The following is a 72,089-nucleotide window of genomic DNA, read 5'->3' as shown; positions in this document are numbered from 1 at the left end:
ATAAAATGTATTATGCTCACTTTGTTAAAGAGGCCATTGCCCAGGTGATATTAATGTGTGTTGGGGTGGGCTAAAGGCAGGGAGAATCCTTGTAGCCTGGGGCTTGGTTTTGGGATTAAGCCTTTCCTACCCTTTTTGATGTAGGGCGGTACAATCCAATCATGCCTCAGAGAAGTGACTTTGTATTAGAGACTTCCCTGTTTTGTATATTGGATTAAGAGTTTGGATTGCTACACTATAAAATGGGGACGAAGTGGGAGCTTGGGCTCTTGGTTCCTGAGATTAGAAGAGAGAGCAGAGGAGAGCAGAGAAAGGCCACGTGGAGGAGGCCAGGAGAAGCAGCCAAGATGGCGGAGTGCTGAGTGAGATGCCAGTTTGTGTAGAGTTTGTATCTGGGATAAGGAAGAAGATGGGGAACAGAGGTGAATAAGTCTGGTGAGCTAGAAACCTTTGATTCTAGGAAACTCGGATAAGTCAGTAGCTTTGTGAGCACTGAATGTGACTGGATTTTGGAGCCCAGTGTGTATTTTTACTTGCCCGCCGGGTGCAAAGCTAGAATTAAAGACTATGGCCCACCAGTTTTTGGCTCCGCTGTTTCTTTGCCGACTGTCCGAATCCAATGCGAACCTGCATGGGCCAGGCTGCTGTGATAGTGGCCCTGGCCGTGCCTTCTGGCTTTACAGGAGCCCAGTGTGTATTTTTACTTGCCCGCCAGGTGCAAGCTAGATTAAAGACTATGGCCCACCAGTTTTTGGCTCCATGGTTTCTTTACCGACTGTCCGAATCCAATGCGAACCTGCATGGGCTGGGCTGCTCTGATGCTGGCCCTGGCCGTGCCTCCTGGCTTTACAATGGGTCTCATGTTTCCTTTGTCATTAATTACATAATTTCAGGATGGGAGGGGGCTTACAGGATACCAGAGGATAATCATTTGTAAATCACCCATTAAGTAGAAAGAAAGAGGAGAGGAAAGGGCTACTCAAATCTCCCTTCCACCTCCTACATTCCTGGCTGTTTTACCTTCTTTCACCCAGGTGTGGAGAAGGGAGGGGTCCAAGCCTCCTTCCTCCTTCTATTCAAATCCTTCTAAGTATGAAAACCTCTTTATTTACATTATAACAGCTCTTCCTAAACAGGAATATGATCGGCCATCTTGAGATTTTATAAATTACACCAAAAAAATCATATTTACAAACTCTCTCTGAATGCTGGGTGTTGGGCGGATAAAATGTATTATGCTCACTTCGTTAAAGATGCAGTCGCCCAGGTGATATTAATGTGTGTTGAGAATCCTTGTAGCCTGGGGCTTGGTTTTGGAATTAAGCCTTTCCTACCCTTTTTGATGTGAGGCAGTACAATCCAATCATGCCTCAGAGAAGTGTCTTTGTAGTAGAGCGTTCCCTATTTTGTATATTGGATTAAAGGTTTTGAATCTACACTATAAAATGGGGATAGAACAGGAGCTTGGGCTCTTGGTTCCTGAGGTTAGCATGAGAGAGCAGAGAGAGTAGAGCCAGCAGTGGAAGGAGGCCACGTGGAGGAGGCCAGGAAAAGCAGCCAAGATGGCAGAGTGCTGAGTGAGATGCCAGTTTGTACAGAGTTTGTATCTGGGATAAGGAAGGAGATGGGGAACTGAGGAGAATAAGGCTGGTGAGCTAGAAACCTTTGATTCTAGGAAACTCGGATAAGTCAGTAGCTTTGTGAACACTGAATGTGAGTAGGTTTTGGAGCCCAGTGTGTGTTTTTACTTGCCTGCCGGGTGCAAGCTAGGATTAAAGACTATGGCCTACCAGTTTTTGGCTCCATCGTTTCTTTACCCACTGTCCGAATCCAATGCGAACCTGCATGGGCCAGGCTGCTGTAGTGGTGGCCCTGGCCCTGGCTTCTGGCTTTACACTTGGCCTAAATTATAAAATATTCTTGAAGCCTCTTATTTCAAGGGGGATCTCCTTCCTCACCCCCATCCACATTTTCACTGGGTTTAAGGTTCTCCCAGTGTAGATGACAATTCTTGGCCTCCCTTGCTCCTGGGCTCTGTGATTGAGTTCTGACTAATGACAAGTGAGCCAGAAGTGATGTGTACAACTTTCAGGTTTTAACCCTTAACTAGGAGGGATGTGCCCCCCACTTTGTCTTTGCCATGTCTTACTGTTGGGCAGATAAAATGTATTATGCTCATTTTGTTAAAGATGGCGCTGCCCACATGGAGGCCGTTGCCCAGGTGATATTAATGTTTGTCTCTGTAGGCTGTGGGCAGGCAGAATTCTTGTAGCCTGGGGCTTGGTTTTGGGATTAAGCCTTTCCCACCCTTTTTAATGTGGGGTGGTACAATCCCATCATGCCCCAGATAAGTGACTTTGTATTAGAGACTTCCCTATTTTGTATATTGGATTAAAGGTTTGTATTTCTACACTATAAAATAGGGGCAGAACGGGAGCTTGCTCTCTTGGTTCCTGAGATTATCATTAGAGGAGAGAGCAGAGAGCAGAGAAAGGCCATGTGGAGGAGGCCAGGAGAAGCAGCCAAGATGGTGGAGTGCTGAGTGAGAGGCCAGTTTGTGCGGGGAGAAGGAAGGAGATGGGGAACAGAGGTGAATAAGTCTGGTGAGCTAGAAGCCTTTGATTCTAGAAAACTCGTATAAGTCAGTAGCTTTGTGAGCACTGAATGTGAGTGGGTTTTGGAGCCCAGTGTGTGTTTTTACTTGCCCGCCAGGTGCAAGCTAGGATTAAAGGTAATGGCCCACCAGTTTTTGGCTCCATTGTTTCTTTACCAACTGTCCGAATCCAGTGCGAACCTGCATGGGCTGGGCGGCTGTAGTGGTGGCCCTGGCCCTGGCTACTGGCTTTACACTCACTTTCCTGGGAGAGTTGCTCTAGCCAACCTGTGTTGGACACAAAGATGGAAGCTGTGTGTTAACTATAACAAAGTTAAAATACCAGTCCTGCTTCCTTACCTCTAGACATACGTGAAAAGGGAGCTCTCACTGCATTGTGAGTGTCTTCGTTTTAATGGCTTCCAGTGAGTGCTGCCATGGAAGAAAATGAGGAATCTTGGCAGGATGCTTCAGCCTCGGATTCCTTTCAGTATGACTAAGCTTACACATGAAATTACCATTTACAAAAATAAAAAGTTTTCACTATAAACTAACACATCTCAAGTTTTATACTTCATTAAAAAAAAACCCTGCTGATTACTAAGGCCAATAATATTTTACTTTAACATGTCCTGTAAGGTAATGATGAAATGAATCCTTATTCTTAACATATGGTAGTCAGGTATACTTTTCAAATTTTCAACTTCAGTAAGCAGTCTCACACTACAGAAGCAAAGTATAATCTATAATGATACACTAGTGTCATCATTAATGAAGTCGTCACTATTGGGTTAAGTTGTAATAGCCACCAAGTTGTCTTTAGAAAAGTATATCTTCCAAATAAAAAACCCTTGTGACTCCTGAAATCTGAGGAACCCAAGGACTAGAAGTAACTGATATTTCTGCTAATATACTAGCAGAATTATTTACAAAATTTGCATTTTATTGATCATTTACTGCCACATCTCTCCTCCAACACTGAGCTAATTCATAAATCACTTTGTGAGTATGTAAAACCAAGCCTGATATTTAACTAGCATCTAGCTGGAGAATAAAGAACAAGCCACAATTTGGTCACAATAATTATTCCAGATACTGCAAACTGGTTCATTCAACAATTCCAATCTCCTTCTGGCATGCCTTCTTGTAGAATGAAGGTTGGAAAATTAAAACCCACATTCCACAGAGGGTTCTGCATGGGGCCCCGGTTCTTCTAAGCCCACTCACATTCTGTAAAGTATGTGATAACTTATACATTGGTACCTTGAGATACAAGTTTAATTTGTTCTGTAACTGAGCTCGTAAGTCAGTCAACTCATATATTGATATAAAACAAATTTCTCCCATTTAAAATAACTGAAATAGATTTAATCTGTTTAATAGATTTAATCTGTTTCAGCCCTGTGAACATCCCCAAACCATCCTAAATTATGAAAAAAGACATTTTTTAATTAAGAAACACACTTGTATACTTTACCAATGCATAACAAAATATATGAAATAAAAGAAAAAAGTGTTATTTAGTACTGTATTCTTACCTTGGAGACAGACGAGTGTGGCTAACAGAGGTGAATGGTGGAGGAGGGAGTGAGGAAGGGATGCAGGCACTGTAGACACGTAAACTAAAACTGCACTTTCTTAACACTAAATGTAAACTAAAACTGCATTTTCTTTACTTTAAACAAAATTAAAACTGCACTTTCTTTACTTAAAATGAAACCACAAAAACTTAATTGTAAAAAAATGCACTTTCTTAACTTTAAACTTAACCTAAGTTTAACATTATGTATTTTTCATTTAATCATCATCTGTTTTTGCCTTTTTGGCTGCACTTTCGGCACTCTCACTTGCAGGACTTTTGAATAAAATCCACTCATAGAGGTTTGCTTTTGCCTGTTTTTTAAAATGTTACGTAAATGTGACAAACAAGTGTCATTAAAAAGTGCTGAAGCACGACCAGTTGAAACTATTTCTGGGTGTTTGTTTTCAATGAAACTTGAAAGCTTCTCCCACATGGCCAGAGTGTCTTTAATTTCACTGTAGAAATCACTTCCTCTGACTCTCCCTCCTCCTCACTACTAATTTCTTGCAGAAGCTCCGCATGTTGCATCATCTGTATGTAGCTCCTTCAACTCCTCAATTGAGAGTTCCTCCTCATGTTCCTCGACGAGCTCGTTTACATCACCCTCATCTACCTCCAGACCCATCGACTTTCCGAGGGACACAATCTCCTCTAACACTTCTACCTCGGTCTCAGTCTCTGGTTCGAATCCTTCAAAGTCCCTGTCTGCAACAACATCAGGCCATAACTTTTTCCACGTTGAATTCAAGGTTCTTCTTGTAACCTTTTGCCATGCCAAGTCAATAATGCGTAAACATATCACGGATGTTGTAGTGATTTTTCTAAAACTCTCGAAGGGTTAGATTTGTATTCTCAGTCACCTCAAATCAGCGGCGGAACAAGTGCTTTGTGTAAAGCTTTTTAAAGTTGGAAATGACCTGCTGATCCATAGGTTGCAAGATTGAAGTCATGTTGGGTGGGAGATAGAGGACTTTCATGAATTTGAACTCATCTTCAAGGCCAGATGGGTGGCTGGAGCATTTTCAAGGATTAGTAATGCTTTCATCAGAAGTTTATTTTCTTGAAGATATTTCTTCACTGCAGGACCAAAGACAAGATTTACACATTCAATAAAAAACTGCCACGTAACCCATGCCCTAGCATTGGCACACCACATACCCTGCAGTTTTTCTTTAAGAATCTTGTGAGTCTTAAAGTCTCAAGGATTTTCAGAATGATACACTAGCAGTGGCTTTACTCTACAGTCACCGCTAGCATTTGCACACAATGCAAGGGTCAGACGGTCCTTCATGGGTTTATGGCCTGGCGGCTTCTTCTCCTCTGCAGTGATGAAAGTCCACTGGGGCATTTTTTCCCAAAACAATCCTGTTTCGTCACAGTTGAACACTTGTTGGGGAATGTAGCCTTCCTTTGCGATAAGCGCAGCAAAACATGTGATGTACTCCTCAGCTGCCTTAACGTCAGCACTCGCAGCTTCACCGTGCCTCACCACCAAGTGGATGCCAGATTTCTTCAAAATTTCTTCTTGAAATTTTCAAACCAGCCATGACTTGCCTTAAACATATCTTCTGCTGCCTCTTTTGAGGTTGATGGTTCTTTCTTCTTCAAGTCGCCGTAAATAATACGTGCCTTTTCGCATATTACAGTCTCTGTCACTGCATCTCCTGTCAGCTCTTTCTCTTTCACCCACACCAGCAGAAGCTTCTCCATTTCTTCATGGATATTTGTCCTTAATTGAGACAGAACTGTAGTTCCTTTTGCTGGATTTGCACTTTTAATGGCATCCTTTCATTTAAGGATGGTACAAATTGTATTGATAGATGTATTGCAGTCGTACAGCCTTGCCAGTTCAATCACTTGTACACCATGCTTATGTTTTTCTATTATTTCTTGCTTTATTTCTATCAACATCATTCTCATCATTCTCTTCTTCTTCTCACCACTGTCCTTTACACTCACTTTCTTCGGCCCCATGATAGCACACAAAAAAAGTTAGTAAAAAATGCAAAATGATGCAAGAACGAGTATAGTGCACGAGATTCAACTTGATTCTACGGGTAACACGTGAAAAAGAACGAGATGCTGGTGTTGTGCTGCCAATACTGGACCCGTGCACCAAGGCGCCAACTAGCAGCAGCTTCCCAAATCATGACTGGTATCTCGAAATTTCACTCGGATCTCAAAAAAAATATGGACTGAGTCGCAGTTTGTATCTTTAAAAAAAATTATATGTTGGTCTGCTCGTATCTCAAGGTACCACTGTATTAAGTCTTTTTGTTTACACTAGCTACAGTAACTTCAATCGATTTTTGCAACTCATAATTCTGACTGTTAAAGTGACATTTAATTCTCTAACTCTTTTTTTTTTTTTTTTTGTATTTTTCTGAAGCTGGAAACGGGGAGAGACAGTCAGACAGACTCCCGCATGCGCCCGACCGGGATCCACCCGGCACGCCCACCAGGGGTGATGCTCTGCCCACCAGGGGGCAATGCTCTGCCCCTCCAGGGGGTCGCTCTGCCGCGACCAGAGCCACTCTAACGCCTGGGGCAGAGGCCAAGGAGCCATCCCCAGTACCCGGGCCATCTTTGCTCCAATGGAGCCTTGGCTGCAGGAGGGGAAGAGAGAGACAGAGAGGAAGGAAGGGGCGGGGGTGGAGAAGCAAATGGGCGCTTCTCCTATGTGTCCTGGCCGGGAATCAAACCTGGGTCCCCCCGCACGCCAGGCCGACGCTCTACCGCTGAGCCAACCGGCCAGGGCTAATTCTCTAACTCTTTAAAGACTAAAGACATGAGGAGGTTCATAAAAAAATTGTTATGGCTATCTTCTTACCATTGACACTTTTCACATTAATTATTTTGTTAAGGGAAAGATAAGGAAGCACCAGTCAGGAAGCAAGGTCTCGGGAGATGTGAGTGCTAATCAGACTGACTCAGAAGCCATCTGTGGAGACATGTAATCATTTTCACACTGGTCTCAGTGTGAAAGCCAGCACTGAAAGACAACAGAGAGCAACTGAGCTTTGGATGTGTATTTTGAATGTATATTATATATTTCTAGAGGTTACAGGATTAAGCCAAAGGAGCGATAGTCATTGGAAACTGTTGACAGAGGAGTTGTTAAACCTGCTTCATATAGGTTGATAGTTCTCAAAGTGTGGTCCCCAACCAGCAGTGTCAGCATCACTTGGAAACTTCTTGGAAATAGGAAATTTTGCACACGTACTCCCATGTCAGACCTATTGAATTAGAAATTCAGGGTTCAATCCCACCATCTGTTTTAGCAAAGCCTTCAAATGATTCTGATGCACATTCAAATTTGAGGACCACTGGTGTAGGTGGTCCAACCCTAGTTGAGGTTAAATGGAGATTAACAAAAATAGTGTTAGGCTGAAAAAAGACAACTGAACAAATAGATCTTTTATATATTAAGCCCTGGCTATGTAGCTCAATTGGTTAAAGCATTGTTCTAATATGCCAGGGTTGCGGGTTCAATCAGGGCACCTTTAAGAATCAACCAATAAATGCATAAATAAGTGGAACAACAAATCAATGTTCTTTCTCTCTTTCTCTTCTTTCCTCACTCTCTAAAATTGATAAATAAAAAATAAATAAACTGCTCACAAAAATTAAGGGATATTTTATCACTTCATATTTATTTTGAAATATCCCCTAATTTTTGTGAGCAGTATAATAAAAGAAGTACATGTTAGAAGTAGAATATAAATGTAAATCTTTTCCCACATAAAATGAAAAAAATGTTAGTAAAAAAAGCATTTTCCTGGGAATCAAAATCATTGGATTTGAATTTTTAACTAATAATTAAGTAACTTTGAACTAAGCACTTAACTTTTCTGGTATTCCATTTTCTTGTTTGTAAAATGAAGAAATGGGATAAGATGTTCTTCAAAAGTCACAATTCTATTTTCTATTAGTTCTGGGCAAAATTAACACTATCATTATTTGTTACCATCATATTATTTCTTAAGTATCATTCCCTTTCTGTAGAAACCTGATAGAAATTTCCCAACATTCTACTTCTCTACTTAGGAGCAGTAACTGGAAGAAAAATACTGGAAGATGCATGTTGTTCTCTACCTTAAGTCAATAGTCCAGGAGTATATGTCAGCTTAATTCAGGACATGTAAAATCCCCTTGGGATCTGAAAGGCCAATGTGACATTTAAAATACATTGGGGTCTTACCAATATACTGGAAATATGTACAAATTACTTATATGTGTCTTTATAGTATTGATGATTTTTATCACACATGACACTTGAATGTTAAAAACTAGATTTTCACACTTCTAGACACTGTGTGTGTTAATTAAATGCTTCATTTTATTTCCAAAGGTATTTTTAATGTTCATTTTATTGATTTTAGAGAGAGGAAGGGAGAGAGTAGGAGAGAGGCAGGAGCATCTGTCCCTGCATGTGCCTGACTGGGGGTCAAACTGGCAACCTCTGTTCTCCGGGACGATGCTCTAACCAACCAAACTATCCTGCCAGGGCTATTTCCAAAATATAAGATTTGAGACTCACCGGCTTTCAGACTCAGGCAGGTAGTAATTACATTTGGGAAAACTACAAAAACTACAACCCTCAACAATGTAGAAATATTGCAATATTGAGAAAAGATTGTGTCCATTTTGTGAACTTGGAAACTAGAGAGGAAAAAAGACACCTGGGTAATTAAAGTTTGTATGCATGAAAGAAGGAGGGTGCGGCCTACCTATGCAGCAATGGGACCAAGAGCTAATCAGTCAATAAATTTGTTGAACGTGGCAATGCAAACACATTGCACAGCTATGAAATCATAAATTAATATCAAATTCTAGAGGAAGGATTAGCAAAAATATGTCCTTTAAAACTGAGATTATATCTTCCTTTTTATCATCTATCTTGACAGATAGTAGGTACTTAGTAAATATTTGAGATTGAATGAATGAATAAAGATTGTGAATGAGAATATTTTAATTTTTATATAATCACAAAAAAATCAATAAGTTTTAGCTGTTTCAAGTAGAAACAACTTGCTTTATTTTTAATGACCCTAAAATATATTATCTTCTTTCAAATTCTTGAAGTGCCAAGGTTTTGGGAATGAAAGTTTTGTGCAACTATTATGTTGAACCTTACAAAATTACAGAGATTCACTGGATTGGGCTTATAAAAATGTCAAATTCAAATAGTCCAATCTAATTTTTTTTTTTTTTTTGGTCCAGGAGGCATCATCTACATTTTAAAACACTGACTAGGAATGTCTTTGTAAACACTGAATCAGAGAAAGTTAATCCTGGCATCCAAAGGGCTAGAGCCAGTATATGTTATGAAAACTTGTGACTGCCAATTATATGCAGGTATTCTATAGACTATAAATCTTCTTTAAAAAAAAATGTTATTCCAGAGGTATTAGAATTAAACACTTTATTTTTTTTACACAGACAGAGTCAGAGAGAGGGATAGATAGGAACAGATAGAAACGGAGAGAGATTAGAAGCATCAATCATCAGTTTTTCGTTGCGACACCTTAGTTGTTCATTGATTGCTTTCTCATATGTGCCTTGACTGTGGGCCTTCAGAGACCAGGTAACCCCTTGCTCAAGCCAGTGACCTTGGGTCCAAGCTAGTGAGCTTTGCTCAAACCAGATGAGCCTGTGCTCAAGCTGGTGACCTTGGGTTCTCAAACCTGGGTCCTCCGCATCCCAATCCGATGCTCTATCCACTGCACCACTGCCTTGTCAGGCAAATTAAACACTTTAAAAAGAGTCTTAAATAGGTTTTAATATTGGATAGTAGTGATGGTTGTATAACCCAGTAAATGTGCTAAAAACCACTAAATTGTACACTTCGAAAGATGAATTTTATGGTATAATTTATTATATGGCAATAAATGCATTTTTTTAAAAACTAGAAGAGACTGGAGTAACAGGGAATTGAAATACAAATGCACTATGTGGACCATCCTCCAGCTCCGAGTAGGAAGAGGAGGAGGAGGAGCAAGAGGAGAAGGAGGAGCAAGAGTGCCTCGCTGTCCAACCCCAGACGTCTAGCCAACCTTCACAGTATCATCTTTGGGAAGACTGCATGTTGCAGCTCACATGCATGTTTCTTGCCAAGCCATGAAAGTAAATATACATATAGTATTAATAACCCCTGGTATTTTCAGCATAATTCTTAAATTCTGGAAGAGGATCCCCTGAACATTCCTAAATTAAAGCATGGGAGAACTACCATCTTTGCAAAATGCCAGTTGAGTCTTTGTAGGAAAGCTTTTTCCCAAATCTGCTTGTTCCAGTCAAGCTCATATGGCTGGTTCCAGGACACAGAATAAACGTAGATAGTTACCTTAAGCGACAATTCTTAACCTAGGGAGAGAAGAGGTCAGGAGTCCCAGATGAAAGGCCAAACACTCAAGGAAATGTGTGTATGCACAGTCTCAGTTCTACAGAAAAACATCAAGGGCCTAAGGGGTTTGCATCTCTACCATGGACTATATTAGGAATCTTTGGTCTATGTTCTGTATAGGATATCTGTGTTACATTTTATTAGAGTATTTTAGTAAAGCTTAACATTGAAAACTAAATACTAGAGTCTTAGAAAGGCTCTAAAGAGACCATCCTTTTTCTTTTCTATAACAAATAATTTCTTGACTAGAAGTCACAGTGGCTGCTACTGGGATGTAAACAGTGCTGGACAATGGGAGGAAGAGCCCAGTAGACTGAAATCATAATTACTGTAGGTTTTAATGTTCTCTGGCATCTCGCTACCCCTTTTTTTTTTGTCCACTTGACATCACATATATTATTGAATTCAGTGTTTCTTTGACATTGCATTTTACCCCAATACCTACACAGGCATATATAGTTTATGATTTCTATAGAAGACCTATTTTTAATAATAGTCATTTCCATCAATTATCACTAACAATTACAATCTGTAGCAGCAGACTTCTGAAAAGAACAGGAACTCAGTCATTTCCCACAACTTATATTACTTGGCTTTGACCATGCTGAGTAAGAATCTCAAGACAAAGTTTTGAATATATCTTAAAAGCATCTCTCTCTTACCCTAGAGATGGAATCAAAAGTGGCAAGAAATTATTAAGCACCTATTGTATTCTCAGCCCTCCATTTAAACGGCAAGAAGAACACAAAGAAAAAATAGCTTCTTCCTTCAAAGAGCTCACTATTCGTTGAAAAGACAAGACGGACAAATATAAGGCAATGAGAAAAAGACTGCATTTGAACATCAAGAACACAACATCCACGACTACAAAAGAAACACACTTTCACTCAGACAATGACTAAATTAAAATTGTTAAAGATTTTGTTTACCTTGGTTCATTTATCAACTCAAAAGGGACTGTAGCCTGGAAATCAAGAGGAGGCTAAAACTCAGAAGGGCAGCAATGGAAAAATTAGAAAAGATCACCAAGGGCAAAGATGTGTCATTAGAGACCAAGGCTAAAGTCACTCACATCCTTGTATTCTCAGTTACTATGAATGGATACAAAGGTTGTACAAAGAAAATGATTGATAGAAAAAGAAAATTGATTCATGTGAAATACTGTGTTGGAGGAGAAAGAAGAGTTGTGTGGATAACCTGGACACTGGAGAGATAAACAAGTGGGGTGTAGAGCAAATAAAGCTTGAACCAGGGAGGCAAAAATGATAAAACTGAAGCTGTCCTACCTTGGGGACATCACAAGAAGGCAGGATTCTCCAGAAAAGATAATAATGCTGGGGAAAAATGGATAAAGAAGGCAGCAAGAAAAGAGGAAGACCAAATATGAGACTCCATAAAAGAAGCCATAGGCATGAGTCTATAGTAGCTGAGCAGGGCTGTTGAAGACAGGACATCGTGGACGTCACTCATTTATAGAGTCACCAGGAGTAAGAGCTGATAACATACACATTCACATTTATAAATCTTTTATGAAATGTTTTGTAAAATGATTAATGAAAATGTTTCAAATAGAGAGGTGTTCTATGTTCCAGCATCCGAGTTGCCTATACTAAAAACTAAGGACTTTATGAATGCTGCATTTAAATAGCAAAATTCAGCAGTGTTGGGGGGCAAGGGGGAATGACATGTCAACAACCACCAATTAGCATTTACTTCCTGGCAAGCTACACAACTCCATGCTATATAATATATACCTTAAAAATTAAGATGTCGTGGCTTTTCTACATAAGTCACTTATAATCCATGTTTATGTTTTCCAACTGATAAGAGAGAAAAGGTTGCTTTTATTTTTCTACTTGAAGTTCCAACAGGAAGTGTCAAAGGAGAAATCTGTTTTTGCAAGATTCAGCAGACATAGAAACATTTCCATCAAAAATATAGCAAGTAGGACGGCTCTCCTGAGATTTCTAACCTAATTAGTGAAATGAAAACATCTTTCAGATATTCCTTTGAACGTGTGTTTGGAGATGATAAAAAAAAAATCATTGAATGTATTTCTCCTTTGCTATCTATGGAACACAGGCTGTGTCACTTGAGGTAAAAGGAGACTGACAAAAAATAAATTTGTGGGTCATTTAGAAAGAGTGCAAGGCTGGAATGTAAATGAAGGAGACTAGACAAATTCTCAGACTCCAAAGCTATTCTCGTGTTAGATATATTAACATCTAATGGTTTTTATCCCTAAATCAAACTGCAATAAGACTAAGTGGGCAGTTATAAGAATGAATGAAGTTAGTTGAATCCAACAGGATTTTACTGAAAAGGGATTTTGTGTGATAACAACCCAGTCTAGAACACAGTCAATCAGTGATGTCACATGAAGGAGTGGCACCTTGAATCCAGTGCACACTTTGCTCGTAGCTGCCAGCTCTAAACTGTCCTCCAGACAGCCAGGCCCACGTTTGCATATCAGGCATTATGAGGTCACACACCATGGACAATGGTATTGGAATATGTGTCTCTGTTTTACTGTGCAGCATATAAACATGCATATAGGAAAATACATAAAATACACATGTACTCTTTGACAATTATTTAGAACAAGTAGTCCAATCCAGGTCAAGAAGTAGAATATCATCAGCCCTCTTCTGTCTACCTCTTTCCCCAGAAATAACCACTGTCTTCACCTATCTATGTTCATCATTTTCCTGCTTTTCTTTATAGTGTTCCTTTGTAATATATATTATTAAACAACAGCGTTTAGTTTTGTCTGCTTTTTAATTTTACAGGAATGGAATCATAATGTAGGGGGGTTTTATGCCATAATTCCTTTATTAACTTTACGATCATGACAATTGCCATGATGTTGTCTGTAACTGCCATTTGTGCATTCACATTACTGTTTATATTCCAATTTTCCATTATCCTGGGGCTCATAAGCAAGCATATCTTCAGGAGCGTATTCTTGAAATCACTGGGCCATATGGCATATATATCTTTAGTTTTCCTCAATAGTGCCAAGCTTTCTTTCAATGGGATATTTTTTTAATTTTTAACTTATTGATTTTAGAGAGAGAGGAAGGGAGAGAGAGGGAGAGAAAAAAGACATCAATCTGTTGTTCCATTCATGCATTCATCGGTCGAGTCTTGTGTGTGTCCTGACTAGGGGTCGAGTCCGAAACCTTGGCATACAAGGACAATGCTCCAATCAATGGAGCTAACCAGGCCAGGACTCTTTCTATGTGATTTTATATCCTAATTTTAGCCAATCTGGTCAATCTGTTATTGTCATTTTCATTTTTTATTTTTCTAATTGCTGATGAAGTTAAGTATCTTTTCCTATGTCTACTGACCTTCATCATCTCTTAATTTTATAATCAACATTTCCCCAGCTGGGAATTTTTTTGTATGCCACATTCTTATACAACAAGAAGCCTGATCTTTTCTTTTTAGTCAATTTAGAATATTTCCATTGTTAAGATTATAAAACTATATATCGACCTGTGCTTCAGTTCTCATCAGTCATTGAAGCAGCAAAGGGTGGAATGCTTTTCTGTTATATCTACCACTTGATGTTATAAAGAAAGTTTTTTAAAACCCATCCTATATCTAGTCCTTAGGCTAATCATGGTGAAGTTGTACAAGGATAAAAGACAAAACTTGAACTCTTTTTGCCACAGAAAGAAGCCTGTTTTGTACAAAAACTGAGGCCTTAAGATCCATCAAGGCCGAGCGTTATGATAGTAGCTGATTGAATTGGTTTCTGTGTTCTGAGTGGTGTTTTGGAGTTTGATATTTAGGGTAACACTAGGATTCTCTCTTCTTCTAACTGAAAGAGCCCTGTAATTTCAGAGCAGGGAAGATGTAATATGCTATTGTGTATCTTATAGACGCATTCATTAGCTAGTTACCTCACGTGCCCCAGTGGTCAAGGGCAGGCTGCACTGTCACTGATAAAGAGCGCTTTCTGAAAGAGTCTCTGTTCCACACAAATGGAGCCTGTATGCTCCCATAACCTCGGGTATGCAGAACAGAGAGCTGCCCTGTGCCTGCTGTTAATCTTTTAATCCTCTTAAATCATTTGGTTTATTGTCTTCATCAACCTGTTTCCATTGTCTCGGTATTATAAAGCAAAAAATAAAATCTTTTAAGCAAGATCTGGAAAATATGTTAATGAAGAAAAATGTAAAGTGCTAATTTTGGTGACCATAAACTTAAATGAAACTGTGTTTCCATTTCTTTCTCAAATTGTATGAATATGCATCCATTTTCTAGTTTTTTATGTTTTGTGAAAAAGAATTTCTAAGACCTATGCACAAAGTAAATATGCTTTCAAAGTAGACAATTACAGAAGAGGCAGAGGCAATACACGTAAACCTATTCAAAAATGAACCATTCCCCAGAAGGCAAAGGAACTCTTCAGACATCCATCTTCTTTAGCTTTTTGTTTATTTGGCTTTTTTTCGGTTCTTTTCAGAGTGAAGACAAGACTTCCCAGGGTGTACTAAATTCAACATATGAAGGAAGAATAATTTGTGTGAAATGTGATGTAAAAACAGCTAACCAATTGTCACTTAGATGAATATAAAACTAATTGTTTACCCGAATATAATAAATTCAGTGAGAACAATCGCTTCATCCGGCTATTGGCCTAATATCTTCAAAAAGGATATTCAAGGAGTAGAAAAATAGAATGGCTTTAGGTATGCTAACATATTGCTTGTCTGAGGAGATTGCACATGGTAATTTTCCTAAACGGGTAACTACTCCAAGATTTCTGGCCAGCATTTCTGACAAGAAAAGTTTTACTCAATTTTGTATCATAATATATCAGAATATTCTTTTTATTGAAATGCATTTTACAATTATGTGAGACATTATATTTCATGTAATATCTCTAATATCTAGCAGAGTGGTAAGGACTTGCTAAACAATCAAATGTTTGTTGAATAAATCAATGAAACCTTTTAATGGCCTAAAATTTACTTTGTTTTGAGGGTTTAATTTGAAAAGTACGGTATACTCATTGTTTTTAAACAAGAGCATATAATATTTCCAGTTTAGTCAGGTTAAATTTTTGCACCCAAAATGAAACTAAAAACAGAACAAGACAACCTCTCAACTTTCTCTTCAAAAGCAAGCATGATCAGTACATTTTAATGTATGAAAATGATCAGCTGATCAACAAGCCAATCAGTACATTTTAATGTATGAAAATGACCAAAACATTGTCTCTCTTATTTATTTAAGGGCAAAAAAAGTATTAATAATAACATTAAAGGAAAATTTAGCCTTCTTTTCTAGATCCAAGATGGTATAATGGAAAGAACATGGACTCCACTCATATTCATTCAACAAATATCTATTGAGGACCTAGGTCAAGTACTATTGAGAACCCAGGTCAAAAATGGACCAAAAAGAAAACAAACAAACAACAGCCAAACAGCCCTCACTAATCTCACATTTGTTTGTGGGTATTCCATTCAACCCTTTGTTCAAATTTCACTTTTACCATTTACATGACTTTGTACCAATTATTTAAAGTACCAAAGCCTCAACTTTCTCACCTATAAAAAATGAAAGACTCTTTAACTTGGTTCTCAGTCGGTTAGTAGAAGTGTGAAATGTGGCAGTGTACACACAGTAACTACTCCACAGTAGATGCCAATGTAGACTAACTCCTCTCTTCTGCTCCCCTCTCCTGAAAATAGGCAGCCATCTTGAGAAAGGTTGAAATATGTACATATTTATGATATAATTTATTCTTTGGAGAACCCTCTACATTGGCAAGCAAGTATTATAATTCACACTTTTTAATAGAGAAACTGAAGTTATAGTATCAGATCTATTTCCTGCGTGTTCAGATTTCTCCTTCTATGTTTTGTTTGCTAAACTACCCATAATGACTTCTTTACTGCTAAGTGTCACCTTAGAAGTGACATAAAAATGCCCACGGAGTCCTCTGGATGGACAAGCAAAAGGAAAAGGTTAAGGAAGGAGGGCTGACACAGAAAGGGGAAGAAGAGACAAAAAAAATCCTACATCAGACCAACCTTGGGTTACATATTTGACAGTACAAAACAATCAAGTTAATCTAAAAATCAATGGAATCAATACAAAATTCAAGGTTTTGTGACTTATTTTTTTTAATTGACCTGACTCATTTGGTGCTACTTTTATTGTTTTCATTATTTATTTTACACAAATGTCAGTGAGAGCAAGTTCATCTCTGTAGCTTGACATAATCAAAGAAAAGAAAAATACAGACATTTAGGGAATGATAAGTGTACTGACAAAGGATACAATGATAAATTGGGAAAAAAATATTTACCAAACATAGAAAATATTAACATTCATGATATATGAAACATTAAAGGAGTAAAAGGGGAGCAATCCAAAAGAAAACTAAAGGATAAAACACTCTAACAGGCAATTCACAGCAAAACTATATATGACCAAAACTATTAAATCTCAATAATAATAACTTAAAACATTAAGATAGTATTTATCCCTATCAAGTTAATAATATTCACTTTCACTACAGGTATTTAAAAATCTAAATTCTCTCAGGGTATATTTGAAATGTAAATTCATGTAAAATTTATGGAGTGCAAGTTGACAAAGCCTATAAATATTTAAAATGTGTATAATACTCTGGCCAACCAATTCCACTTCTGAGAATTTATCTTATGGATATACATATGCAAATATATAGACTAAAAATAACTTTCATGTAGTATTTTTTATAATAGTGAAAAGTTGTAAACAATTTAAATGTTCTTAGATAGGGAAATAGTTATGAAGTTATGATTAATCTATAAAATGGAATACAATATGATGTGAGAATTTCTTAAAATAATGTGGATACATGTGTATAACATGGAAACACCACAAAATATATCATGAGTAAAAAGTAAATTATAGAACAAAATGTACATTTTATTCCACTTTGTGCAAAAAAAAAAAAAAAGAATTATATGTGTGTGTTTATATCTTTGCCATGTGTCCTGAAAGAAAGCTTGGAAGACATTAAACAAACTATTAAGAGTAATTTATTGTAAGGAAAAATTGATTATGGGCCTGGGGATTGAAGAAAAAAGAGCATGTTTTAGGTTATACTGTTTGAATTGTTATAATATGCATGCATTATTTTATAGACAGAGAGAGAGAGAAAGAGAAAATTTTTCTACTCTCTGTGTCACAATTTTCATTCAAAGAAAAATAACAGGCAAAAATATTAATTGAATGGTATAAAAATTATTTTTTTTTTAGTTTGCTTTGATCTACATCCGTGATGGCGAACCATTTTATAAAAACTGCCCACTTTTGCAGTGCTGGTCAACCTGGTCCCTCCCGCCTACTAGTGGGCATTCCAGCTTTTGTGGTGGGCGGTATAGGAGCAACCAAAGCTGTGATTGGCCCACCATGAAAGCTGGAACGCCCACTAGTGGGCAGGAAGGACCAGGTTGATCAGCACTACAAAAGTAGGCGGTTTTTATAAAAAGGTTCACCATCACGGATCTACATGAACAATAAGTATGATCTGTGGCCTTTTATCCTTCCCTTGATGGCCAAATTTGCTTCTCCCAGAAAAGATGTTAATGAATTCAAGTTGACATGATGTGGAAAAAATTATCTTCAATAGACCCTGGCTGGTTGACTCAGTGGTAGAGCATCAGCCTGGCATGTGGAAATCCCAGGTTCAATTCCCAGTCAGGGAACACAGAAGAAGTGCCCATCTGCTTCTCCACCCCTTCCTCTCCCTTTCTCTCTCTCTCTCTCTCTCTCTCTTTCTCTCTCTCTCCCTCCCTCAGCCATGGCTTGAATGAGCAAGTTGGCCCTGGGGACTGAGGATGACTCCATGGCCTAGTCTCGGGGACTAGAATAGTTTGGTTGCCAAGCAACAGAGCAGCAGCCCCAGACAGGGGTTGCCCAGTGGATCCTGGTCCCGCACATGTGGAAGTCTGTCTCTATGCCTCCTTGCCTCTCACTTAATAAAAAAAAAATTATTTAAAAAAATTTATCTTCCATAATTTTTTCTACTCTTCCAATAGAATCTGTCATTCCCTGCCACTGTCCCTTAGCTGGAATAACCATTCGATAAAATATTTGTTCTATCAAACCATTGTATGTATGTATATTTTGCCTTCTCATCTGTATATTTCATCTACCCAGCATCAGGTTCTGGGCCTTCTGTTTTCTTGCAGTGCATAGAACTAGGCAAAGGAATTAAACTGGTGAAACCTCAACACACAGACATTATGGACGTCTAAACAATAGCAAGATGTATCCCAGTATCTACATGATCCTTATTCCAAAGCAATGAGATCACTTATTAAGTCTTGTCAAAAATCTCTGACTTTGTCCCCAAAGAGCCTGGACTGAGATTTCTTAACCTAGATCTAGAATTTGATTCACAGGTCAAGAAAAAAATCTTAACCATGAGTATACAATTATATGTGTTTAATAAATCTTCAGTAAGCACAGCATTCTCTCTCTAAAAATATAGAAAACTGATAATTCGGTCTTCTCAATGTCACGAGTAGTAGTGGCCTCTGAGAAATTAACCATAGTTCTGTCTCACACCTTTGACAGAGCAGTCTGAGCTGGAACCCTGCTGAGGAATGGGCACACTCTCACAGCTACCCAGTCCATGGAGGGCCTAAAGAGAACAAAAGGAGGAAAATGGAGGAGGAATTTGCCTCTTTTCTTTTTTTAATTGAATTAGTTGGGGTGACACTGGTTAACAAAATTATAGAGGTTCCAGGTTCACTATTCCACAGTACATCATCTGTACCCTGAATTGTGTGTTTATCACCCAAGTCACATCTCCATTCATCACCATTTATGTCCCTTTTCTTTCTTGCCTCACTGACTAAGCCTGGCCATGTCCTCTAATCATCTGCCCTTGGATATCAACCCCTCTGGTTCTCAGGCCTTCAGTATTTCTGGGTCTCCAGCTGACAGAGGGTAGATGATGGAGCTTTAGAACCTTCATAATCATGTGAGCCAATCTTTCATGATAAACCTCTATATAATATATCTCTATTTCTCTTTCTCTAGAAGACCTTAATTAATGCAGGTCCTTTTCTGAACTAAAGTAAAAATGTTGCAGATCAGAATGACTCTGCTTGGCCAACCCAGGAAGTTTGCTGACTTTCTGTCTCCCCACTTGCCTTGCTGCATAGAAGCTATCAAAAATCTCCTCTTTATTTTATTTCACTCCTATTTTATTTTATTTTAAAGTGAGAGTAGGGGAGATAGAGAGACAGACTCCCACATGCACCCTAACCAGGATCCACCCAGCAAGCCCCATCTGGAGCCAATGTACTGCCCACCTGAGGCCATGCTCACAACCAAGCTGTTTTTAGTGCCTGAGGTAGAAGCTCCACAAAGCCATCCTCAGCACCTGGGGTCCATGTGCTCAAATCAATTGAGCCATGGCTGCAGAGAGAAAGAGAGAGAGAGAGAGAAAGAGAGAGAAAGGAGATGGAGAGAGGGGAAAGCAGATGGTTTTTTCTCCTGTGTGCCCTGACCGGGAATCAAACCTGGGACTTCTGCATGCCAGGTCAATGCTCTACTGCTGAGCCAACCCACCGGGACCCCATTTTATTTTTTTAATCCTTAATTTCTGCTTTAAAAGGAGCATGTTTACAATTCTTCTTCATACAAATATATTTAAGGGAAACCTTATCCTTTTCATAAGATAAGGAAACATCCTTTTTAAATTTTAATGGATCCAATAGTTACCTACAGTTGACTACTGAAAGAACATCTCTAGTAAGAATAGCCATTTCTAATCACTGGTCTACTGTGTGTTTGCTCTTTGGGTATATTTTTTCTTTTTTCAACTTCCAGTATAATTACTTTTTTCTAGAATCTGGATATAATTACCTGTAGCAAGACAGTTCTCACACTGTCTAAACCTCATTTTAGGTTCTTTAAACTACCTCAGTATTTGTAAACATTAATTTACATTCCAGTAAACTGGAAAACTAAAATTTGGTATACGAAAAAATTTACTCAATATTGATGTAATTACAAAATTTTATACGTAACACATGGACTTTAATATAACAGAATCTGGCTTTTATAAACTAGCTTACACATAAACAAAGTTTTTCTTTGCTGATCTGTCCTAACCTATTCAGTATTGCACCAACAGACCTCCCCAAAGCTTTTTACTATGTAAACATACGATTCCTCTCCTTAAGATAAAGTAAAAAAAAGGTTTCTCAAAAAAAAAACCCGTTAACAGAATTATCCAATTCTAAAATATCCGCAGATATAACACCAGAAATAGATTATGGGCAACTTGTAAGTCTTTCACTTAAGTAGTATAGAAAGTTACAGTGTTGACTAAAAGAACACACAGGTTTCTCATTAAACTTTGTTTTAATGTGTCTCTAAATTCTGTGACAAATTTTAGCTCATTGTTTCCATTAAAAAGTCCTGATTTTTAAAACTAATAACTTAAAAACTGCCACACACACACAAAGAACCAAATGGTCCACAAAACAAACATTCTCCTTTCCTTCTGGAGGTTTTACGATGCACTGTAATCATTAACCAGTCTTTCACTATTAAACTTAAATGGCCAATTGAGACAAATAGTTCTGAGACCATTCCTCCACCACTGAGTAAGACTGGGGTGGCAGGCAGTGGGGAGGAGATTCATTTAGCCTTCCGAGCTCGCTGGGCAAACTTGGTGACTTTGCCAGCTCCAGCGGCCTTCTTGTCCACTGCTTTGCTGACACCCACAGCAACTGTCTCATGTCCTGAACAGCAAAGTGGCCCAGAGGAGATTAGTCAGAGAATCTCTCAACACACATAGGCTTGCCAGGAACCATATCGACGATCACCAGATTTCAAAAGCTTTGGGCCATCTTCCAGCTGTTTCCCAGAACGTTGATCAATCGTCTCTGTCAGCTCAGCAAACTTGCCAGCACTGTGAGCTGTGGGACAACCCTGCACAGGTGCACTGATCCCCTGGGTGGTCCGGGGTCACCACCTGAGCTGTGAAGCCAGCTGCCTCCATTGGTGGGTCATTTTTGCTGTCACCAGCCACATTGCCATGACAAACATATTGGACAGATGCCTCCTTGACATTGAAGCCCACATTGTCCCGAGGAAGAGCTTCACTTAAAGCTTCATGGTGAGTGACAAGATTTTAGCAAAGCTTGGAAACCGAATACTTGAGAATTAAAAAGAATATTTTTTATTCTTTCTCAACCAAAAAAAAAAAAAATCTTCATGCTGCATTTCAACAGATGTACTTCAGTTGTAACATCAACTGGAGCAAGGGTGACCACCATGCCAAGTCTGAGACCACCAGTCTCTACCCAGCCCACAGGGTCAGTACCAATTCTGTAGACATTCTGGAGGCACAGACGCAGGGCTTTGTCAGCTGGACGAGATGGTGGCAGGATACCCTCCATAGCTTCAAGCAGCGTAGTTCCACTGGTATTGCCATCTTTTCAGGTGATTTTCCAACCCTTGAACCAAGACATGTTAGCACTTGGCTCCAGCATGTTGTCACCATCCCAACCAAAAACTGGCACAAATGCTACTGTCTCAGGGTCGTAGCCAATTTTCTTAATGTAAGCGCTGATTTCTTTAACAATGTCCTTGTATCTCTTCTCGCTGTAGGACAGCTCAGTGGCATCCATTTTGTTAACACCGACAATCAGTTGTTTCACACCCAGTGTGTAAGCCAGAGGGCATGCCCGTGGGTCTGCCCATATTCTTAGCGATACCTACTTCAAATTCACCACCAGCAGCAGCAGTGACCAGGACGGCATCATCAGCCTGACATGTGCCTATAATCATGTTTTTGATAAAGTCTCTGTGTCCAGAGGCATCAGTGATGTTCACATAATCCTTGCTGGTCTCCCATTTCCACAGAGAGATATTAATGGTGATACCACACTCACGTTCAGCTCTCAGTTTATCCAAGACTCAGGCGTACTTGAAAAAAGCCCTTCCCCATCTCAGCAGTCCCCTTCTCAACTATTTTGATGGCTCTTTTTTCGATCCCACCACGTTCATAGATCAGACAGGCCGTAGTGGTAGACTTGCCAGAATCTGTGTCTAACAACAATGATGTTGATATGTCCTTCCCTTTCCCATTCTGGCTTGAAATTAGTGGTGGTTTTTCATGCCACCTGTGTTCTGGCAGCAAACCCATGGTGAGAAACCCCTGGTCAACTGTTTAAAAAGAAATTCAAAATATCTCAAATCAATGACCTGTAATGAGGCTTAATAGAACTAGAATTTCTGACAGCTTCCAAGGAATAAAAAGGTTTCTTTTCTTGATAATTACCCCATGTCTGTACAATGGTGAAATGGGAAGGGTTTCAATGACTCAGTTTTTTAAAACGCCAAAAGGAAAAAAAAAACACACACACACATGAACACAAGGAAACTAAGAAAGACCTACAAACTTCCTTATTTTAAAGAAGCAGAAGCACAGAGAAAAGGAAACTAAGGTCCACACTCTGCAGACAGGGCTTTCAACAGTCTGACCTTTCAAGACTCTTAGCTTTTTGACATTGATGAAATCATTTATTAATTTCCAGTATAGCAAACAAACTCTCAGTCATATGTCCTGAAATGGAAAGATGTAGGTGACACAGACAAACCAAACGGGGAAGAATCAGTAGGCTATTTTTAAAAGTATATGTTGGGCTTTGTCAGGAACTTCCAGCTTTCATGTATGTAGTAGAATTATATTTCCTTTCTTCATCAAGTTTGGATTAGTTGAAATCAAAATTAGCTTCTGCTTCTTGAGCCACTGAAAGCAGGAGTGTGGAGGTGGGAGGAAGGTTTAGAACATTCTTCGGGCTGAAGTGGTTGCAGCTAAACCCAGGGCAAGCCACAAAGCAAAGCTCACACTCAGATGATCTGGAGTTCAATTTAACACATACTCGCCATAGAAAAAATCCACCATTCGTGACTAAGGAAACCCAACTCAGAAGCAATGGCAGCACCTTCCTTCAATCCCACTAAGTGAAAATAAACTAGAGAATGGCTAAACTCCAAAACAGTGAGCTGATAATCATCATGGTTTTCATTCCTCCTGTAGAGGAAATGAGAAGTCATCCAATGCCTGCAGGTGCCTTTTCAGGAAATTGCTCATCTGTCTAATTAAGCTCCTTTTTCTTCACAGGACTGTGGATACATTCAGCTTTTGGACATGCATTCACTGGCTTCCAGAAAACCTTCTTGCCCTTTTTCTGTTGGCCATTGGAAATTTCTGATGTCATGGAATCTCCTTAAAATGGAGATTTTCGGAAATTAAAATCTCTACTTTAGGGAAGTTTCATCATCTTGCATCAATCAGTGGCTACACTTCATTGACACCTTATTAGAGAATGTCATTTCCTACTGGGAAGCACTTTCAAAAGAGCATAAATTAAAAGGCCTAAGAGACTTGACAAAGGCTCTATGCCTTGTTACTAGCATAGAGCATCTAACTGCTCGCAGACTCCAAGTTTATATGTTCTCAGGAAACTGTGTCCCAGCTTCTTTATTTGTTTTTCCAGTGGATGGTCATGTACTTTGGCCTCTGCCCCTTTCGTAACACACCACAGAGAACCTGCCCTGTCCTACTTTCCACTGATTAACCTTGCTTTATTTCCTGTCCTTGCAGAGTTAGTACAACCCACTTAACTTCCACCCCCAAATTGATCATTTCCTTCCTTCTAAACTAAGTTTCTTTTCTGCCTCAGTTGAAGAACAATGTAACAGGCATGTATGAAGCCCTATGCCAGAACCTGGGGACATGAAACAACACAAGACAAGGGTTTTTTTCCTCAAGGAGCTTGCAATCCAGCAGAAAAAAAATACAGAATTAACCAAAAATTCTGCATCCAACTACAACAGGAGAAAAAAAAAAAGGTAATAGAAACATGTTAAAGAAGCAAAAAGGAAAAAGAAAACCACCATTTTTTTTATCTATGGGGGAAAAATGTATTACTTTGAAATGTTTTTATCCTTTGCAAATAATAGTATTGAAATATGTAATTAGAGAAGGATGGTCAGCAAGCATGTTCATGCTCTGCCACCGACATATCTAAAACACTTAATGAAACGAAAACTGATATTTTTTAAGTTATGTACATACAGAATATAATGGCAAATGAGATTAAAAGAAATAATGTCATAGTATTAAAGTCTGTTGAAGTTAATGACTCCCTATCGCCAAAGCATAAAACAGCAATAACAAAACAAGCCTGAAACCTAAGTCTTATTCAGTTTTATCATCCTTTTGGTCCACCTGAAATCAAAGCTATGCATACTTGTATCTTTTGAAAGGCATCACAATAGATGTAATTATGAGCCTTCAAGCACATCTCTGGATTTGAGATTTAACATTCCACTAGTTCTGGAATGCTTTCAGCTACATTCATGCACACCAAAGTGGTTGGAAGGCAATTTTAGTTCATCTATGTGCAACCCAAGCCTGTAGGCTCTTAACATCTGCTACATTTATGGGTTGAGAGCAGATCCAGGCAAGGTCATTTCCATTCCATTCAACAATTATTTAATCCCAAGGAATCCTTATTATTTGAACATGCATTATGCCCATTCCATAATTACATAGTTGCTTAGGGAAGCAAAAAGGCACCATAACACAAAAATATTCACAAAGGGGTTGACTGATCTCTTGAAATACTCATCATCACGTATCCCACCCCATTTAACCCTAGTTTGTATCTCCACCCATCACATTAATACCAGCTCCGACTGATAGTGCAAATATTGTAGACATTGAATCAAACAATGCAGATGCAATGCAACAGATAGCCAAGCAAAATGGCAAACATTGCGAAAGTTGTGGTATTTCATACGACTGATGAAAGTGATATCAGAAAACTTCTTGTTTCACAGAAAAGAAAATGAACTGGCAGAGATGAACCTATTAAAAATTAATGAATAGGAAATCAACAAGGATGTTGATGTAATAAGCATGGTAAGAAAAAAACTAGCTGAATAAAAAGAATTAAAAGAGTCCTTTGGGAATACTGACAAAGTCCTCACTTAAGGCAAAAATAACCTTCACCGTGATAACATTGTAACAGTTATACATATATTAAGTGAAGGTTTCAACATTGCTGTCATACAATTTTATTACAAACTTTAGACTGAAAGAGAATGATCAGTATTTATCTTTGTTTTCTCAAAGTGCTAAGTATAATTTAACTTTAATCTATTTAAATGGAAGAATAAGCAAAGACCCAATCACAGTTCTTTTAAGTATTTTAAGTAGATTCATTTTCAGGACCTTTCAAATCTCTATGTATTGACCAGTTTTCCTTGAATAATGAGGACCCAATTCACTGTTCCAGCCATGGCTCTTGCCTTAAAGAAGCTTCTAGAATCCTGCCAGCTGTGTGACCCATCACATCACAGGGGAGCACTATGACATCGACCTGTGCAGAGCGATTCATCTGAATATTGTACACACGTGCTTAATTAACTTAGTTCTGGATAAAGGATTTGGGTCTTTATTTTAACCTAGGTGTTTCCTTTGATTAAAAGGGAAGAGTTAGCACACTAAATTCACTTTTCCAGGACTAATGAAAGAACATCTACCAAAGAAAAACATCTCTAAATGCTGAATTCCAGATTAGGAACTTCTGGTGTGTAAGAATGCTTAGTTGGAGAGGTCAGGGACAATGCCACGAGGCATCTGCGGGGACAAGAGGATCCTGCCCCAAATCATAAAATATAGCTAGCTCCCTCTACCCTGAATGCCCTGGCCCTCTGACCATGGCTCTTTTTTTTTTTTTTTTTTTGCTGGGGCTCTATTGGAAAAGCACTGCGCTCTCTACCATACTCCATGAAGCCCTCAATGGGAAACATTTTTACATCACCCCTTTTCTTCTGCCAAGGTAACCTTACACAATGAGGAGCCCAGATGTTGAAGTCGGACAGGCTACGCTTCAAATTCAGCTTCTGTATCTATAAGCTGTGTGATCTGGACAAGCTTTCTATCCTCTCAAAGACTAAATTTCAACTCCTGTGACAAAGAAATAATAAAATCTACCCCATGGAGTTGTTAAGAGACTGCAAATGAAACAATGACTCTGAATGCCCAATGATGTACAAGCTTCATAGTAGCCAAGACTTAAAAAAAAAAAGTTCCCACCACTTCCCCTATGTCAGGAAAGATAATAGGGAAGCATAACCCCTCTGGCATCTGGTGGGAAAGGAGGAACTGAAAGGCGATAACGGAGTGTAAGAGGAAATGCAGAGGGTGACACAGACTAACTGCCCCAGCCCCGCCCCCACTCTCCCATTCCACCCAGGACTGGTCCTGGTCGCACATGAAAATGAGGGAGAAGTTATCTGTGCTTCATACAGAAAGTAAAAATTCAGTGCGTCTGACTCAGAAGCAGCACAAAGCCACCCAGAGTTAATAAATATAATCACCTGATCTACTGTAATTCAAAGGCCTCAGGGTTTGGTCACTCCCAGCTGAGAGTATGGTTGGCAGGAAATCCAGTCTGGCTTACACGTGACAGTTGCTAATAGTTTTCTAACCATAGTTTGAAATGTAATCTTTTTCATGAATGAGGTTTTTTGTTTGTTTTAAATAATATATATATATATATATATATATATATATATATATATATTAAAGATAGTCTCTTCCAGCACTTGGAAATATAGCAATATTTAACAAAAACTGGTCAATGTTCATGTTAGTCTTTATCTTCAAGGTCTGAGCACTTTGATTGACAGTCCCCAAATGTTTGTTAAGCACCAGGAACAGTTGATGTGTCAAGCACTGTGAGTAACTGGGAAGAGGTGGAGGGTTTGAATCTCACTCCCAAGGAACCTGTGACCAGCTAAGGCACACCAGACCCACCCTTGTATGAAATAACTGGCGATGGGACTAAACAAAACATCTACACTCAAGTGCTAGTGTGCAGGGATGCTTCCTGGCTCAGAATGTTGTCAGGAAGCTCAAATACAATGAAGCACAGAAAACTCTTATCTGGAATGTATGTGTTTAACAAATTAACTTTCCCCTCTCGCTCGGAGAAAATCTAAGGAAGAGCAATGCCAAAGCCCAGGCAGCAGGGAGTCACAGGGACGGTATCAATAGCAAACTCTGCTGAGAGATTTAGACAAAAAGCAAGTCACTGAGTGCTGTTTCTGGAGTGTGATGACCATGGAAGTCAGTTCATTATAAAGAGTTAGGAAAGATAGGAAGTGTAGCCAACAGGTATAAACTATACCTTTTAAGAGGCTTGGAAGGGATAAGGAAGAGAGAAAAACCATTGGATCCAGTGACACTAGTTCTATTTATTTTTGTTATTGTTAAGAAATGGAGCTCTGTATAAAAGGTTTCTCTGCCTGACTGATGGTGGTGCAATGGATGGATAGAGTATCGACCTGGGACAATGGTTTGAAACCCCGTGGTTGCCAGCTTGAGTACAGGGTGACTGGCTTGAGCGTGGGGTCATAGACATGACCCCATGGTCACTGGCTTAAGGCCCAAGGCCACTGGTTTGAGCCCAAGGTCACTGGCTTGAGCAAGAAGTCACTGACTTGGCTTGAGACTCAGGTCAGGGCACATATGAGAAGCAACTACAAGTTGATCTTTCTCATTTTGTTTCCTTCCTGTCTCTCTCCCTCTCCCTCTTCCCTCACCTCTCTCTCACTTAAAAAAAAAAGTTTCTCTACAAAGGAGGAAAGAATTAATATATTCTAGAGCCATACACAGCCTTAGTCAGTGCCAACAAGTCAATCTCATGACCTTGTACCTCCAAGAAACTCAAAGGTAGGAGGAATCAGTTTGTTTTTTTCTTTTTAATCAAAAAATTCTAAAATAAAATAGCTTCCCTGGGATTTAAAGAAATAAAAGGTAGCCTATTTTTTTCATCAGAATTCTACATAACAACATACAACAATATAGTTATTAATTATTGTATCTGCAAGAAAGTTAAGGGACTTTTGATCAGAATCATGCTAATACTTTGTTTAAATTACTGTATTAGTTTATACTTTGAGTCAATAAACACTGACTTAATATATTGGCTTTTTATATCCCTTATATCACTGAGTAAATACTATAGGAAAGATAAGGGTATTCATGACAAGCCCTTTGCCTTCCAGAGGAAATGTATATACACATATATCCTTTGTATGTGTATAAAGGATACTATGACTGATTTAATAAAGAGCTAAAGATATTAAAAGGAGAAAGGAGGAAGAACTTAGCTGTAGACTGAGAGAGCTGAATTTTTTTTGAAGGAAAGATGAATTTAAGTTGGGCTTTGCAGAGAGCATAAGAGTTCCCAAGGCAGATATGGCAGGGGAGGTGCAGTTCCATTGGAATCGGACAGGAAGAATGGATGAACAAAACAAAGGGAAAGAGGACTGTTGTAAACAAGAGACCATATGTAACAGCCTAAAAAGACAGTCCAGATATCCCCTGTACGAGAATGGACTTCAGTAAACCGAAGCCCTCTAATGGAAGCTCTGGACCGCTAGGCCTTTCGGGCTAATTCGTTATTGCGTCTGTGCTCATACCACTGTTTCCTAACTTCAGTGTTTCGGCTCCAGGGCCCATTCTTTTTCCCATTGTCCTCATACTGCAGAAAGAGGAAATAACTCATCCAGCAGCGGGGATTTCTTAGTAGGGTTTTGAAGAGAGATGCTGGGGTGGCTGACTCTGCCAAAATGTTTCCTTTTTCTCTTGCTGTTTGTCAGAGATTGCTGTTGAGCAATCCTGGTGTCATCAACATGCAATCTCATCTGATTTATCTTCCTTTACTCACTTAAACTGAGCCCTTTGCCTTTTTCTTTCTTTTCTTTTCTTTTTTTTTTTTTTCATTTTTCTGGCTCATTTAGACTTTCACAATCTCTTACTTTTAATTTGCTGAGTAAGTGCAAAACATCAGATACCATAGTCTCCAAAAATAAAGGGACTCACAGTCAGAGATGGCTGTGGCTACCTATCATGTCTTAATATATTGCTTTGCCATTATTTCATTTTGAAATTGCATATTTACTTTTCTCAGATTCATATTCAAAACAATACATTTTTGTGGTTATCTTTTTCTCCAAGTCATGACCTTTTGAAATACAGATGACTAAATAAATATTCACAGAGCTCCTAGTGTCAGTCTCTCCAGAGACCCATAAAACTATTCCACATCAATAAACCATTAGTGCAAGTAGAGGCCGTGGACTGTGGGTTTAATGGGATCCTAAAGTTGACTTTTAATCACACAGATAGAGAAAATTAACTTCCTCTGTAGGTCAAAAGTTTCTGCAGTGTCCTAGAGACAGGGTCCTCATTGCTACTTACGCCAACCAGCTAGCACAGACCTTGGGTCTTTGTACTTTATCCTGACTTAACAAATCAACCTGATGTCCCTAGGATCAGCCAAGAAAACCTTCCTTATCCCCCAGTCTCTCCTCTCTTAACCCATCTCAGAAGGAAGAAAACTGCTTTGGGTTTTGACAGAGGTTTCTAAAACAGAATTCCAGATCTGATTGTTAAATATATAAATATATATAATTTGAGCCTATTAAAGGGTATGACCGTGCTAAAAAATGGTTAAATAAGGCAAGTTGGAGAAAACAAGGCAGTGTGTTGATACTTTCAATGGTCTATAGTTTCTACAGCTCCTTATACTCCATGCCTGTGCCTGGACTCACAAATTTTAGGGCGACAAGCATGTTTTCAGCTCTCAGTTAAACTAGGAAGAACTATAAATGCATTAAAAAGTTCCTAGGATTTGCCTCCACATGCCTAGAGACAAGGTCCACTTTACCTATTATCTTTTTATATAAATATCTTCTTCCCACAAATCCTGAAAAGGTCAGATCTTGGGAAGCCACGTGTTGTCTCTGTCAACATACAAAGGAAGCACCTGCTGTAAGATGTTTCCTGCCTGAGGCCATCTTTGCTTCCAAGTTTGCTGCTGAGCCCACAAAGTTTCAGTAGCACCTGAAGTCTTTAGTAGTTCAGTAAATATTTGTTAAATATTGCATGAATTAACAAATAAAAGGTTCTCATGGTGGTGATGTGTCCTCTTAACTGCCTATCTTGCCAAAAATCAGCCTCGCTATAACCACCAACCTCTGGTCTCTGAGTTCTCGCATTATACTTCCTTTTAGGCTCCCAAGTGTTTCCAACCTTTCGAGTTTCAGCCTGGATTTGGCCCACAGTCAGTAACCAGACTAGCAACTTCTATGGCTATTCTGAAATTAGACTGCTTGGCTCTTTTTGGTTTTCACAGTCCTAAATTCCAAAGCTACATTGATATATCATATATCCATCGTAGCACAATGGTATAAAATAAAGTGAAAATGTGCGGAGTTACTCAATGTCATAGCCATCCTCCGAGATGTCTCTCAACAACCCCCGCCTCCCAGTCTCCGTGCCCTCAGCTGATCCCCTCTCCTTCAGGGTGAGCTGGACTGAGTGCTTGCTTCTAGAAAACTGAACACTGTAGAAGTGACCATATAGTACTTCCAAGATCTGGTTCTAAAAGACAGCTGATTCCATTTTGCAATCTCTCACTCTCCTCCCCCCTCCTCTCTCACTCTCTCATCCCTTACTCTAAGGGAAGCCAGTTACCATATGGAGAAGCCCATGTGGCAAAGAGTTGAGGCCTCCGAGCCAACAGCAAGTGAGGAACTGAGGTCTGCCCACAGCCACCTGCGTGAGTGGAAGTGGATGCGCAGCCTTCAGAGCCTGAGATGCCTGTGGTTCTGGCCAGCAGTTTGACTGCCACTTCATGAGAGAGTCTGAACCAGAGCCACTCAGCTCTGGCAACCCAGACCTCTGACCCACAGAGACGGTGAGATAATGAATGTTCGTCCTTTTAAGCTACCAAATCTTAGGGTTCTTACATAGCAATAAATTTCTAATACATTATATTAAGGGTCAGCAAACACTTTCTTAAAAAGGACCAGATAGTAAATATGTAGGGATTTGTAGGCCACACAGTGTCCATGGCACTCCTCAGCTCTGCCATCGCAGCCCCAAAGCAGTCAGAGATAACACATAAATGAATGCACATGGCTGTATTCCTATAAAACTTAATTTACAAAAACATTCAGCCAGTTTATGGTCTATAATGTGCCATCCCCTGCAGTAAACCAAAGTACCTTCAGTCTTTATCATCTCTAATGTCTCATTGCCCTGCAGCTATCCTATCAAGGGACAAACATGTGAAATTCGGGTCACTGAGTCTGTCGTATGGTGTAAAGGGAACACTGTAATGCTGGTGGCCACCGCCATGGCCAGGCAAGTTCCCACTGGATTTGGGCAGACAGAAAGGAACTGTGGAGCCAGAAAATGGTGGGTGATTCCATTTATTAAAGTCTCATATGGCAGATGAGCAAGCTGGCAGGGAAAACTGCTTCCCTTTCTCTCAGGGCTCCCAAGCCTGACTGGGTCTCTGGTTCCACAACCCAGACTCATTCTCTGGACTCACCCTCGCACTCACAGGGCCCCCACCAGCCCCAGCACTCGCCAGCCAACAGGCCAGGCCAAAATCTCAGGGCTCCCAAGCCCCTCAGCACACACCCCCTACTCCCTCCCTCTCTCTCTCTCTCTCTCTCTCTCTCTCTCTCTCTCTCTCTCTCAACTTTCCAGCCAAAGAAGCTGGGGGAAAAAAAACCTTCTCCAGCAAACAATCACCCTTCCTCACAGTGCAGGCAATTCACAATTTGCAATCTGCCACCTGAAGGTAAGTACCGCAGCTTTCCATAGACTATACACACGTGGCACTGCCCCAATACAAGCCAGAAAACCTAAAAAAAGTAACCACTTGTTCACCCAACAGACTCCCTTCCCCATTATTAGTTTTCAATTATTATTAAGAAATGAGGTTGGTGCTCTGGGGGAAGGAAAGTAAGATGTAGGGGAAGTGCCTTCCTGAGCTAGAGAAAAAATAAATATCCAGATCTTTTTTGTTTTTGTTTTTATTAAGTGAGAGGTGGAGAGGCAGAGACAGACTCCCGCATGCACCCTGATTGAGAACCACCTGGCAAGCCCCCTGCCAGTCAATGCTCTGCCTGTCTGGGCCACTGCTCTGTTGCTCAGCAACCGAGCTATTTTAGCAACTGAGGGGAGGCAGAGCCATCCTCAGCTCCTGGAGCCAACTTTGCTCAAATCATTCAAGCCATGGCAGGAGGAGAAGAGAGAGAAAAAAATGGGGGTGGGGCAGAAGCAGATGTTTGTTTCTCTTATGTGCCCTGACCAGGAATCAAACCCAGGACATCCACACACAGGAGCCAACACTCTTACCACTGAGCCAACCAGCCAGAGTTTGTTTTGTTTTTAATCCCAGGAGAGTTTAGAAAAAAAATAAGAGAGGCAATGTGAGAAGATCAAATATCCAGGTTTTACAACCCTTAGCCAAACACTGTACACAGAGACAGGGGGAGGTGCTTTAGATACACATAGACAGGCACAGAATCCTAGTTGAATGCCTATAGGAGAAACACTGAGTCATTGGACCAGAACAGCACATGATTGATAGCAAAGCATTGGTGAAAAGAGACTGAATCAGGTTCATAGCCTCCCACGGATTGGGTACAGCACACAGAGTATACAAAAGTTCTCACATGGTCTCCCAGAAGCTACAGAAGTACTAAGAAGACCATTTAGTGAGCAGAGTCCAAAGCTGCCTAAGGATGGGACCTCAACAACCAGAGGCAACGGCAGGGTCTAGTATGCAGCAAGGGAAGAGACTAAATATTTGCTTCTTGCTCCTCTCTGGAAAGGATTCTCTCTGCATCTTTAATTTCTCCTTACCCCAAAGCACCATTCTATAAGACATGCTCAAAGGTCAAGAGGACCATCTCTAACACCAGGACATTTAGCAGAGACTGACAAGCCAAGATTAAAGGAAACAGATCAAAACCAGAGCTACTCATGGATTAGTCACCCTTTCCCCATTCCCGAGCAGATAATATAAGCCCCTCCACCCTGTTGAACTATGGGTCACCTTGGGAAGGACAGAGAAAAAAGAGGATATTTAGGAGAATAAACTTAACCTAAAAGAGATGAAGTGACCTCAACACACATAACCTTTTAAATTAGAAAGGGTTGAAATACCTTGTCTTGATAAGTTCACACTGTTCTCCTTGCTACACAGAGGATGGGGGCTCATGAGTAAGTGTATCTCGCCTATCATTCTAGTTTCTATTGCTGCCATAACAAATTACCACAAACATGGTGTCTTAAAACAGCACAAATGTGTTATTTTAAAGTTCTATGGCTCCACTTTTGAGGATCTATGTGGTTAAACAGGACTCACTGACCATGTGAAGTAACAAAGGCTTAGGTTACATCTGGACATTGTGGGAGCCAGGGTGCAATAGTCTGTCTATAACAACTATGAAAAATAAAGGAGCTATATTCCATTTCAACTTGTGCTATCAGTAAGTTTGGGGCCCTAACGATAATAATACCCAATATTAAGTAAAATTTATATTCTGCATATATAACTTTTTTTATGAGACAGAGAAAGGGACAGATAGGAACAGACAGACAGGAAGGGAGAGAGATGAGAAGCACCAGTTCTTTGTTGCCACGCCTTAGTTGTTCATTGATTGCTTTCTCATATGTTCCTTGACTGGGGGGGGCTACTGTAAAGTGGGTGACCCCTTTCTCAAGCCAGCAACCTTGGGCTCAAGCCAGTGTCCTTGGGCTTCAAGCCAGTGACCTTTGGGCTCAAGCCAGCAACCCCTCGCTCAAGCTGGTGAGCCTGCACACAAGCCAGATGAGCCCACACTCAAGAGTAACCTCAGGTTTCGAACCTGGGTCTTCTGCATCCCAGGCCAATGCTCTAGCCACTGAGCCACAGCCTGGTCAGGCCATATTCTTATTTTTAACCTTTGGAATACAACACTGTCCATATAACTAGTTAATTCTTTAACTTTTCAACTAAGTTTGAATTAAAATTTTTTTAAAGCATGAACTATGTTTATTGGAGGCAGTAACTTCACTCAAAAAACCTTCAAGGGCTCTTGCAAACATTCACCTAACCAAAAGCACATTTCCAGTAGAACTCCAAACAGAAAGGTATGAACACTGTGTAAACAGTAAGAAATAGAGAAGACTCTTTAGTGATATAGTTCTAAAAACTCTCAGAAACCCTGGTTTGTTTCAATTAAAATCTAACAAACCAGTATACTCTGTCATTAAATTAGGAGGCCTGATTATTACTGAATGACACCAACCGTGTAAATCATACAGAAGACCGGAAAAACACTTGCTGTTAAGAGTAACAACTGCTATAAAAAATATGTACTTTAAATGAATCACTAATACCATTCTTACAAACAATGCATGCATGTTTCTTGAGAGTTTTGTGTTAACTTTGTGTTTGTCTTAAGTGTTTGTTTCTTGTTTCGAGGGCTTTTTTTTTAGTTTTCAGATGAAGACTATTTAAAGATATACCTGAGAAATATTATACTTATTCTTTCCAGCCATCTCTTATTACTAGAATTTTTAGGAAAAATGTTTTAATAATCAATTATTGATTCAAAGAAAACACATCTAGGCTGTACATAACTGCCTTATCTCAAATAAGTTTTTAAGTATCAGATTTCCTGTAAGTTAGACCACTTTCAAAAAAGGAATGAAATGAATTTGGCAATGAAAAAACATTAGAAAATTTTTGAAGATGTTTGTGGTTTACAGTGGTTATGATTATAACTGATGTCATAGATCCTATGAATTGATAGAGCTGTATTTTTCTGAAATTTTTCAGCCACTAAAAATAAGCTCATTTTATGTTATACACTAGTTAGCTTAACATAGGTGTATGAACACGTAGGTTTTATGTCTTTCTGAGCACTAAAAGAAATTCTCTTCATATTTTTATTAACATTTTTTTGTGTGACAGAAACAGAGAGAGACAGAGAGAGGGACAGATAGGAACAGACAGACAGGAAGGGAGAGAGATGAGAAGCATCAATTTTTTGTTGCAGCACCTTAGTTGTCCATTAATTGCTTTCTCATATGTGCCTTGACCGAGGGGTACAGCAGACCGAGTGACCCCTTGCTCAAGCCAGCAACCTTGGAATCAAGCTGGTGAGCCTTGCTCAAACCAGATGAGCCCACACTCAAGTTGGCGACCTCAGGGCCTCTAACCTGGTTCCTCTGCATCCCAGTCTGACACTCTATCCACTGCACCACTGCCTGGTCAGGCTCTCTTTATTTTTTTTTTTCTAAAGCTTTCTTTCTAGTCAAGTTATTATCCAGTCTTCAGAAACTATTCATTCTATAGAAACTTCTCTCAAAAGATCAGAAGTACTAAAACATTATGTTTCTTAATTATTGCCCACATTTCTGCAACTTTTAATCTTTTCTTTTGTTCAGTCACCTGAAGATATACAGACAACAACACAATCAGGTCATTTGAAAAAAATCTAGCCACCTACATACAATCAATCAGGCAACATTGTGTGGGCATTTATTGTACACAAGACACCTTTAAGTAGCTAAACCAAACAAGGACACAATAAAAAAAAGAAATGTTGTAAAGGGACATAAGAAATGCAAAATTAGCCCTGTCTGGTTAGCTCAGTGGTAGAGCATCAGCCTGGCATGTGGATGTCCCAGGTTTGATTTCCAGCCAGGGCATACAGGAGAAGTGCCCATCTGCTTCTCCACCCTTTCCCCTCTCCTTTCTCTCTGTCTCTCTCTTCCCCTCCCACAGCCAAGGCTTCACTGGAGCAAAGTTGGATGGGACACTGAGGATGGCTCCATGGCCTCCACCTCAGATGCTAGGATGTCTCCAGTTGCAGCAAAGCATCACCTCTTGGTGCGCACGCCAGGTGGATCCCAGTAGTGCACATGCGGGAGTCTGTCTGCCTGTCTGCTCCCCTCCCCCCCCCCCGCTTCTCACTTTGGAAAAATACAAAAAAAAAAGAATACTCTGCATCTAAAGTCTAAATTTTCTTTCTAAAATTAACTCGAGGATCTAGAGTCTAGAATAATAGAAATCTCACATGATATTTTTCCAGGAGCAACTCACTGAAAAACTAAATATAGAATATGTAAAGAAAAGGAATATGGAAAATTATAGACATATAGGAAAATCATGGCTATAAAATTTCAAAGTCACATTGCAAAATGTAAAATGATGGAATTCCCTATAAAGCTTCATTGTATTTCTTTTAAGGAGAAATAGTTTGGAAAGCTGGGTTTGAGAAGTTCTTCACCTTTTGGTCTACTACTTCCAAGTATGCTGGAACTTCATTATCAGTACTGACACTGGAAGTATCATTATCAATTCCATTTCACAGAAATCCCAGGACTGTTTTTCTAACAATTGAGCCATAACAGTGCTGTTCCCATGGTTACCAAGAGTTCTAATTTCAGTTCCTCAATATGCATTTTATCATGTAAGATTGTACAAGGCTTCAGAATAAGACACTCAGTTCCACGTGCTCTTTCTATTATTTTTCTCCAATTTTTTCACACCCAGCCCTTATTTGAGCTTCCTGTTTTGCTCATTTTTTGACTAGATAAAGTTTGAGTACCCAACCTATATAATTCTCAAGTTTCTAGCTCATAACATCAAGGCATTAGAACAAAGTTAAGGAACAGGACTTGAGCAAAGCTAAAAATAATCAGCTTCTTATCCCTCCGCATGGCCCTAGACTTAGCCCTGACGTCATGGTGGTAAGGGAAAGAGCAACCTGGATGGTGACTCTCGTCCTCATTGATCCAGTCATTCTATGTTATCTTAGTTTGAATTTCTCAGCAACAAAGGAATTTGTGCTCAAAGCCCTGGAAAGTGCTTTCTCTAGAGATTGGAGTCTTAACCTAAGTCAATAGAATGAGCTTCAGAAGTTGTCTCAGGTCCTGGCCAGTTAGCTCAGTCCGTTAGAGCATCATCTTGAAACAACAAGATTGCAGGTTCAATCGCCAGGGCACACACAGGAAACAACCAGTGAATGTACAACTAAGTAGAACAGCAAATAAATGCTTCCCTTCCTCCATCTCCCTAAAAAAAAAGGAAAAAATCAATTAATCAATCAATAAAGAATTAAACCTTGGTCGGATAGCTTGGTTGGTTGGAGTTCCATCCCAAAGCACAGAGGGTACCAGTTTGATCCCTAATCAGGGCACATACAGGAACAGCTCGATGTTCTTGTTTCTCTCTCTGTCTCTCTCTCTCCCTGCCTCTCTCTAAAAAAAGGAAGAAAAAAAGAAAGAAAGAAAGAAAGAAAAAGAGAAAGAAAGAAAGAAAAAGAGAAAGAAAGAAAGAAAGAGCTGTGATCAAGTAAAATTATGACAAAATATATAAACATTGGAATAATAATTTTCAAAATAGTTTTACTTAAGTAATGAGACTTTGTGTGATTGTATTATCTTAAAATTCTCTCAAATTTTAATACCTTATTAAGTAAATGTTAAATTAAAAATAAAGCAGAGACCTCTGTTTACACATGATACTTTGAACATATGTTTTGATCTTCATTCCATTTCTACATATCACTAACATGACACTGGAGATATGCACAAAGAGCATAATGAGGACAGAGAAGGACATGATAGCATCAAAAGTTTAGAATCTATAAAGCCAATACATGACTGACTAACTTATTAAAAGGGGGAAAGTTAAACATACACCAGCCATATAGTAAAATCAGAAATAAGTTTATTTAAATCAAAAACTGTGAAACATTTCAAAATCAAGGACATTTTTTACCTCTAAAGAAAGATAAAGATGTAGCTGAGACAGATGCATATTTGAAAACAACTTATACATTAGAAGCCAAAAACAGTTAGACCCACTGCCTGCCCAGATTCACCTCTCCCAATCTGCTTAGCCAGCGAACTTCACTTCCCCCATCCAACAACAACAACAACAAAAACTACTCTTTGGAGGGACTGAAGCAGAAGAATCTTATACTGAGAACAACTGAAGTCAGAGAACACAGTGAAACTAAAGCATTAAAGTGACAATAGATATACTGAATAATGTGATTCCCTCCTCCTTTCCTCACTCAGCTCTCAGAATGCACCAGCAGCCTGGTTCAACCCATGGCCGGAAATCTTAGGATGACCAGCCAATGAGAAAAGACCTACAGATTCTGATAGTTGTGGACATCCCCCCCCCCATTGAAACATCTCAGTACAATCATGCTGGATAAAACCACCAATCAGAGCTCCCAGACAGCCTTTTTAGTGCATCAAACTGAGGTATGAATGGACACCCAGAAGACACATGACATTTGAGGAAAACCTCAAATATAAGGATCAGCAACCAAAATAAATAGAAAAAAGAAAATGGGAGGGAGGGATAAGGCTGGGTAGAGATGGAAAAGTTCTTCTCCAAGTAAATTAATATCCCCAGAGAGATAAGAGAAGCTATCACAGTTACAGAACAAAAAGCAAAATACCAGGGGTAAAAATATCTTAGCTCTTCCCAAATCAAAAAGAAACAATCAGAAGCTAAGAATCAAAACTTTATCATACTTGATTCACCAAATAGTAATCCTGGTGGTAAAGTAATGCTTTGAAAATTCCCAGAGAAAACGACATCCAATATCAAACTGTGTACCCAGACAAATTATCTATTAAGGATAGGAACAGACTAAAAATATTTCAGACCTCAACTTCTTATGATCCTTTCCTCTAGAACCAGAGTATAGGGTAAATTGAGGAAAATGAATTAGGAAACAGACTCTGACACAAGGGAGAGTTGGGAATTTCTATGAAAATGATGAAGGGAAACCCCAAAGCAACAATAGTACAGCTGGATTAGAGAGCATAAAATCTTCCCATCCAGGAGGGATAATTCCAATGTTGTTGAATGAACTTAATATATCAGTTTATATGTTTGAAAGCATCAAAAGAAGATATATAATTCTGGCAAAATGTTTGGAGTTGAATTGTAATAGGTACTCCGAAACTTAAACAAAAGAAAAAAGCTAGGCCCTGGCTGCTTGGCTCAGTGGATAGAACATTGGCTCAGTGTATGAACGTCCTGGATTTGATTCCTGGTCAGGGCACACAAGAGAAGTGACAATCTGATTCTCTTCCCCTCGTTCTTCCCTTCTTTACCTCTTCCCCTCTTGCAGCCAATGGCTTGACTGATTCAAGCATTGGCGCTGGGCACTGAGGAAAGCTCAGTTGGTCTGAGCATGTCAGCCTCAGGCACTAAAAATAACAAGGTTGATTCAAGCATCAGTCCCAGACAGGGGTTGCTCCTGGTGGGGGTGTATGTGGAAGTCTTTCTCACTATCTCTCCTCATCTCACTTAAAAAAATAAATCAATAAACCTACACAATGATGACTATAGGAAAAAAGAAAACATATAAGAAAGGAAATGAAAGTAGAGCACACTACCTAGTACATTGTGAATAAAGTCTATATAGTTATAAAAAGTACAAATACTGAATATTGATTTGCTTTTAAAAACGATAAGATTATATCTGGAAAATGGAGAAGGAAAAGTGTTCCAGTGAAGATGACCCAGAGGCATGTATTACAAAATTAAATTCTTAACTTTAGAGTCATAAATTAACAGATAGTATCTAAACTAGAAAAAAAAATCAGTGTAAGCATATTATTTGGAAATGTGGAAACAAATACTGAGAAAATCAAGCAGAAGAATTGAAGAATTCAAAATAGAAATAAAAACTGAGCATGGAGAAGAGTTGGGAGGGTGACTACTGTTTATAAGTCTTAACTGTTTGCTTTTAAATCTATTTATATATATATAACTTGCACAGAATGAAGAAAATAAAGTCAAAAGAAGGAAACAACAACTATAAAACAGGCAAAATAGAATAAAAAAGTAAATCTGAATGCTTTTCTAGATTCAATTTTATCAAAGTTGAATATTCAGACAACATTCAAAATTGCAGCTTCTATTAAAACTATAAAATGAAACCAGAAAAAAAGAGAGATAGAGAGAAAGGCTAAAATAATTTTTAAAGTAATTTTTGAGGACTATAGAACATGTACATTCTGATGCAAATGTCTTACTAAGTGCCTCAAACCATGAAGATAAAACACTCTAATTTAGTAGATATTTTATTATAATATTTTAGAACACAAAGAATAAAGAAAAATTCTTAGTTTCTAGCTTGAGAGAAACACAAATGGGAGTAAGAGTGGTATCAGCCAGTGGTTTGATTGGTCTTAGTGCCAGCCCTGGACACTGAGGACAGCTCGGTTGATTTGAGCATTGATCCCAGATGGAGGTTGCCAGGTGGATCCTGGTGGGATGTATGCAGGAGTCTGTCTCTCTAACTCTCCTCCTCTCACTTAAAAAAAAAGTAACATAATATTTTGCATTACTGGGCTTACGTTCATGCAGGCAACATTCAGTATGTACTCACCAGTTTACTAAAAGGATGTGTCAGTCTCTTCAACTCATGCCTGTCTGGTCTCTACAGCTTCTGAAATTTCAACAACTCCTATATACACAACACTCAAGGTTCACCTATGGTTGCAAAATAACAGAATGTTTTATAAGTATTTCTTGACAATGTTGTTTGTCAATTACCTTGACAACATAAAAATTACCCATGAAGCTAGGCGTTAAAGGGTTAGGTGAAATAAAGAAGAGTGGAAATGCTAATACTTTTATCTTTCAAATTAGAAGATCAGGAATTGGTAGAATAAGGTATAAGTGTTAAAATACATTATTTAAATTTATAAAAGTCAGAAGTAGAGAAATTCATAATAATATAACTATATCAGCATACGGAAAAGAGAAATAAATGATACTCATAGCAGGTTGAGCATAGATGTCTAAAACTAGTAAACCAAAATCTGGTTGTGTGTGTGACAGAGACAGAGAGAGACAGGGAGGGACAGATAGGGACAGACAGACAGGAAGGGAGAGAGATGAGAAGCATCAGTTCTTCATTGCAGCACCTTAGTTGTTCATTGATTGCTTTCTCATATGTGCCTTGACCGGGGGGGGGGGGGGGGGGGAGGTACAGCAGACCGAGTGATCCCTTGCTCAAGCTAGCGACCTTGGGTTCCAGCTGATGAGCCTTGCTCAAACCAGATGAGCCCGCACTCAAGCTGGTGACCTCGGGGTCTCGAACCTGGGTCTTCCACATCCCAGTCCAACGCTTTATCCACTGCACCACTGCATGGTCAGGCCATATAAGATTTTTAATTGTTGATATTTCTACTATTCCCCAAAGAAATATAAATAAGGTAGTTTAGGAATTTACAATAATTCTCAAGGATAGAGACCATGTATTTATGGTGGAATGTAGCAGGGAACTATTGCTTTTAATTAGAAGCTATTTTTTCTCTACCAGTTGTTTGCAGTCAGAAGTGAAGATGCCATAAGATTTTTATAATCAAATAAATAATGTTTCTTTTATTCTTTAATATGTAAGTTTTAATTTAAGTTTTAGCACGTGCATATAATATTTTGATAATGAGTGAAACACACAGTTATATTAAAGTATACATAGAGGAATAAACAGGATAGTTAGAAATTTTAGGAAAAAATATGGTTGCAGCAATTAAAATAATGCAGTTGTACAATATTGACACAATAGTCAACATCCAAGTCAATGAAACAAAAAACATCAGCATACATACAAAACAAAATTGTTAAATATAATTTTACATGTTATTTTAGTTCCAACTAAGAGTACAGTAGTAGAGCAACTACACGTCATTAAGGATTTCTTTCTAAAGGTGTGATCCCAAACCAGTTTGCTCATCATTGCTGTATATGAGGTAACTAAGAAATCAATTGAGGAGATTAGAGAGGGAGAATCTGGAGAGGGGGGTGAAGTTGCTCCCGTGCTATGGCATTAGGCCTGGCAAGCTTTTTCCTATTAGATGGTGACGCTTGTTTTGTTAAATAAGTACACACACACACACACACACACACACACACACACATATAATTTTTTATTGAAAACCCATGTATAGTAGAAACTGAAGTGGGTTTTTAAAATCCAGTCCAGTGTTATATCAAAGATTCAAGCTTTTATCCAAAATAAATGTCTGCTTCCTCTTCCCAGCATGGACCTGAAATAGCCTGTGAAACCTGGAGGGGCGACCTGGACCTTGTTGGGTTCTTCTCTCTTTCTCACTCCTCTTCCTACATTTTTTACCTAAAGTCTTTGACCTGCTCTAGGATCAGGCTTAGCACAAAGATTTAAGAGAAAAAGTTACAGTCTTACATGGCTTGGAACTTCTCCTGGAAAAAAAAATCCTTTTAAAAACAGATTAGCTAGGATGACCTCTTTGGTGATAGAACAAGAGAAAGCCACAGGGTCAAAAAAATGAGTTTTCCAGAGTACTGTGCAGGGCAGGAATGTGGACCCTTTGAAGAGGAAAAAGGCCACCAGCATCCTGAAATAGACCCACACAAAAGGATGTCTGAATGAGTGGAGGCACCAGCAGGGTGGCGACCTGCGGGAAGCTGAGGGGAAGTCCAGAGCAGCCAGTCGAAGGGCCTTGCCTAAATCAACAGGAACGGAGTTGACTTTCCCAGCAGTAAGATCTCTGAAGTAAACCAATAGAAGTCACCCACAAGAAAAATATTTTGTCAATAATATTTTTCTCAGCATTTTTATGTGCCAACCCCTGTTCTGAACACATTACATATATGCATTAATTTAATCTTTGTTTCAACACAATATAGTAGAATCTATTATTCCCACATTAAAGGTTGTAAAACTAGAGCACAGAGAGGTTAAAAAACTTGGCCAAAGACACACAGATAGCAGCAAGGTAGAGCTGCGATTTGAATCCAGGGACTGGCTCCAGGGTCCTGGTTTTTAATGACCACACTAGAAAATCTTCTTAAAAAATAAACCATACAAAGGCCTCAATGCCAGGTGACAACTATACCAGCCACCAAAATACTTTTCACTTACTTTCTATTCATTTCTCATACAATGAAAACAGATGTAGAATAGGCAGCTTAAGAATAAAAGTGGCCCAGTTGCCCAGTCACCCCCAACTAACAGCCAACCGACTGCCCCATGCAAACAAGTTTAGCAGAGACTGGAACAACCATTCATATTAAATCACTGGCCCACAAATGCATGAGTTAAAGAAATGGTTATTGTTTCAAGCCACTGAGATTTTGGATAATTCATAGCAATAAATAATTGATATTCTCTTTTTTTTTTTTCTTAAATGAAAAGTGAGAACACAGAATGACAGATGCCTGCATGTGCCCCAACCGAGATCCACCTGGCAAGCCCCCTATTGGCAATGTTTTGCCCATCTGGGACCCTTGCTCCATTGCTCTGTTGCTTAGCAATGGGCCTATTTTAGCTCCTGAGGCAAGGCCATGGAGCAATCCTCAGTGCCGAGGTCCAACTTGCTCCAACCAAGCCATGGTTACAGGAGGAGAAGAGAGATAGAAACAAAGAGAAGGGAGAGGGGGAGGGGTGGAGAAGTAGATGGTCACTTCTCCTGTGTGCTCTACTGGGAATTGGAACTGGAACATCCATACACCAGGCTGATACTTCACCACTGAGACAACTGACCAGGGCCTAACTCAGGGGTCCCCAAACTACGGCCTGCGGGCCACATGCGGCCCCCTGAGGCCATTTATCCGGCCCCCGCCGCACTTCTGGAAGGGGTACCTCTTTCATTGGTGGTCAATGAGAGACGCAAAGCATGGCATCGCTCACATACAATACTACTTCCAGTGACGTGGGATGCACGCCTCATGGCTCCGGAAGCACGTCACATTACTTGTTACATCTAGCAGTGACAAATATGCAACCGGACATTGACCATCTCATTAGCCAAAAGCAGGCCCATAGTTCCCATTGAAATACTGGTCAGTTTATTGATTTAAATTTACTTGTTCTTTACTTTAAATATTGTATTTGTTCCTGGTTGTTTTTTTTTTTTTTTTTTACTTTAAAATAAGATATGTGCAGTGTGCATAAGGATTTGTTCATAGTTTTTTTTTATAGTCTGGCCCTCCAACGGTCTGAGGGACAGTGAACTGGCCCCCTGTGTAAAAAGTTTGGGGACTCCTGGCCTAACTGATACTCTCTTAAGTCAAGATTTCCTTTGGTAGTCACCACAGAAATAATCAAGGACTGGTTAATGAGGGGGAGTGATGGCAGAGAGGAGGTGTCTGGAGAGTTGCTGCCAGTGGTACTAGAAGCCAGGAATCTGCCTACATGCTCGATACAGAATCCACAGAAGCCACATGTGCAGGGGAGGCCAGCCCAAGGAAGGAAGCCCCAAGTTCTATTGTGGATTTTAGACTGGACCATCCGCTAGGGTGTTTAGCATGTGCTTTCATCCAGACTTAGCAGATGGCCAGTTAAATAATCAGCCTCCCGTTCAATGCTTATATGCAAAAATTTTAATTGCATTTTAAATATCAAGCAGTTGGCAGATATGCCTTAGATGATGCTCATGGAGGGTTAAGTAAACTGGTACAGATAGTCTATTTAGGAACAATGTGGTGATATATCACGAACCACAGATATAATTACAGGCATTGACCTAGAGATCCCAAGTCTGTTCATTTATTCTAAGGTGGAAAATATAAACACATTTTAATTTTTTAAGCATAATCATGTTCAAACTCTCTACTACACACTGCAGTACCTGGATAGCCATACAAGTATAGTCTCTTACCAGAAAGAGAACATTCTCATTCTCTGTTAGTTGATCATAAACACACCTAGAGTGAGAGTACAGGGCAAATTCTAATGTCAACTTTTCGCACTGTTTCATCCTTCAGTCAATAGTCAACTTCAAATGAATGCGTGGGAGCCCCGTTTTCCACCATCTTCCTCCCTCTTTCTTATTATGTCTTTAAACCATCCTCGAAACCCTCCACATACTTCCCACAGTCCCTACTTCATTCTGTTAGCATTCCAGAAGGTCAAGGGCATGAAGCCCATTGCCTCAAGCTCCATCCTGGGATAAAAGAAACAAAAAATCTGTGTAGTTCTCCAACAGGAGAACTTGCCTCAGGAGCTAAACATAGGACTAAAGCATCTACAAGCAAACCAAACTTATTCCATGCTAGTATAATTATTTTACATGACATAATGATGATTTATTAAAAGATATCTTTCCATTATAACTAAGCACAAAGAATGAGTAATACATATAATTAGAGTTTTTGCAAGATTATTGATATTAAAATTATGTGAATAACTTAATTCCTCAACTACATTATAATTTTAAATAATTTCTAAATACTAATTGCTCTTCCCTACTAGGTTTTCACATGGCTGACTCATTCTTAACACAGGTGATGGCACAATGGATAGAGCATCAGCCTGGGATGCTGAGGACCCAGGTTTGAAACCCCAAGGTCACCAGCTTAAGCACAGACTTGTCTGGCTTGAATGCAGGCTTCTTAGTTTGAGTGCAACGTTGCCAGCTTGAGCGTGAGATTATTGATATGATCCCATGGTCACTGGCTTGAACCAAAGGTCAATGGCCTGAAGCCCAAGGTCACTAGCTTGAGGCCAATGCCACTGTTTTGAAGCCCAAGGTCACTGGCTTGAGCAGGGGGTCACTGGCTCGGCGGAGCCCCTGGTCAAGGCATGTATGAGAAAGCAATCAATGAACCACTAAAGTACCACAACTATGAGTTGATGCTTCTCATCTCTCTCCCTTCCTCTCTCCTTCTGTCACTAAAAAAATGAAATACACTGCTCACAAAAATTAGGGGACATTTTATAGCTTCATATCCATTTTTGAAATATCTCCTCATTTTTGTGAGCAGTATAATATTAAACTCTTGTTATGAAAAATTAAAGCTCTAAACAAGTCTTTTACTTGGATGGGTAATGACCATTCCATATAGTAGTGGGACATGAAATATTATTTAGCAAAGCCAGGATATTTCTGAAGAAGGAACTATAATCTCCCAACAACATAAAACCAGACCAATATTTTAGTTTTAGAATGTTATCAATGAAGTGAGAGAAAGCAAAAATACCAACCATCCAATTAAAAGCCCAATTTAATGACAAACTCAGTACTGATGCCCATTTCGATATGGTTTCTACTGAATAACTGCTTGGATGTACAATATGTGAAATAGTTGCACAAAAGACACCATTGTACCTATGAAAGTGCACCTCTACTGATGACATAATAGATATTGAATACATACCAAATATCAATTTACTTAGCAGTACATAGAATTGTTTTATGAAATTTTAAACAAAAATGTGGATAGATCCATTCATGCACTGAAAATGATGAGGTTGGAAACATCAGCAGAACACTTCACGCAAAGTAAATTATCAATAATAAATGTTTACACGACAAAAAAATTCATCCATTTCTTAATGGCATAGTGAATATATTAATATCTGACTATATGCACCCTGTGCTACTGGCTATAGAAAAATATATGGTACTGTTCCTTTAGGCAAGGAACTTTAAATGTAGGTGGTGAGGCACATATTAAAAAGATAGAGTGGGAGGCCCTGGCCAGAGAGCTCAGTTGCTTAGAGCACCGTCCTGAAGCACAGAGGTTGCCCGTTTGATCCCCAGTCAGGACACATACAGGAACAGAACGATGTTCCTGTCTCCCTCTCTCTTCCTCTCTCTCTAAAACCAATAAATAAATTTTTTTTTAAATATGGGAGCCCAGGCCTGACCTGTGGTGGCGCAGTGGATAAAGCGTCGACCTGGAAATGCTGAAGTCGCCAGTTCAAAACCCTGGGCTTGCCTGGTCAAGGCACATGTGGGAGTTGATGCTTCCTGCTCCTCCCCACCTTCTCTCTCTCTCTCTCTCTTCTCTCTCTCTCTCTCTCTCTCTGTCTCTACCTCTCCTCTCTAAAATGAATAAATAATTTTTTTTAAAAAGTGTGGGAGTCCACATGGTAAGTCCTAATAAAGTGCTAATTGAGTAAAAGTGACAATAAATAAATCATTGCTATATTAGATAGAAATCATTCTCCATGAAAATCAAACAGGAAAGAGGTCAAGAGGCCCAGAGTCCGGTATTGACTGTGATATTTCTTAACCAAAATGTAAACAGTTTTTATTTCACAGTGTTAACTTTGTTTATTTGGATTGCACACTCTTCAATATTTGAGAGACCTGAAATAATTATTAAACCACCACTAATATCAAGCAGTATTTTTTTTGAGCTTTATGTTTCTATGGAAGGACTTCTGTGGAAAGTGTTCAAGAGATATTGGACTTTATTTGTATTTTAAAGGTTTTGGAAACATTTGAAATATCTAAATTTTTAAAAAACTACAAGGAGTTATATGCCAGATGTTTGCACACTGGAAACCACCAATGCCTTAACTTGTGTCTCCAGTTTGACTCATTTTTGAATGGGCCTCAGAATAAAGACTTCTCCTACAAGTTTATTCTGAGATTACAAGGTGATCTGCTAAAAAGCTCTCATTTGCAATTAATTTTCTGTGGAAATCAGGATTTTTTTTGATAGCATGCAAACACATAAAAATATTAAAATAAATGAGACGCTAAGTATGACATGAAATCACAAGTGTCACACGGAATCTCTGCGTCCAAGTTTTTATATTAATCAAAACAACTTCATTAGTTTCATTTATTTACTAGTATACTAAGGGGAAATCTGTTTAGTTTTCACCTTATACAATTATTTTTACCAGTAAAATACCATCTGATTTTATATTGTAGAGTTTCACTTATGGCTTTATTTGAAAAGAGTTATTTCTGCTTTGAAGAAAATCCACTAGAAGAAATTATCTGACAAAGCTTCCCAATCAATTAGCATATGATTCTTTGAGCAAAACTCTGTTTTACAACAGAGATATAAAACAATTACCTTGTGTCCTAAGATTTATAACATCACACACTCTCCACATCATATCTAAGGCAACTGTCAGAATTGCTTACGAGCTGTAAAATATTTGCTCTCCCACTTGGTTTTGCACAACACCTGCAATTTAATCAGGATGTTTTTGGGTGTGCCCACACTTCCCTGTCAACATTACAGTTTTGGGCAAATGCCAACCTGTAAGAGATTTTCATCTTGAGACTGCTTCCTTTCTTGCAACATCGGTTGTACTGTTGCCAAAAACATCAACCTACTGAGGGAACATCCCCTTTTACTCACTCCCATCCATTTCTAAACTCAAATAATAAACACTTAGTCCCTACATCTGAATCAAGCAGCTTTTTCTGTCCTTTTCCTTAGTAACTTACCTAAAGCCATCCTCACCAAATTCATGGGTCAATTTCTTTTCATGTGTTGTTAATACCCTAAGTACTAAGCTACTCCCTATTTTTAATTTTTGCTTTTTCATTTTTCTGTCAAAGAGAACTGTCATAGGATTTGAGACTTCTAAAATATTCACTCCATCCTTCCAGGAGAACTTAACTCTCTAATTCTACACAGGGATTGAAAAATCATTACTGTTTCTACCCGCTGTGGTATTTGAAAATGTTAATTTCCTCAGTACCTGATCAAACCCAGGAGTCAATTTCCTAGTAAGATGAGATGCTAAAGGAGACCATTCTAATCACCAGTGTCTCAGTGTGTTAAAGGGACAAACCTAAACTGAAGCAAGGCTGTTGAAGATAGATGTGGCTTCTTTAGAAAGATGTTTATGAACAAGAAAGCTATATTTACCTAGCTCTGGATCTGTACTCTGTTAGACATTTTTTTTCCCCATTGCTATTGCATTTTTAATATCAGAGCAAAATATGATTGCTTAAATTGCTCAAAGATGTTAAATATTTATACTTTCTCGGAAGTCATAAGAAGAAAATGTACCTGATAGAAACAATCTGCTGGTATGGTCAATAGGCCTGGCTCGGACTATGGTGGACAGTATTATTCAATCTGGTGAATTATTTAGATGCGGATGTTTTAAAGAGTAGGAATATTTGCTTGTTAAATTCTGTCACACACAATGATTACCTGTGTAATATTGAAGATAAAATACTATAAAACTTTGGGGAAAACTATCTTGTGTCTATTCTCCTAGTATGCTCAAGTTCATTACATAGATACAGTATAAACCAGAAGTGAGGTTTACCTTCAGTTCTTGAATATATAATAATAGTGAATGAAATAACAAGTCCTAAAACAAAAGAATAAAATCAAAACTATCCACTGTGGCCTCTCACTCCCCCATATGCATGATAACCTTTTCTCCCCAGGACACAGTGAATTAATGTATGTAAATGACTAGAATATAATTAATTGTTCAACAATTATAGATAACTATCGTTTCTGTTGTCATTGTTCCCTTCAGTTCTCAGCTCATACATTCCTTCCCCACTCAGACAGGCTTCCTCTGAACATTGAATGGAGAGTGTTTTCTTGCCTTCTTCTCTCCGTCCTCCCTTTCATTTTCCTCCCTAGATAAGGATTATCTAAAGAGTAGTACTTCATAGAAGAGTTAAACTTTGGATGGATGGCTTTATTTTTAATGTTCAAAAATGCTTTTTCTACAAGTGAAAAATATGTTAAGTCTGTCACAGTGATAGTTGATGAGAAGTTGGTACTATTTTTAAGCGAGTGGAATGACAATGGAAGTGGCATTACAAGGGGCAGCTTTATATAAATATATTAGATGCTCTCTTGCCTTCTGAGTAAGTCAGGGCAGTAATATCTCAGAAAGGCAGTGACTAAGAAGAGTCTTCATGTTTATTTTCAAATCTTAGATACTTAACATTGAATAATTTATATTAAATCTATGGGGGGAAGATGGGTTGAGAAGAGGAGAGTCTGGGGAGCAATATTTTAGCCTCATTTTAGAGACTTAATTCTTCACTATTTCTTATAGAAAAATTTTAAATTACTACTTTATGAAAATCAGCACTCAAAAATATGATATTGGCTGAAAACATAAATCCATTCCAGGAGACATTAGATCAACTCCTGCATAATAGATCTTGTGACTCATTCAATGTAATGTTTACATTGAAGCACACATGTGTCCTTTGACTTTGGAAAACTGTCCTTAAGGACAAACCAGGAAGGCAATGTCCTCTGATGCCTATATGAGAAAAGTCTTGGGGATGAATTGATGGTTGCTCTGATCACCTCATTCCCAACATGAACACGCTAGTATTCTGCTATTCATTTTTCCCACCCTTGCTCAGGTAATCTTTTTACTCCTCCCCATTTTAGACCAAAAGAGAAAGAGAGAAAATACTGCCAGTTTAATGTGGATTCTGGGCAGAATATTTTGGTAAAATCAGTTCTTTCCTCTTCTTCTCACACTTTATCTCCAATCTAAAATCGTTCTGTTACAGATGTCCACAGTCCCCATCTCTCGACTTCTCTGACAGTGCTCTTTCCACTGACCACTCTCCCAGTGCCGCTCACCTCCGCACGGCCACAGTCTTCCAAGGCAGCCCAGCCTTCTCGGTTTACAGTCATCTCTTTCACAAACAAGAAAGCTGAAGCCAAGGAACAGTAAACAACTTTTCAGGTTTATTTCAAATCAGTAAAGAAGATGATATCAAACCTTATGCCTTTGAATTTCTTGACTCATGGATGAAGCAAAAAGCAAGCTGTCTCACTTCACGCTTTGAAATGACCAAGTATTTATTCTCAAGTTTGCTCTTACAAGTATAGATTCTCAAGAACAACTTGGCTGTTACTTAATCATTTGGAGTAGAATAAAGGGAAGCCCTGTAAGGGTGGATGGGGGACAATTAGCAGAGAGAGAGGAATGGGTAGAATGGGTGGGAGACTAAACATGGTAGGGTGCTGCATAGGCTGTAAAGAAATAGTGGGTCCTTGGGCCAACTGGTCTGACCCAGCCCCAGGGAATACATCATTGCCATCAACTTTGTCTTTGCAAAAGAAAAGTTAAAGTCACAAATGAATATGCCAGCATATATATATATATATATATATATATATATATTTGATATATCAAGCACTTACCATGTGTACAGTATATGCTAGAATCTTGGAATATATTATCTCATTTAACTCTTACAACAATCCTAGAATAAAGATATCACTATCTTCATTTTAGGACTGATGTAAATACAACATAGAGAAGTCAAGCTGCTAATTTGGGTTTCCCTGATTCTAAAGACTTAAACATCAATAGGCAAGCCCCACTCCCATAAGAAAAAACAAACAAACCAAAAACCTCTATATCCATGGTGAAAAGTTGCCACTGCATGCTCCTTGAGATCACAGACTTTTGGGTTTGTTTTCATAAATATGTCTTCAAAGCAGCCTTGCCCACATCCTGTCATATGTTACATGTTCAGTTAATATGTCTCTCACTTCTATGTAAATGTTCACATTAGCAAGGATTAAACTATTCATATATGGCACAGCACCATATATGAATTTTAGGAAACCTTCTCTCAGTCCCCGCCTCCCATTCCCCACTATCACCATGTTCTTCTAAAAGCTACGAGTAGCTCTAAATCATGAGAGGAACAATGAATTCAGAAATAAAAACAAACTCTCTTAATTAAACTTATATACTTTATATATAATAAATTATGGCCACCATAAATTATTCTATAATTCTTTACAGGCTGTCCTCAAAACAACATTTCAGAAATTAGATTGCACACATGATCTATTTTTCCCCCCATGAACAGAGTATAGGAGAAGAAATCACTAACAATAACATGTCCTTTCTAAACTTTCTTTCCAATGATAATATTTCCAATTATTAAGTAGTCAAAAGTCTTTATTGGGAACTCACTGTCTACACCAGGGGGTCCCCAAACTATGGCCCCCTGAGGCCAATTATCCGGCCCCCGCCGCACTTCCGGAAGGGGCACCTCTTTCATTGGTGGTCAGTGAGAGGAGCATGGTTCCCATTGAAATACTGGTCAGTTTGTTGATTTAAATTTACTTGTTTTTTATTTTAAATATTATATTTGTTCCCATTTTGTATTTTTACTTTAAAATAAGATATGTGCAGTGTGCACAGGGATTTGTTCCTAGTTTTTTTTTATAGTCTGGCCCTCCAATGGTCTGAGGGACAGTGAACTGGCCCCCTGTGTAAAAAGTTTGGGGACCCCTGGTCTACACACTCCACTAAAGGAGTTTAGGAATTCAGAGGAGTATGAGGAAATGTCTTTTGCCAGTGAGTTTAAAATCTAGGTGTAGAGATAAGAAGCATCACATATCAAGATAAACAGGAGAAGGAACAGCATGTGCAAACCACAGATGAGTAACAAGCACTACAGAAAGAGAGAGCCAACTGATTTTGCCTCAGGTGGTAATGTTAAGCCTAATCTGGAGGGACCGAAACATTGAAGACACGAACAAAATCGGTCGATTACACATCAAAGCTTTATTGTCTAGCTTGGCCAGGCTGTGGCAACTCCGACAGAAGTCTGAGGGAGAGCACGCCGGCCCTTTGTTCTACTTAGTTTTTGTAGTTTTGTAAGTGAGAAGTACAGAAGCAAAAATTGTAATTAGGAGCCCCTTACCACTATTGGTTACAGTCATATGTCCTTTAACATGATAAGATCATGTTCAATTTGCAAGCCATACATTATTTTGGAGAAAACAAAATTTACAAGTCAACACAATGGTAGAAAGATGTCTTTTTACATATTAAAAGGCACTCCTATATTATCTAGTGTTTATCTGCCATCTCTCTGTCCAGAGTCACACACATTAATCACATGCATTCACATAGGAGAGGTAGTTTCTATGGGGACAAATGCCCGCAAATGGTTCACTGCTATAAGAAAAGGTTTCTTTTGGCTTTTCTCTCCCTGTACCTGGCTAACCATTCAGCCCTTTCCGTACAGGCATGGTGGAATGTCTGGGAATCCATGTTTTCCTCCCCTTTGCATTTATAATACAATGCCAAGGGCCATCCTGGTCATGACAATCACACAGTACAGAGACTATTCTCACAATTTCTCTGCACACCTTAACCCAAATTAATAAAATGTTCTTCAAGCCTCCCAAAATATTAATATTAATTCTGTAGCTTTTGGTACTTTACAACACCTGCGGGTGAGGTGGCGCAGTGGTTTCTTGGTAGGAGAGGTTTTCATGAAGACAAAACATGATCTAGAACATAAAGGACTGGATAACAAGAAACAAAAATAATTATTTCTTTACTGCTCTTAATAATTATACTATGCTGTGTTCTTCCCTGACTCTAGATACTTTTCTCAGATCTCTTCCTCTCAGTCAACCCTTGAAATCTAGAAGTCATCTATGACACCCCCCTTTCCCTTACCTCCCACGTCTAATCAGTCAAGGAGTCTGGTTGATTTCCCTTGCCAATGAATCTCAAATGCAATCATCTTTCTCCATATTCACTGCTAACATCCTAACCTGCAAGACCACAGCGTTAGCCCCCAACCTGTTCTCAAGAGTCAACTCTTGCTTCTCTCCAAACACTTCTTACAGTGGCCAGTGTAATCTTTTATTAAACCTAAATAGAATTTCTGTTCAGCTATGATCATTCAATGGCTACCATAATATTTCCAATTATTAAGTAATTGAAAAGTTTTTATTGAGCACTTACTATTTACAAACTCCACTAAATGAATTTAGGAAGTCAAAGGAGTATGAGGAAATATGCTCTGCCAGTGAGTTTAAAATCTGTGTTATTCTAAAGAATAACATTAAAGAATGTCTTTAATATGCTTTTCAAAGGTTGTGCATGTTTCCAGTCCTCACGCTCTACCATTCTCTCCTGATAACAAACACCACCTCAAGAGGACACTAAGCCACCAAACTGACTAAGTATGTTTTGCCCAAAGTGTTCCAGAATGTTTTTCCCTTCAATGTTCACATAGATTACTTCTATTCAACTATTATACTTCAGCTTAACTCTGCTTTCATAGGAAATGTCTTCTCATACCTCAAGCTAAACTACCAACCCCCTCCCAATTACTGATAATAGCTCTGAAATGCCCTGTACCTGACAATTATATACTTAAAGTTTTACTTAAAGACTGTTTCCCCACTAGTTTCTACACTCAGTGATAACAGGAACCATGTATATTTTATTCACCACGGTACTCCTGGTTTCGAATCCCTCAATAAAAAAAAAACAAAAACTAAAAACCAAATAAATTACCCAATTTCAACACTTAAGTTATTTTCCATTCTTTTTCCACCAATACTGTTCCACAGTTTACCGTAAGTGTCAAAGCAAATGTCATGCTTACAAAGTTCTACAAATTTTCTACATCCAGGGATTACGTATATTTTCTCATTAGTTAATGCCACAAGCTCTGCCCCTCCTTCCCTCTCAAATCTGAAGAGCTAAGAAAAAAATTAAAATTCCATGCTTCATCTAGTTTGAAAAGCACTTTACTCCACACCTTAACTTACTCAATGTCTTTTTTAAATTTATTATTCTTTCTGGTTTTACTTCTGAGTTTTTTTCCCAAACAAGCAGAGCTGAATAACAAACCAGGAAACATCTGACCTTTTAAGGTTAATCTCCAGGAGAAAGAAAAGTAAAACCTCTCAGCCTCAGAGGGAGGAGAGAGAAAGAAGAATTAATCTCTGTTGATCTGGGGAGAATGGAGCAAGAGCAGCTTGCTCTGGAGGCCAGACCCTACCACAAGCAAGTTCCCTGTTCTCAGGGCTTCAAGTCCAGGATCTTTTCTCCTCTGGCCTAACTCTAAGTATTTCATCAAAAACATTCATAGGTTATAGCAAGTCCATGGTATACACAAAAAAAGACAAGAAAAACCTGTACCTTCTTTTAAAAGGTACCCCAAAATTATTTGTTTAAATAAATAATAGTAAATTAACTGTTTATAATGAGCCAGCCACTTTGCTAAGTGCTTTACTTAAAATTAATTAAAGCACTCAATTCTCTCTCATTAAACTCTATGCAGTCAGCACTATTACTATCATGATGATCAACACCCAAAGAGGGCAAAGACCTGCTTAGTCTCACAGAGCTATTAAACAGTAAAGTCATTTTTCTGCAACAAAATCTTCCTTATTCACTCTTGTACCCTATAGCTGTTGCCCTGGTAACCCACACTATGTATTTGCAAGAAGACTATTTGGGTAAATTCTGTAGGTACCCATTCATTTAACATTGTGCTGGGCTTTGGAGATTCAAGGATGAATAAATCATTGTTCTTGCCCTCCTTGAGCTTACAGTTCAATAACAAGACGTGATGGGTAACATAGGACACTTACCCTGAGCGATGTCAGAGCTTTAAGGAGAGATTGGTGTTTTCAGTCCAGGAATGTCTTTTCAGGGAAGATCACATCTGATTGACTAGTAATGTAATGATTAAGTGATATCACATGTGAATATAAAGCAGTGCACATACATACTTACTGCTAAGTAACCTCTTTAAAATTACATAAAGTATTTAAGCCCCAAATTTAAAATCACACAACAGAGAGGACTGGTGAGGAAGTGAGAGGTGGAAAGAAGCTGCACAGGTGGCCAGTGGCTTAACAGAGGGAAGAAGCTGAAAGCTCTGCCCACAGTGGGAGCACACCAGTGTGAGCTCAGTGGGTTTGCTCCATAGAACACTGAAAAGGCTGACAATGGAACCACTAGGCACCTGCAGAAGCCAATCTCGTCTACAGATGGGAGCTGAGAACAGGACTGGTTAAAACCCTATGGAGCTTTTCAATACCTCCAACATCTTCTATCTGTCTGTAGAACTCTGGGCAGAAAATAGAAGGACTACTTCCAGAAAAAGCTGAACCTGAGATGATACTCTTGACTCAAACCCCAAGCACATCTAAGAATAGGAGCAAGGTGCCATATAGGAGAAGTGGGAGATTAAGTAAAAATCTATGTACTACAAAATGAAGCTGCTTAAACCCCTCTCCCAAGCCTGGAAGTATCCCATGAAGGCAGGAAACTGCAAAGTTCTTCTCTGGGAAAACAGAATGGTCAAGAGAAGAGACCTACAGACACTGACGTTGGAGTTCCACAAGGAAAGAGGTGAGTTTCAGCTCTATTGAAGGCTGGCCTCCAGCCAGTGCTGCCTTGGCACACAGCGCTTCTAATGCGCTTTCAAGAGCCCCGCTCTTAACTACACACAGACAGACAAGAATCTCCAAATATTTGAGGAAGCTCTCTAATATGAAAGACAGATCAAAGCAAACAGTAAAAAGCAGGAAAGCACAATTAAAGATCAATGCAGTGAGCAGGAAAATGCTTTAAGGGAAAAAATAACTTTAATAAATGACTTTAGGAAGACTTTAGAAGTTAAAAAAAGTTATATTTTAAGCACACAGATTTTGATGTGTTGTCCTTTACAGTATACCATTTTGTATAATCTAAATATCCTTCAATAATTTTTGAAAGACAAAAGCTAACTAGTCCAAAATTGAAAGCATTATTACTAGTAAATATATATAAATTAATTATAAACATCAACAGCATTTATGATAAATGAAGAACAAGGACAAACAGTGCTCACGATTCATATGATAGATGAACAAACAGAAAATAAAGAAGAGCTCTTGAAGTTAAAAAATGATAGCAGAAAATTCAACTGAAAGGTTTTATAATAAAAATCAAAGACTTTCTCAGCAAGAAAAACAATCTGATTGAAAAATTAAAAGAAAATAAGAGAATCAATCCAGAATACTCAACATCTGAGAAATTTTTTGCGGAACTAAATAAAGTTCCCAAAAGATAGAATAGAGGTCCAGTCTTAGTTGTCTTCTTCCTTTTTTAGCAAAGCTCATTAAGAAAGCTGTCTACATCCACTCTTTCCAATCCCTTCTCTTCCCTCTGTTTCACTGCTATAATTTGATTTTCATCCCACTACTCCCCTAATACTGTTATCAAAATCACCAAAGAGAAGTTCATTTCTGAGTCCTAATCTCATTGTGCTTGTCAGCAGCACCTAAGAGACAAGATCATTCCCTCCTTGGAAAACGTTCTTCGCTTGGCTCATGGAACTCCAACAAGGCCTGCTTTCCTCCTACTTTTCTGGCCACTTCCTCTCAGTCTCTTCTGCTGTTTCTTACTCATCTCCCTCATCTCTCCATGTAGGCAGTGCCTCTGGATTCACCCTTTGGATTGCTTCTCTTTATAATCCACACTCACCTCCTAGGCTACTCTGATCAGTTTCACAGTCATAAGGACCACCTACATGTTGATGGCTTCCATGTCAGTATCTCCAGCCCACATACCCCACCTCAACAGGCAGACCTAAATGTCAAACTGACAATTTACATCTCAATGTGGATGTGTAACAGGCATCTCAGTATTTCCAAGGCCCAGTGCTAAGCTCCTAACTTATACTTCCCTCTTCTCCTCCTGTGCTTTTCCTCTTTTCAGTTTCTGGTAACCTTTTTTTTTTTTTTTTTTTAGGCTTATGCCAACACCTTGAGTCATCTTCCTTTCCTTTTATCTTACACCTTAGATATGGTCTGTCAGCACATCATAACATTTCCACCTTCAAAACACATCCTATAATCCTCACTGCCACTTTGCCAGTACAGCCACCATTAGCTCACTCCTGATTTGTTGCAACAGCCTCCTAGATGGAACCCTAACTCCTACCTTTTTTCAGCTTCAGACTCTCAACACACAGCCAAGGCAATCCCATTAACAGGTGATGTTATGTTCCTTGTCTGCTCAGAACCCTCCAATAGCCTCCCCCACTTTTTACCCAGAAAGCCTTGACATAATTGGAGCCCCAGTTGCCTTTAACCTCATCCTCTTCCTCTCTTCCATTTGCTTCCTTCACTATAGTCGCTCAGCTTCCTTGCTGTTTCTTAAATGCATCCGTACTTTGAACTTGATATTACTTCTACCTGGAAGTCGGTCTCCCCAGTGATCTACCTGGTTAACTCTCTTACTTCCCATAGACTTTACTCAAACCCCACTCTCTCAGTGAAGCCTTTTCTGGTGACCATATCTAGAATTGCAAATTACACATGTGTGTGCACACACACACACCAAATGATAACTCCCTTTCTGGCCTTATTTTTTTCTTAGAATTTATCATTATTTAATGTGCTTTTTTATTTGACTTATCTATCTTGACCTTTAGAATGTATACTCCACAAAGACAAGATTTTAGTCTTCATCTTCATTACTACATCCCAAGAACTAAGATGAATTCACAAACATAACAAAGATTTTTATGGATAAATTAAAGAATCAATAAAATAAGGAGCATAAAACTAATCAAAAATAATTAAAGAAAATTTCTTAGAACTTAAGAAGCTGGAATAACCACATAGAAAGATGCAAAGTCTGAATTAAGTATAGTATTCAATAGATTGAAACAGGGAAAAGAGAGACCACATCAGCTGTTTAGGATCTGTAGACCAATTGGGACTAATCTTTCTAATTAGCCATCAGGGACAGGTTAAGAATGAGAGGAGCAGAAAGAAGCCAGTTGTCCCATACAGAAATCAAGCATATGGCGTTACTCTGGGGAACATCTCCTAACTCGCTTTTCTATGTAATTTAGTGTGAAACTCTCCAAAATAGGCTTATAGTCCCTTGACAAATCTATCATGCCATCTACCAACTGCAGCCACAATTATTTCTAGAATATTTTAGTGAATATTTATGATGATTACAATCACTCATTTCTTAATTACATAGTAGGAGTAAGTTCTTGTAAATAGTGACATTAAAGGAAGGAATATTTTTAAATTCTAACTCTTCCTAATGTGACATTTCTTCCATATATATATATATATATATATATATATATATATATATGAATGAAGTCATCCTCTTCCCTGTACAGAGAGTGTTGTTTATGGTCTACTCATCTCATTCTGCATGCCAGTATTCCCTCTTCCACACTCAGTGGTTATAGTTTTTTTTCCTTTTTTTTCTAACTTACACACTGCCAACAAGTTTCTCTCTAAAATTCCATTTTTTTCTTTTTTCTTTTTTAAGCGAGAGGAGGGGAGATGGACAGAATCCCACAAGCACCCTGACCAGCATCCACCTGGCAACCCCCATCTGGGGCCAATGGTTGAATCAACAGGGCTATCCTCAGCACCTGAGGCCGATGCTCAGACCAACAGAGCCACTGGTTGCAAGAGGGGAAGAGACAGAGAGGAGGGGAAGAGAAGCAGATGGTCATTTCTTTTGTGTGCCTTGACTGGGGATCCAACTTGGGATATCCACATGTTGGGCCAACACTCTATTCATTGAGCCAACTGGCCAGGGCCAGTCTTTCCTTTAAGACACAAGACAAATCTCAAAGCTCATGCACGTGAACTCAACAAATGGACTTCTGAGAGATTCATTTTAATCTCTGTGAGGGCCAAGTCAACTTGCTGGCCCATCCATGCTAGGATACTGAACATACCTTACTTCAAGTATCCCAAACCTAGTTGGTGAAACATAGTTAGATACATAAACATGGACCAACAAGATAGTAGATACTGCATCGTTAGGCAAAAAATATACAAAGATAATAATTACCTGAGTACATTTGCTATTTTTTGTGTGTATATTTTTTCAAAGTTAGAAGCAATGGGGCAGTCAAACTCCCGCATGAGCCCAACCAGGACCCACCTGGCATGCACATTTGGGGTGTTGCTTTGTCTCAGCCAGAGCCATTCTAGCACCTGATGCGAAGGCCATGGAGCCATCCTCAGTGCCTGGGTCAACATTCCTCCAAAGGAGCCTTGGCTCCAAGAGGGGAAGAGAGAGATTGAGAGGAAGGAGAGAGGGAAGGGTGGAGAAGCAGATGGGTGTTTCTCCTGTGTGCCCTGGCCGGGAATCAAACCTGGGACTTCCACACGCCGAGCCAACGCTCTACCACTGAGCCAACCAGCCAGAGCCCATTTGTTATTTCTTAATTATTAAAATTCTGGTTTTTAATTATGTCCCAAAAACTTTATTGCAAAAATAAACTATAAAGTATGTATTTGGTAATATTATAATACTTTCTTTTCTAGATTATCTGAGAAGAGATTAATCAGAAGCATTTTTTACTATGCTTAGCACCCTTTGCATCAAAATGGTTCTAAGATGGCCCTGGCCGGTTGGCTCAGCGGTAGAGCGTCGGCCTGGCGTGTGGGGGACCCGGGTTCGATTCCCGGCCAGGGCACATAGGAGAAGCGCCCATTTGCTTCTCCACCCCCACCCCCCTCCTTCCTCCCTGTCTCTCTCTTCCCCTCCCACAGCCAAGGCTCCATTGGAGCAGGGATGGCCCGGGCGCTGGAGATGGCTCCTTGGCCTCTGCCCCAGGCGCTGGAGTTGCTCTGGTCGCGGCAGAGCGACGCCCCGGAGGGGCAGAGCATCGCCCCCTGGTGGGCAGAGCGTCACCCCTGGTGGGCGTGCCGGGTGGATCCCGGTCGGTTGGGCGCATGCGGGAGTCTGTCTGACTGTCTCTCCCCGTTTCCAGCTTCAGAGAAAAAAAAAAAAAAAATGGTTCTAAGATAAAAAAAAAACAATGTCAAATCAACAAAGAACACATTAATTCTGGCCAATATTAGTATTAATATTGGCTATTAGTATTAAAGTTCACGGAGAACGATAATAGCCAATGAGTTAATTTATTTGTATTTCAGATTACATGCAGTTTTAGCAAATCCTCTGAAAAAATAATTTCATTGTCTTCAAACCAGAAACATAAAATTAGGTAAACTAATTTCACTGAAAACCAGTACTTCACATGCCTTATATAAATGAGGTTTTAATTTATTATATTTTAATAGTTACTTTTTCAGAAAAGCTTTCTATTCTAAGTAGACTCTAATCAATAGCTTTCCTTTAGATAAAAATATCTTTTTCTAGAAAAAAATTATTTAAAGAAATAATAAATGTTCACTAAAAAAATTTTAAATGTGGACGCATAGCATGGAATATAAAGTAAAATGTATTTGTCACTCCAGCCTCATCTCACCATTGCAACCCAAGCACAACTCAATAAAAATAACCAAGGTTATTATCTATTTTTAGATATAGTATCTATGTAAATAAAAATGTATATATTCCTTTTTCCAACATGAATGGGGTCATATTGGACATGCTTTTATAATTTTATTTTTCCCATTATTATTTCCTGATCATCTTTCCACATTAATAGACTTATTAGAATTGCACAGATGAAGTTAAAAAAGAGTAAGGAATGTAAATTTGTGAATTTCACATTGGGAGGCTGCCCAGGCACCCATCTTAGAGAAAATTTTGATTACAAGTGCCATTTTAACAACCAGTTTACCACACTCATCAAAAAATTGGGTCTCAGTTCTGCCACACCGGTGTAAACCAGCTGAATCCCACTACTGCTCTCATTTCATGGACTTTGAACCTGCCACATTCGCTGCTTAGAACTTTCTTCCTTAGGCCATCACTTAACTCACTCATTTACCTAATTTACCTCTGCCTCCTCAGAGAGACCTTCCCTAACCAGCTTATCCAAGACAGTACTCCCAATCCCTCTCTAACTTCTCACTCTGCTTACTTGTTCTGCATGGTACTTGCCTTTACCCAAAATTTTGGTATTCTTCTGACTTAATTGTTACAGTTTACACTTTGTAAATATTATAGTCATCTTGTTATGAAAGCAAATCCAATAAAATATAAGTGTCATGAGAACAGATACTTTTTGGTTTGATTCATTGCTATTTCTCAGTGCCAAGAACAATGCCTGGCATATAGTAAGTGGTCAGAAATGTTGAAGAAATAATCTAACAAGTATATTAGCTTTATATTATCCCAAGCATTCTCCTTGGATAGGAAAAAGATAAATAAGATTGCTAGTGGTTAAGGCAAATACGTAAAACTTACTGTGGAGTGTGATGCATGCCATAACGGAGGTAAGTTGGAAGTGGACTATTAGGGGACAAAGGAGGGTGAGTAATCTGTGGGGCTGGATGGGAAATCAGGGTTGCTTCAAAGATTGCCCCTCTCCCTTTTCCATGCTGACTCAAATGTCAATCCCTGTGGAATCAGTTTCTCTAACACATTAGCTCCTCTTGATATTATTTCCTGTGTCCCATCCAAGCAAGATTTACCACTTCTCTATATGTTTACCTCTTTTGTCCATTGAACAGGTGCAGCATTTCTCACATACAGTAGCCCCCCCTTATTCAAAGGGCAGATGTTCCACAGCTCCCAGTGCATATCTGAAATCACAAACAGTACCAAGCCCTATATACATTATGATTCCTTCTGTTCATACATCAATAATAAAGTTTAATTTATAAATTAGGCAAAGCAAGAGACTACAACAATAATGAATGATAAGCTAGAACAATTATAACAATACACTCTAATAACAGTTATGTGAATATGGCCTCTCTCTTTCTCTCAAAATATCTGATTGTAACCATCCCTTCCTTGCAGTAAATGGCTTGATGTCACTCATTTTAGGGGATCCCTTGCTGATTAGCTTCTTAATAGCTCAGTACTTTCTGGAGCAACACGTTGACATCAATCAACATATTTTCTGTTCATGTCTCCCACCCACAAAGGTGGAGACATCTTTTCTATTTTCACTAAGGACTTACTACACACTGTGGCTATAACTTTTGTAGTTTGAGGTGTGACAGCAATATTAGCAGGATTTCTTTTTTCTTCTTCACAATTTAACAGATAGAAGGTTCGCTCTTATGGTCAATCTTAACCACCTCAGCTTACCCTTTTTTTCTTTTTTTTTTTTATAATTTTATTTTTTTTAATGGGGTGACATCAATAAATCAGGATACATATATTCAAAGATAACAAGTCCAGGTTATCTTGTCGTTCAATTATGTTGCATACCCACCACCCAAAGTCAGATTGTCCTCTGTCACCTTCTATCTTGTTTTCTTTGTGCCCCTCCCCACCCCCTATCCCTCTCCCATTCCCCCCTCCCCCCCGTAACCACCACACTCTTATCAATGTCTCTTAGTTTCACTATTATGTCCCACCTACGTATGGAATAATACAGTTCCTGTTTTTTTCTAATTTACTTATTTCGCTTCGTATCATGTTATCAAGATCCCACCATTTTGCTGTAAATGTTCCGATGTCATCATTTCTTATGGCTGAGTAGTATTCCATAGTGTATATGTGCCACATCTTCTTTATCCAGTCATCTATTGATGGGCTTTTCGGTTGTTTCCATGTCCTGGCCACTGTGAACAATGCTGCAATAAACATGGGGCTGCATGTGTCTTTACGTACCAATGTTTCTGAGTTTTGGGGATATATACCGAGTAGAGGGATTGCTGGGTCATAAGGTAGTTCTATTTTCAGTTTTTTGAGGAACCACCATACTTTCTTCCATAATGGTTGTACTACTTTACATTCCCACCAACAGTGGATGAGGGTTCCTTTTTCTCCACAGCCTCTCCAACATTTGCTATTACCTGACTTGCTAATAACAGCTAATCGAACAGGTGTGAGGTGGTATCTCATTGCTGTTTTGATTTGCATTTCTCTAATAGCTAAAGAAGATGAGCATCTTTTCATATATCTGTTGGCCATTTGTATTTCTTCCTGGGAGAAGTGTCTATTCATATCCTCTTCCCATTTTTTTATTGGATTGTTTGTTTGTTTGTTGTTGAGTTTTATGAGTTCTTTGTATATTTTGGATATTAGGCCCTTATCTGAGCTGTTGTTTGAAAATATCATTTCCCATTTAGTTGGCTTTCTGTTTATTTTGTTATCAGTTTCTCTTGCTAAGCAAAAACTTCTTAGTCTGATGTAGTCCCATTCATTAATTTTTGCCTTCACTTCTCTTGCCATTGGAGTCAAATTCATAAAATGCTCTTTAAAACCCAGGTCCATGAGTTGAGTACCTATGTCTTCTTCTATGTACTTAATTGTTTCAGGTCTTATGTTTAGATCTTTGATCCATTTTGAGTTAATTTTTGTACAGGGGGAGAGACTGTAGTCCAGTTTCATTCTTTTGCATGTGGCTTTCCAGTTTTCCCAGCACCATTTATTGAAGAGGCTTTCTTTTCTCCATTGTGTGTTGTTGGCCCCTTTATCAAAAATTATTTGACTATATATATGTGGTTTTATTTCTGGACTTTCTATTCTGTTCCATTGGTCTGAGTGTCTATTTTTCTGCCAATACCATGCTGTTTGGATTGTCGTGGCCCTATAATAGAGTTTGAAGTCAGGTATTGTTATGCCCCCAGCTTCATTCTTTTTCTTTAGGATTGCTTTGGCTATTCGGGGTTTTTTATAGTTCCATATAAATCTGATGATTTTTTGCTCTATTTCTTTAAAAAATGTCATTGGAAGTTTGATGGGAATTGCATTAAATTTGTATATTGCTTTGGGTAATATAGCCATCTTGATTATATTTATTCATCCTAGCCAAGAACAAGGTATATTCTTCCATCTCATTATATCTTTTTCGATTTCCCTTCACAATGGTTTATAGTTTTCATTATATAAGTCCTTTACATTCTTTGTTATGTTTATTCCTAAGTATTTTATTTTTTTTGTTGCAATCGTGAAGGGGATTATTCTTTTGAGTTCCTTCTCAGTTGTTTCATTGTTGGCATATAGAAAGGCTATTGACTTCTGTATGTTAATTTTGTATCCTGCGACCTCACTGTATTGGCTTATTGTTTCTAGTAGTCTTTTTGTGGATTCTTTGGGGTTTTCGATGTATACGATCATATCATCTGCAAAAAGTGATACCTTTACTTCTTCTTTTCCGATATGGATGCCTTTTATTTCTTTGTCTTGTCTGATTGCTCTGGCTAGAACCTCTAGTACCACATTAAATAAGAGTGGAGAGAGTGGACAACCCTGTCTTGTTCCTGATTTAAGGGGGAAAGCCTTCAGTTTAGTGCCATTTAATATGATGTTAGCTGATGGTTTATCCTATATGGCCTTTATCATGTTGAGATATTTTCCTTCTATACCCATTTTGTTGAGAGTCTTAAACATAAAATTGTGTTGTATTTTATCGAAAGCCTTTTCTGCATCTATTGATAAGATCATGTGGTTTTTGTTCTTTGTTTTGTTGATATGGTGTATTACATTAACCGTTTTACGTATGTTGAACCATCCTTGAGATTCTGGGATCAATCCCACTTGATCATGATGTATTATTTTTTTAATATGTTGTTGTATTCAATTTGCTAGTATTTTGTTTAGTATTTTAGCATCTGTATTCATTAGAGATATTGGTCTCTAGTTTTCTTTTTTTGTGCCATCCTTGCCTGGTTTTGGTATGAGGGTTATGTTGGCCTCATAAAATGTGTTTGGAAGTATTGCTTCTTCTTCAATTTTTTGGAAGACTTTGAGTAGAATAGGAACCAAGTCTTCTTTGAATGTTTGGTAAAATTCGCTGGTATAGCCGTCAGGGCCTGGACTTTTATTTTTGGGGAGGTTTTTAATGGTTTTTTCTATTTCTTCTCTACTGATAGGTCTGTTTAGGCTTTCTGCTTCTTCTTGACTCAGTCTAGGAAGGTTGTATTTTTCTAGGAATTTATCCATTTCTTCTAGGTTGTTGAATTTAGTGGCATATAGTTTTTCATAGTATTCTACAATAATTCTTTGTATATCTACGGTGTCCATGGTGATTTCTCCTCTTTCATTTTGGATTTTCTTTATATGAGTGCTTTCTCTTTTTTCCTTGGTAAGTCTTGCCAAGGGTTTGTCAATTTTGTTGATCTTTTCAAAGAACCAGCTCCTTGTTCTATTAATTTTTTCTATAGTTTTTCTGTTCTCTAATTCATTTATTTCTGCTCTGATTTTTATTATCTCCTTTCTTCGGCTGGTTTTGGGTTGTCTTTGTTCTTCTTTTTCTAGTTCCTTAAGGTGTGAAGTTAAGTGGTTCACTTGGGCTCTCTCTTGTTTGTTCATATATGCCTGAAGCGATATGACCTTCCCTCTTATCACTGCTTTTGCTGCATCCCATAGATTCTGATATGTCGTATTGTCATTTTCATTAGTCTGTATATATCTTTTGATCTCTGCACTTATTTCTTCTTTGACCCATTCATTTTTTAAAAGTATGTTGTTTAGTTTCCACATTTTTGTGGGATTTTTTCCTCTTTTTTGCAGTTGAATTCTAGTTTCAAGGCTTTATGATCAGAAAATATGCTTGGTACAACTTCAATTTTTCTGAATTTGCTGATGTTGTTTTTGTGGCCCAACATATGGTCAATTCTTGAGAATGATCCATGTACACTGGAGAAAAATGTATACTCAGTCACTTGGGGATGAAATGTCCTGTAGATGTTTATCATATCCAGGTGCTCTAGTGTTTTGTTTAAGGCCACTATGTCTTTGTTGATTCTCTGTTTGGATGACCGATCTAGAGCCGTCAGCGGTATATTGAGGTCTCCAAGTATGATTGTATTTTTGTTTTAAGATCAATAAGTAGCTGTCTTATATATTTTGGTGCTCCTTGGTTTGGTGCATATATATTAAGAATTGTTATGTCTTCTTGATTCAGTGTCCCCTTAGCCATTATGAAATGGCCATTTTTGTCTCTGAGTACTTTTGCTGTCTTGTAGTCAGCATTATCCGATATGAGTATTGCTACACCTGCTTTTTTGTGGATGTTATTTGCTTGGAGTATTGTTTTCCAGCCTTTCACTTTGAATTTGTTTTTATCCTTGTTACTTAGATGAGTTTCCTGTAGGCAGCATACAGTTAGATTTTCTTTTTTAATCCATTCTGCTACTCTGTGCCTTTTTATTGGTGAGTTTAATCTGTTTACATTTAGTGTAATTATTGATACTTGTGAGTTCCCTATTGCCATTTTATATCTTGCTTTCTGTTAGTTTTGTGTCTTGTTTGATCCTTCTCTTTCGTTTTTCTATCTTTTGTTTTTATTTGGTTGTATTCCATACATCTTTCCTCTGTTGCTATCTTTTTTATCTCATGTGCTTCTCTGGTGGTTTTTTCAATGGTGGTTACCTTTGAGTACTGAAAAGAGTCCCTACTCTGTTCATTGTAGCGAACTATTTTGTGAGTACTTTTGCACTCCATCATCCTTTGCTACTGTTAATCTCCACCTTCTCCCCCTCTTTCTTTTTGTTGTTGTCACAGTTTAAATTTGGTTTTATTGTGTTCTTCTTGGAGCTTTTACTTGTGGCTTTGTTTTTTTTTTTTTTTTTGTTCTTTGTATCTGATTGGAGAACCCCCTTTAGTAATTCCTGGAGTCAGGGTTTTCTGATGATAAATTCCCTCATCTTTTCTGTATCTGTGAATGTTTTTATTTCTCCTTCATATTTGAAGGATAGCTTTGATGGGTATAGTATTCGTGGCTGAAAGTTCCTCTCTTTCAGGACTTTAAATATTGGGGTCCACTCTCTTCTAGCTTGTAGAGTTTCTGCTGAGAAATCTGATGATAATCTAATGGGCCTTCCTTTATATGTTGTATTCTTCTTTTCCCTGGCTGCCTTGAGAATTTTTTCTTTACTGTTGGTTTGTGTCAATTTCATTATGATATGCCTTGGAGTAGGTTTGTTGGGGTTAAGAAAACTTGGAGTTCTGTTTGCTTCTTGAACTTGAGGCTTTAGTTCTTTCCACAGGCTTGGGATATTCTCATCTATTATTTGTTTGAGTATGTTCTCCATTCCATTTTCTCTCTCTTCTCCCTCTGATATACCTATTATTCTTATGTTATTCTTTTTGATGGAGTCAGATAATTCTTGTAGGGCTATCTCATTTTTTTTAATTTTTGAGTCTCTTTCTTCTTCTCTCTGTTGTGCCTCAAGTTGCTTGTCTTCTATTTCACTAATCCTCTCTTCTATCTGACCTGTTCTATTAACTAAGCTTGTTACTTCGTTTTTCAGCTTGTGAATTGAGTTTTTCATCTCTGTTTGATTTGTTTTTATAGTTTCAATTTCCTTGGACATATATTCTTTGTGTTCATTGAGTCATTTTCTGAGCTCCTTAAATTGCCTTTCTGTGTTTTCTTGTATATCTCGGAGGATTTTTAGGATTTCTATCTTGAATTCTCTGTCATTTAGCTCCAAGGTTTCCAATATATTAAATTTTTTCTCCATAGATTTTTCCTCATCTAGCTGTGTTACCTCTCTTTCTTTTGTATCCATGATATTCGATTTTCTCTTCCTTAATGGCATCTGAGGGTGGTTTTGTTGATAGTATTAATGAGATTTAAGAAAGAATAAAAAGTTAAAAAATAAAAATAAAAAAAAATAAAAAATTGAAGAGTTGTTTTTTTAAAAAAAATTAATAATGAAATAAAGAAAAATAAAATAAAATAAAATTTTTTTAAAAAAGGAAATTATTCCCCCCCTCCTTTTTTCCTCTCCTCTCCTCTCCCCTCTTTCTTGAGAAAATCTTGTGGTGGACTGTGAATTATAACAAACAATGCCTGTAATGGAGGGCCTGAATTGGGGAAAAGTAATAAAGGGGCAAAAAAAAAAAAAAGAAGAAAAAAGAGCGTATGGACCCACAAAAAGCAAATAAGGAAAAAATTTGGGTCAAGAATAAAATGATTTGCTTTTAGGTGTTGGTTGTCTAAGAGTTATGATGAGAGGAATAAGAGGAAAACGGAAAAATGGGGGGACAAATTAAAAAATTACTATTGTATTTAGTGGAACAAGAACTAGATAATATGGAGAGCCAGGGATGGGAGCACTGCTAGTGAGTTAAAAAGGTGAAGTAAAAACCCCCCAAAATGCCACAAACATAGGTTTGAGTCCCAGATAAGATAATTTGTTTGTTATTGAGGTTTGAATGAGAGGAGATGTAAAGGAGAAAGGAAGAAACTAATATAGAGGGAGAAAAGAAAGAGAAAAAAAGAGGGAACCACTAAAAGAAGAAAACAGAAAGGAGAGAGAGAGAGAGAGTTAAGGGTTTTGGAGTGCAACCCTCATAGAGAGAAAGGAAGAGAAGAGAAAAGATAATGGGAGATGTAACACTTATGGGTAGTGTAGTTCAAAGAGAGGAGAGAGTAAGACCGGTAGAGAGTTAATTGGCCAAATTGGAGGAGGAAAAAAAAGTATCAAGAATGAAGATAAGAGAAACAAACGAACAAATATAATAAAATGGGATAGGTTATAAAGTCTGCAGATTATTCTTGATTTTGAGAGGTTATCTTCTTGCTTTTTCTTTTCTCTCCCTCTTCCTGGTCGGTGACTCTGTACCCCGGGTTCTGCCCCTTTGGCACTCTCAGGTAGAGGTTTGCAGTTGATAAGTCTCTATGGCAATGTCATGTATTGTGCTTTAGTTTCGTTGGCAGTTGAAGCTCATTAGCATTTATAGGCTCCGACAGTGAGAGAGTCCGTGTTCCTGGAGCCTTTCTCCTAGTCTTTCCTTCCTCAATTAGTAGCCTGATAATCCAGCTATGGGGTTGCTGCTGCCTCTGCCTGGATAGTAAGAGGCTCAAAGAGCTGGCAACTCCCCACTCTATTTCCACTCAGCACAGGGCTCTGGGTAAGGCTCAGTCAGTCAGAGCTGCTAGCATAATCAGGCGGGCTTTCCGCCCACTCAAAGACCTCTGGCTCTGCCACTCTGTCTGGTAACACAAGCGGGCGCCCACTTCCGGGGCGCTTGGAGGAAACTCTCACTCACTGTCTGCGACCAGGATATCCGGCCAGCAGTCTCACGCTCTGAGTGAAACCCCCAACTGCAGGGAAAAGTTGCAGCATTGGAATTGAGTCTCGCTCTGTCCCCGTGCGCGGCTTTTGCAAGGCGCTGGGGCGGCCCGAGACTCCACTTTGGCCCACACAAAGGCCCCTGACTCTGCCCCTCTGTGCGATAACATGGGCGTGCACTGCCGTGGCACTCTGAGGAATCGCTCACTCCTTATCTGTGTGCGCAAACCAGGATATGAGGCCGGCCGCGTTTCCCTCTGAGTGAAACACTCTCCAGCACGGAAAATCTCCACCGTTGGAATTAGTTCTCACTCCCTCCCGTGCGTAGCTTTCCCAGGGCGCTGGGGCTGCCCAGAGACTCTGCCCTCGGCCCACAGAAAGGCCTCTGACCCTGCCTCTCCGTGGGGCAACACGGGCACCCACTCTCGGGGCCTAGGAAGAAATTCTCGCCCACTAACTGCGCACCGACCAGGAGACCGGGTAAAATGGCCACTCCACTTGTCTTTCTTTTTTTGGGTTTGGCGTGAGTGTTAGCTTGTATTGCCCGGGTTGCCACAGGATCAGATTTTCCTCGGCTTGGATCTGTGTGCCACAGCCTGGTTCGGCCGTTTGTGCCGCGGCGGCCTGGATCTATTCACCCCCTTTGCCCGCCTCAGTTTCTATATTCACAGTTACCAGAGAAAGCCACCCTGTTTAGGTTAGTGAGGAAGGCGGAGCATTTCTTACTCCCTATTTCCTTCGGGGTTTGGTTATATATTTAGCCAATTTTTCACTCAATCATACCTTTGGGTGTATTGCGAAGCATCTGGAAGCTCCAAGTATAGGTTTTTCTGTTTCTGGTTGAAGATCTTGTTGAGTTTTGGGGGAGATTTATCGGTATCGCTTCCTACCCCGCCATTACTCTGACGTCATCGTCTTCTTTCCTTTTTTAAGTAGAGTACTTTCACCTTTTCACTTCAAGGAAGCACTTCACAGCTTCCCTAGGGTGTATCCGAATCGCAGCATCACTACTCTTGCACTTTGAGGCCATTAGTAAGGAAAATAAGGGTGACTTGAACACAAGCACCGCCACCTGCGACAGTCCTTCTGAGAACAGGAAGTGACTCAGGGCAAGGAGCACCAAGAGCGCGAGGACACTGGCCGAAAGGACCATTCACATCCCCGGCCGAGAAGGGAGCGGGACTCATGAGATTTTATCATGCTGCTCAGAAAGGTGTGCAACTTCAAACTCAGAAATTATTCATTTCTGAAATTTTCATTTAATATTTTTAGACCGTCATTGATCTTAGAGAACTGAAACCTCAGAAAGCACGACCACTGATAAGAGGGAGCCACTGTATGGGTATCCCCTGCATATTTGCCCAAATGAACTGTAAACATTTTTTACACAAAATTAATTATCTTTACTACAAATCCATTCTATGACATATACCTACATAGCCATAAAAGTGTTCAGAGTGCACACATTTCCTTTGTTGAAAGCTATTATAATCACCATTCCCACATTTTAAGGAAAAAAAATGTTTTCTAAGAAAGTGGAAAAGGTTGTAGAGAAATTATATAAACCTAAGAGGTCTGGGATAGTCACACATCTGAAAGAAAACAGACATGTAACACACATATATCAAAACAAATATGTACACATTTTTGTAAGCACATATATCAAAACAAAAGCTTGGTTATCTGTGTGTCACCATTACCATACAATAATTTTTCTAAGTGTTATTAGTTTTAAAAAGTTGCATCATGTCACCCAAGCACAATAATTATTTTTTGACAACTAGAATAAATACCTCAGTGTGATGGATTAATAGTTGCCATGGCACACATTAAGCAGCATATTAAAATAGAAAGCATTGATTAGAAAGAGAGGAAGGGGGAACTGAATCAGTAAAGGAATGGAACCTAAAAGCCCACAATGGGTTTAAATATTTAAAAGCATGGAACACTGCATAATTTGAAGATCATGGTGAAGCAGTTTCCACTGATAGTAAGCTTGCAATTAAACAGTTTATTCTACAGACATATTTTCAGTGGTAATAAAACTGGGTTGTTTAAGAAATGAGTGCCACATTCAATTCCAAAGAAGGAAAAAATGCAGGGACATCATACATTCAAAGACGAAATTTTAGACACATATTGTAAAGAAAA

At 38.8% G+C, this 72,089-nt stretch overlaps 1 pseudogene; it reads right to left on the bottom strand.

Annotated features, from left to right (window-relative positions):
- Nucleotides 1–21,110: 21,110 nt before the first annotated feature.
- On the bottom strand, nt 21,111–48,578 carry LOC136323709 (elongation factor 1-alpha 1-like; annotated as a pseudogene).
- Nucleotides 48,579–72,089: the final 23,511 nt, after the last annotated feature.

This window comes from Saccopteryx bilineata, chromosome 2, assembly GCF_036850765.1.
Source record: "Saccopteryx bilineata isolate mSacBil1 chromosome 2, mSacBil1_pri_phased_curated, whole genome shotgun sequence".
NCBI lineage: Eukaryota > Metazoa > Chordata > Mammalia > Chiroptera > Emballonuridae > Saccopteryx > Saccopteryx bilineata.
This window is presented reverse-complemented; position numbering and strand designations above follow the sequence as displayed.